General features: G+C 39.6%; 2 protein-coding genes and 1 long non-coding RNA gene across 3 annotated transcripts; all 3 read left to right on the top strand.

Moving 5' to 3' along the window:
- The first annotated feature begins 19,889 nt into the window (after positions 1-19,889).
- Positions 19,890-34,461, top strand: LOC118800134 (mucin-22-like). The gene is made up of 4 exons (XM_036560292.1): positions 19,890-20,015; positions 29,590-29,862; positions 31,068-31,346; positions 34,187-34,461. Exons 1-4 carry the CDS (start codon positions 19,955-19,957, stop codon positions 34,459-34,461), a joined length of 888 nt encoding a protein of 295 aa, XP_036416185.1. The 5' UTR covers positions 19,890-19,954.
- A 2,156-nt stretch (positions 34,462-36,617) lies between these two features.
- LOC118800132 lies at positions 36,618-41,202 on the top strand. Its single transcript, XR_005006181.1, has 3 exons — positions 36,618-36,695; positions 36,976-37,044; positions 41,159-41,202. It is a non-coding gene; the product is annotated as an uncharacterized LOC118800132 (long non-coding RNA).
- A 5,672-nt stretch (positions 41,203-46,874) lies between these two features.
- Positions 46,875-62,833, top strand: LOC118800138 (cell wall protein DAN4-like). The gene is made up of 10 exons (XM_036560296.1): positions 46,875-47,032; positions 51,834-51,905; positions 54,931-54,957; positions 56,822-56,848; positions 57,127-57,153; positions 58,369-58,470; positions 58,587-58,655; positions 60,375-60,443; positions 61,564-61,628; positions 61,873-62,833. The coding sequence occupies exons 1-10, from the start codon at positions 46,972-46,974 to the stop codon at positions 61,912-61,914; spliced, it is 561 nt and encodes a 186-aa protein (XP_036416189.1). The 5' UTR covers positions 46,875-46,971; the 3' UTR covers positions 61,915-62,833.
- Positions 62,834-72,089: the final 9,256 nt, after the last annotated feature.

Below are 72,089 nucleotides of genomic sequence, written 5' to 3'. Positions count from 1 at the left end.
ATATATATATATATATATATATATATATATATATATAAAAGCCACAATACAGGGCAGCCAATCGGAACAGAGCTCATTTACATATATCACTCTTAAAGGTACAGTAACCTGTTTAATTCTAAGGAATAAAGAGAGGCTGTTAAACAGTCATGACTGATGTTTTCAGTATATTAAACCACAGAAACGTCATTATTGGACCTTCAGCTGATCAAATAACACATTTCTGTGCTGACATGCGTGGAACTGTGAAAGAGGAAACTGTTCGAGGCGGAAGGAACAGGGTATGTATTCTTCTGTGGCAGAGTAACAGAGTGCAGAGGGCAGTTAAACCTACAGCCGGACAGAACTCTCACTGCACAGAGACCCGCAGACCATGAAGCTTCTCCTATTAGTGTGTCTCCTGATCTACAGCTCCATACATACAGCTCAGACCGGTGAGTAGACCACCTTACACTGTGGACATCAGGCCAGACTCCAGATTCACTTTATCATTCTTAAAAACAGTTAGACCTTCACATGATGCTTTAAACAAATATAAGCAGAAGCCAGATAAACATACTTATATTAATTATATAATTACAGACCACAGACAATTCAAATAGTGCCAAAACTTTGAGAAAGATATTTAAGGAGTGCTCCAGCATTTTTAGACCTGGTCTCTACTGGCTGCATCTGTACTGTTTCACCTGTTACCACAGATGGTCGGTATGAATCATTTCCCCATTGCTAAAACATCAAAATGTACAATATACGTCATTTTAAAACCCAATAAAATAACTCTTAATTAATCTGTGTTTCTCACAGATAGGAAATAAACGTCCATGTTGAGTCAGGCTCTGTTGGGTGGGGGAGGGGCGTATGGCTGTCATTACATCTAAAGCATAAATACATAACACAATTCATATCAATGACATCTTTACACTAATTGTGCTCAGCTATTACAAATGCATAGTTTTACATTTACAAGACTCTGTAGGCCTGACAGTCACAGACCAACATCAATAACACTAAGATTTTTAAATGACATGTTTTATTTATGTCTTTAGAGCATCCCTGCTGCAGTGATGTGATAATCTATGAACAGCAGTCTCCACACAAAGAGGTCAGAATCAAGTGCAGGTTTACTGAACGGCTGATCAGAGTAGAGTCGTGGCTGGGCCAGTTCAAAACCCACCCATTTTCAGAACTGATCAGGCAAACAGTCCAAAAACACAAACCAAGAGACACAAACCAGGTCAGAGACTCTGGGGTCATAACCAAAACAACACCAGACACAAGATATAAGGACGGTCAGAACTGCAGGGAGAATGACCAAACATGACCCATCATGTTCATCTGTGTCCAACATAGCAGATCAGAATCCCAGAAAGGCTGAAAGCCTGAAAGGCAGAGGTCATTACTGTTTAAGGAAGTCTGTATTTAGGTTTTGAACTGATTACTTGATTAAGAGTCAAGATAACTGGTAGATTCAGAATTAGTGACAGTCCTGCTGCTCGTCAGCCCCTTGAACGATATCTAATATTAATAGGTGTCGACCTCTACAGACAGTGAACACATTCACAGCCTTCAGACTGTATAAACTCTCTGTTAAAAAGAATAAATAGAACATTTTTACAGTCAGTTAAAATCAGCAGCTACAACAGCAATTCATCCAGCGTTCACTTCCTTTACTGTGATATATTTCACTGGTAGTCATAATAACTACTTCATGCACAATCAGGCATTTATGTTCATCTAGTTTGACAGTTAAACAGCTAAACAGCCCCTCACACAGTTAAAGACACAGACAGAGGCAGAGAGAGACGCTCACAGACAGAGAGAGTCAGGCTGCGTTCTGTGATGAACTGACTGAATAAAATCTCTGATCTAGTTTATCTTTAAGGTGAGACTGAGGAGGTAACTTTAGTTTGTCTGTAATCAGACTGAACAATGATCTGAATATTACACTACAGCACTGTTTAAACTCTGAGTGATGCTCTGATGTCTCTGATGGCTCGTTATTGATGTGAGGTGAGCTCTGTTTAGTAGGTGTACAGTGTGTGCTTGTCAAACGCACCTCATTCTCCACCGCAGTCTGATCAGGTTACTGTTACAAACTAGGGATGTAAAGTGGTTCCATTAAAAATGGACTCAATTTAATGTACGACTTAATCCTAATCCAAAAAGTACTGTAGCGTATGGGGTTCTCAGAAGAAACCTGGAGACATGAAGGTTCTGGTCCTTAACTCAGCTTTATTGAGAACATGCACAGCAGCTTGAGACCAGCAGGGGGAAACACACACAGTCCTCTCTGTTAGCTCACTCGCCTAACAACACGGCTCTCACGGTAAAGCTCTCCACCACCAAAACACACACCACTTCAAAATTTAAGTCCCTAGCACAAGTTTGGGAACGTAGTCCAGCACTTTTTTTTGGTAAGACACCACTCTGCCCCCTCTGTTCACGAGTACTGACCCCACAGCTTACTATTCCCAGTCCCACTAGAGCCAGTCTTTCCCCTGGGTTCGGCCTCTGGGCTGTCCGCTGTGGCCAGTGGGGTGATACAGTCCACCGGGGTCACTGAGAGACGTTCTAGAGCTGCTAAGGGTCTTCATCGGGGAGCATGGCGGGGTTTCTCTGAAGAGCTTGGACAAGTTGAAAGTGTCCAGGCCATCCACTGCAGCGTCAGGGTGCTTGGCGGGGTTCTCTGTGCAGCTGAGGAGTTTTGACCACAAGGTTGCCGCTGGGGAGCTGGGCGGGGCTCTCTGTGTGGCTTTGGGGCTGTTCCATCAGTGTGGAGTAAACATCCTGACTCTCTCACTGGCCCAGTGGAGGCAGGGAAACCGACAAGCCCGTGTCGATGAGCGCGGTATTTGCCATTTCTGCTGTACTTGATATGAAGTCCACGGCAGGAGCTGATTGTTCCAGCTGGCCTCCATTTCCCCCAGCCTGTGTTTGTGGCACTGTCTGATGCAGTGTCCCCTCTTGCTTCCACTTGAATTGGAGCCGTGTGGCACATCATCTGTTAGTCACGCTCGCCATCACTGTGGTCCCCCCCTCTGCAATGACAAACCTGACTGTGGTCTAAACATTCCCCGAAAATTGAACTGCTGCAGGTAAGCTGATCAATGCCATCGTAACGCCGTACCTTAAGCAGAAGTGGCTTTGACTGTTGAGTCAGCCACGTCAAGTCGCCACTGCTGGCGTTCCAGTGGAGCCTCGTGCCACGGCTCAGACCAACCCTCTGTCTTCAGTTCCTGTGCCTATTCTGACACCATTGTTGCAAGGGCGTTCTCAAAACAAACGTGGAGACGTTACGATTCTGGTCCATAACTCAGCTTTATTAAGAAACACACAGCAGCTCGGGACCAGCAGGGGAAAACAAGCACTCTGGCTCTCTGTTAGCTTGTTTGCCTAACAACACAGCTCTCACCAAAGCACATACCCTTCAAAATACAAAATACAAGTCCTTAGCAGGAGCTATGAAATGTAGTTTAATGCTATTATTTATTCGTTTAACTAAACAGAACACGGTGAGTTCAGACACCACAGTACTATTACAGAAAAAAATTACTCAAATTCAGTGACGAGAGTGAATATAATTTGTTGTTTTATACCTCTGCAGGGCGTCTCGTACCTGAGCTACCAAAATAGTTTGTCTGTTCTTACATATTATTAATTTCAGGTGTTCGAGCCACACCCACTGCTAACAGGTTGATAGCCTTGCAGTCTAGATAGACAAACACTGGCAGTAGAGGGTCGTACTGATGAGCTCAGTGACTTTAACCATGGCTCTGTCATAGATGCCACATCTGCCACAAGTCAGTTTGTGAAATTCCTGCCCCTGTCAAGAGCAGCGGTGTAAAGCACACTGTCACTGGACTCACACTTCTCTATCTGTCAGTCTGATGGACGAGTCTGGGTTTGGTGAATGCCAGGAGAACGTCACCTGCCTGACTGCACTGTGCCAGCTGTACAGTTTGGTGGAGGAGGGATGATGATATGGGGCTGTTTTTCAGGGGTTGGTCTAGAACCCTTAGTTCCAGTGAAGGGGGTCTTAATGCTTCAGCACCAAGACATTCTGGACAATTGTACACTTCCAACTTTGTGGAACAGTTTGGGGAAGAACCTTTCCTGTTCCAGCATGACTGAGACCCAGTGCACAAAGCAGCTCCATAAAGGCCTGGCTGGGTGAGTTTGGTGTGGAAGAACTTGACTGACCCTCACAGAGTCCTGACCGCAGCCCCACTGAACACCTTTGAGATGAACTAGAACAGAGATTGTGAGCCAGACCCTCTCGTCCAACATCAGTGTCTGACCTCTTGTAGAAGCTTCCCAGAAGAGTGGAAGCTGTTAGAGCTGCAAAGGGGGACCAACTCCATATTAATGCCTATGGATTTAGAATGGGATTCATAAAAGCTCCTGTAGGTGTCTGAATACTTTTATCCATATAGTGTGTGTCTGTGTGTGTGTGTGTGTGTGTGTGTGTGTGTGTACTTTTAAATGCTTGGTATGTTTAAATGTTGGTACTTTTTCCATTTCAGCACATCCGTCCATATCATTATAGAATATATATATCATAATCATGAAAATGACCTTTTCCAGGTAATGTGCAGGTTGAACAAATTATTGTCAAATATGTAAATTATGATATTTTCTTTAAATATACAGCTATAGGTATTATCATAAATCAGAGAATCTGATTAAGTGATTATTAATGATATTCAACAAATAAACATAACGCTAGTTTAAATCTGATATCAGTAATGAGGTTATATTAATGTATAATATTAGGAGCAAAACTATAGTTCAAATCTGTTACAGGGGAGTTCCAGATGTTCATAATCTCTATATAACTCTATATGATTCAGAGTGGGTTTCATTTAAAAGATGAACAACATATCATCACTACATCCCCACAAAAACTGTCTGCTTATATGTTATTTTTGTTTTTCTACATCACTTAAACACATTTTTTTCCCCAATATGTGAAATTGTCATGGGCTGGAGTTTAGGGAACCGGCCTTGTGACCGGAAGGTTGCTGGTTTTGATCCCCTGAGCCGACAGTATATGACTGAGGTGCCCTTAATCAAGGCACCTAACCCCCAACTGCTCCCCGGGCGCTGCGGATACGGCTGCCCACCGCCGGTTAAATGCGGAGGTCTAATTCCTCTGTGTGCAAACACAGTAGGCTAACGGTTCTGAATTCTAAAATTCTAAATTCAGTCAATAAACATTGTGAGGATCTCTGAACGGATCAGAGTCTCGCAGATTAAAATCCAAGACAGAGCTTTACTTGGGGTAAGATAAGGGATTCACACAGCATTCGTGATCAAAACAATCCAAGGTCAAAACCAGAAAACAGGATAATCATTAGAAGATGTCCAGGAACACAGTCCAGGGTCAAACATGGAAATGCAAAAATGAGAATAACAGAGCAAAAAGGGCAAAGGCAGGAAAACAGGTAGGGAAAAGGCAAGAAAGGTCATACATGGGTCATCAAGACAAAGAACGCTTGTTGTGCAACTGGAGATGTTGGTAATACTGCACAACTGACTGAACTAAAGCTCAGGCTTATAAACTAACTGATTACAGGTCATGACAAACAGGTGAGGCATCAGGAAGGAGAATCCATTGGCTGTTGAGATGAGGGCAGAGACATAGATTCCCCCAGAGACTCATGGGAGTTGTAGTGCTCTTCACAGTCTATAGATACTACAGAATCAGCTGGTTGTAAGGAACAGACAGACGGAGCGTCCTCAGCAGTCGGTGTGACACACAGTGACTGTGGATTAAAATGTGCAGAAGTGTCTGTAGAGGATGTTATCTTAACTCTGTATCTGCTCCACTGTGTTCTTCCTAACAGAGACTCTACATGAGAGTCAGACAGAGGGAAACATCGCCATCCTTTACTGTGGAAAACTAACTAACGGTAAAGTGACCTGGAGCAGAGACACCAACGGACAGAGAGTGGACATTCTGACCACTCATAATGGAGAGACGACCAAACACATCGCTGATCCAGACAGACGGTACAACTCACAAGCAAATCTAGCCCTGACTATATTCAGAGTCTCTCAGTCAGACGCTGGTAGATACTACTGCAGTGGAGCTACAGTGGAGCTCACTGTGAGAGCCAGTAAGTGTGAAACTCTCTACACTCTACAGAATATCATTAATACTTGAGTACTCGTTCATTACATCAGTTTACATTTCTCTATTTAGCATTTTAAATCTGTGTCTGTTTTTTAGCCACACAAACTACAGCCTAACATAAGCTTCATCAGCAAAGGCCAGAGCAGTTACTAAATGGAAAACGTTAAAAATAATAATAAAAAAATCTGGTTTAGTTGAATGTATAATAAATTTGTGCCAGGCATTCACGACACCTCATTTCAGAGCACAACAACCTGCAGCGCTTCCACACAGAGACATAAAATACAGAAAGAAAATCACGTGTGGGAGATTTTGAAATGATCACACAATGAGAAAAACACTGCAAATGTTGTGATAAGAGGTCTGTATAGATATGGAGGCAGTTTAATCATTTAAAATATATAAGATAAGTGATCATTATAAAAGTATGACCACGTATACAAACCACACTGCCTCTGACTCGGCTCTGTCCCCTATTAGCTCTTCATATGAGCTCATCTTCACTCTTTCTAATTAAACAGGTTTACAGCAGGTTTAAAACTCTAGTCTTTACTGCTGGATCAGAGAAGAGTCTCCTCTACACGGTTAATACAGCACAGGAGCTGCTCTGCACCTACCACACCTACAAGATCAGCACGTTTTAGTGAACTATTATATTAAATATGGTGTAGAACATTATAGAAAGTGGGACTGAGTGACCAGATATTTATGGAGCTTCACTCGTGCGCCAGTGGGAAAAAATAAGCTGGTGTTTTGTTGGAGGTAGATGTGAGTCTAGTGCAGCTGGTGTGGACGATTAAAAATGTTTAAAATATTATTGTTTATAATTAGTAGACTAGTATTCTGCCCACATTACCCACTCTGTCCATTTGAGTGTGTAGAAATGTCCAGCACTAGTGACCACATCTGTATCAGTGTGTGTGAAAGATAAAACAGGGTACTAAATTACCTTCAGCTATGATTGACTGTGCCTTCCGCCCAATGACAGCTGGGATAGGCTCCAGCACCCCAACGCGACCCAGAAGGATAAGCGGTTTAGATGATGTATGTATGTATGTATGTATGATTGACTGTGATTTAACTGTAAAACAGATCATAATTACATTTTTCATTCCAAACTTTTACTATAGATTTACAAAGATGCTGAAGGCACAGATACTGAGAGGATAAGTGGGGATCACACTGAGTTTTTCTGAAGAAAATCTGAGGTTTATTGGAATTTTCTTGGAAATCACACATGCAGAAGTGATGAATTCGGTGCAGTCAATCATTTTTCAGATTTTTGGTTAATTCCATCTATAATAATTCTCTTTTTAAACTGTAATCTCAAAAGTATAAAAAACTTAATAGAAATATGTTTATTTTTGTGTGTTCCACTCGTGTCCCACTGTATTTTCCAAAGTGTAACTGCAATGAAGGCTTAGCTCCGCCCACATTTGGGACAATTACATCATACATCACTAAAAAGCTTGTTTTCTGTAGAATCTAGTACACATGCCATCATAGCACACACGCCATACGTATCTATTTCCTTTGCACTAATGATGACGTTCTAGTGGTGAGCAATTTGATGAAATTTTATCGTTATTGTAATCATTTTTGTGATCATGATACACAATATGCATCAATATCCATGTACTGGATATCATCAGTACTTAAAGAACACTGATCAACTTCATGTTTTATTATAAAGGGAGCTTAATTAGTCTTGTTAATTGGATTTAGTGCAGCACAGTGAGTTTAAGGCTGAATAAAAACACTACATTGCTCATGGCTGGATTTTTTGACAGCTGTTTTTAAATATGGCACTCCGAGGGCATTGTGTCTGTGTTTCATCATGTATTATGAACATTTCTTTAAGTATTGTGATACACTCACTACATTGTTTTTCTCTAAATCAGTGTTTCTCTGCATTCAGAAGCAAAAAAAGGTACATGTTTCTTCCTAAACATACTCTGAATGCTGTTACAGGAGGTTTTAAATACATACTCATACACGCTTACAGCTGGATTTATGCTCCATTCTGTACTACAAAGTGACATTTTATTATAACAATGCAGGGTTTTCATAATAAAACAATAAAACTGTGAGATTTCAAAGATCTGTGCTGTAAAATCCTTAGTCTGGAGTGTCTTCACTATGAAATATACATTAGAATTTTAACATCATCCAAGGTTAAATATATCTATATCTGTCAATGCATGCATATTTCATTAGATCATGTATTTGCTCATCATTGTTAAACATTATGTTTTTGAAAACTTCCAATACAAAAACACGTCTAAGAATATTATTAACCAACAGGTAATAATTCACTGTGATATTTATTATTTTAAAAGATTACTCCATTCAGCTGCAGCGTCTCACCTGAAATATGGCAAAATTGACATTTTTCAAATTACATACATCATACAGTGATGAAGTGATGAATGAAGAACTGTAATAAGGTGTAATAAACAAATTACAGCAACACTGCAGACTTAACTCTGTATCTGCTCCACTGTGTTCTTCATAACAGACATTCTACATGTGAGTGAGAGAGAGGGAAACACTGTCGCCCTCAAATGTGGAAGACTAACTAACGGTAAAGTGACCTGGAGCAGAGACATCAACGGACAGAGAGTGGACATTCTGACCACTCATAATGGAGAGACGACCAAACACATCGCTGATCCAGACAGACGCTACAGATCAAGAGAAGATCTAGTGCTGATTATATCCAGAGTCTCTCAGTCAGACGCTGGTAGATACTACTGCAGTGGAGCTACAGTGGAGCTCAGTGTGACATCAGGAACCAGTAAGTGATGAAAAATGTTTCTTTTCTATCTACCCAAACCTACAGTGGCCTCCAGAATTGTTGGCACCCTTTTTAAAGATAAGCTTAGAACATCTATAAAATGTGTTTGTTAATCTTTTGATCCAACATAGAAAATATAAGCAGGGCAGAGGAGGTCAGGACAGTTCGTAAAGCCCTGAACAGTGAGGGTGACGTTATCCACTCTATTCATTCATGGATAAGGAACTCTCAGTTCATTGTTCTTAAATTCTGTCAATTTGAGTGGTGGAAATTGGTGGTAATGTCCAGCAGTATGGATTAACAGGATTGTGTAAGCTGAAAACAGGATGCTGATCTGTCAGCTGTAATTATCAGCTTTAATTCCAACATCATGATAATATTCATTGAAGTAATGCACCTTTATTTTATAAAAGTCAAAAACATTGACACTTTACTGTATGGACATATTCATAAGACCTACATAAACTTTTTTTAAAGATTTATTTCAACAGGCATCATCTATCATCATCTACCATAAAGGCTGCTTTTGTCAACTTTGATGTCAAGTTGACACAACACTTATGTCATGTGGCACAGATTTTTTTAGGAGAAATAACAGCAAATAACTGTAATTTAGTGTATATTACAGTGATGCAGTGCTGATATGATTAATCCTCTAAATGGTAAAATGAAACTCTCTTTATTAAGAGGCCACAGAAAATGTTTTTCAACCAGTCTGACTTGGAAGCTACGCCATGTTATCAGCGTTATATCACTGTGACACACACTGAGCTACAAAGTCATTTCACCCCAGAAAGTGTCACAACAGCCTAACGTCAGAAAAAAGATCAGTGTCACCTGAAATAGATGTTCTATCAACATTACAATAAAAAAAACAAAAAAAAACAAGACAAATGATGCCCAGTGGAATAAATATTTATGGTCTCTGTGGCACAAAATTCTTTTTTCTCCATTTTTAACATTCTTCTTTTTTATTAACATATTTAAGAATCTTTTATGCATTAATGACAACATATAAAAGCATATAATAATAATAATAATAATAATAATAATAATAATAATAACAGGCTGGCTTGTTTAAAGTACCTCAAAATTCATAATATAAACCATAAAAAAGTATACTGATTATTAAATTGCTGGATATTTTATTACTAATTTTTACTGTTATATATACCCAGAAAACTACTCACACTAACACTGGATCATCCTTAAACCTTAACACTCATTAAGGATGCAAAGAGTTGAATGTGCTCCCTGGCCGGGTGACCAGAGTCCTCTCTGTGTGGAATCTATGTTCTCCCTGTGTCTGTGTGGGTTTCCTCCCACAGTCCAAAGACATGCAGTCAGGCCTATTGGAGATACTAAAATGACCCAGGAGGATAAGCGGTATAGATGATGAGTGAGTGAGGATAAGCACAGTTATGTAAATCGGCCCTTGGTTTCTGCCCCAATCTTGGGGTCTTGTCCTGTTACAATTGGGACACATTTTAGAGAAAAGTGTAAATGAAATCAGGGCAAAGTTTAGGACAAAGATCTGGACATGAAACATATTTTAATGCAAGGGGTAACAACCTCAATGATACAGATACTGAATTAATCAAATTCTACAAGCCATGAAGTGAAACACACTGTATTTCCAAAAGTATTCAGTATTCACTCACCCATCCAGATCATTGAATTCAGGTGTTCCAATCACTTCCATGGCCACAGGTGTATAAAGCCAAGCACCTAGGATGCTGAGGCACATAGTGCGCAGAGGTCGCCAACTTTCTGCAGAGTCAATCGCTACAGACCTCCAAACATCATGTGGCCTTCAGATCAGCTCAAGATCAGCGTAGAGAGCTTCATGGAATGGGTTTCCATGGCTGAGCAGCTGCATCCAAGCCTTACATCACCAAGCGCAATGCAAAGCGTCGAATGCAGTGGTGTAAAGCGCCACTGGACTCTAGAGCAGTGGAGACGTGTTCTCTGGAGTGACCAATCACGCTTCTCCGTCTGGCAATCCGATGGACGAGTCTGGGTTTGGCGGTTGCCAGGAGACGGTACTTGTCTGACTGCATTGTGCCAAGTGTAAAGTTTGGTGGAGGGGGATTATGGTGTGGGTTGTTTTTCAGGAGTTGGGCTCGGCCCCTTAGTTCCAGTGAAAGGAACTCTTAATGCTTCAGCACCAAGAGATTTTGGACAATTTCATGCTCCCAACTTTGGGGGAACAGTTTGGGGACGGCCCCTTCCTGTTCCAACATGACTGCGCACCAGTGCACAAAGCAAGGTCCATAAAGACATGGATGAGCCAGTTTGGTGTGGAAGAACTTGACCGGCCTGCACAGAGTCCTGACCTCAACCCGATAGAACACCTTTGGGATGAATTAGAGCGGAGACTGCGCGCCAGGCCTTCTCGTCCAACATCAGTGTCTGACCTTATAAATGCGCTTCTGGAAGAAGGTTAAAAATTCCCATAAACACTCCTAAACCTTGTGGAAAGCCTTCCCAGAAGAGGTGAAGCTGTTATAGCTGCAAAGGGTGGGCCGACATCATATTAAACCCTATGGATTAAGAATGGGATCTCACTCAAGTTCATATGTGTGTGAAGGCAGACGAGCGGATACTTTTGGCAATATAGTGTAGGTTAAACAGACTGAACCAAGCAAACAAAACCAACAAACCTTATTCTCTATGTTCTAGGAACAAACAGCAGAACCACATCCAGAACTGCTACAGGAGCTGCAACAACTACAACCACATCCAGAACTCAAAGAAGAACTACAAAGGCTGCAAAACCTGAAACAACTACTGAAGCTTCATCTGGAGGAACAACTCCAGGTTCGTATGAGCTACTCAGGTCAGATGATCTAGCACTGGATACTGTGATCAGATTTTAATACAGGACGCTGTGTGTATTTTATGTATGATGTTATATTGATGCATTTTACATAAAATCAACACAACATTCACTGCAGGAGTTTTTTTTTCAGTGGGTAACTTTTACACATTCACATGGTGTGAAAAGAAAATCAGTGTTTACATGTACATCACACAGTGCCAGCTCTGATTAATCAGATAATGTGTATTTTATGTGTTTACATCTGTCCATCAGCTGTCTGTCCAGGACACAGTGGACTGAGATTAGATATTTCAGTGGGTTCTAAACTCCAGTCCTGGGAAGAAACTGGTGAAGAGCTGAATGTGCAGAGGGTCTTAGTGAGAAACTGAGACCTCATTCATTACTGTTATGTTTTCAGGAGCTTTTGAACCGACCAGGGATGGACAAAGTCTGAAAAATGGCAGTCATGGTTTGATTTTAACAGTATTTTCATACAGAAGTCATTTTAGGAGGCCACTTATTCCAAACATCCTCAGTATGAAGATGTGAACGAATCCTGTTACGTATTTTGTGTTTTTTTTTTCAGTTCTATGGAGTTTCCTGATCATAGCAGGTTCCTGTCTGGTTGGTGTGGCGCTGGTTCTGTTTCCATGGAGATGTTTCTACAAAAGGAAAGGTGATTATGGTTTATGGTCTGTAAATTATGGATTATTGTATTATTTAAAATGGGTTTCCCACAGGGGGATTAAAGGACCACAGCTGGGTGACACTGAAGTACATTAAAAAAGTGCACTTGTTTCATATGTTTATATCGGGTCCACATGAATTAAATATAGTGCATCAACTCAGTTCTTGCCAGAAGTGAGAAAACTGCAAATAATAATAATAAAAATGATGTTGATGTTACAAATTCTAACAATATGGAAATAAATCCACATGTTATGTAATGTGTTTCCACAAGCGTTCTTTAGAGGAACCTCACAGAGGAACTACTTCCCTTAAGAACCTTTCAGTGAATGGTCAATGTAAGGGTTTTATACAGTGGTGGGTGTTGTGGCCAGAAATGTGTATCATGCTTTAGTTAACAGTTCAGATGTTTTTGTGAAATATTATGGTGTTAAACGAACATCTGGTCCTTTCACCCTGTTCTTCAATGGTCAGGACCCCCACAGACCATTTGGGTGGATCACTGGGTGATGATGGGTGGTGGGTCATTCTCAGCACTGCAGTAACACTGATGTGGTGGTGGTGTGTTAGTGTGTGTTGCGCTAGTACGAGTGGATCAGACACAGCAGTGCTGCTGGAGTTTTTAAACACTGTGTCCACTCTCTGTCCACTCTATTAGACACTCCTACCTTGTCAGTCCACCTTGTAGATGTAAAGTCAGAGACGATAGCTCATCTGCTGCTGCACAGTTTGTGTTGGTCATCCTCTAGTGCTTCATCAGTGATCACAGGACGCTGCCCACAGCACGCTGTTGTCTGGATATTTTGGGTTGGTGGACTATTCTCAGTCCAGCAGTGACACTGAGGTGTTTAAAAACTCCAGCAGCACTGCTGTGTCTGATCCACTCAGACCAGCGCAACACACCCCAGCTTGATTTGGGCCACACTGAACACAAACTCTGCCTCTTCCCATGTTTTACCAGAGGACTGTGAGACGCTGTATGACGACGTCTACACTTCCATTGAATATGTCACCTTTAATAAAGAACAAACAGGTAAATATATGTAGATTCTCAGAACACAAAGTTCATAGGCCACTGATGAGTGTGAGGAAGTGACCGCTGACTGTTTTCTGCATCATGTAATCCCAACATAATCTGAAATTGCCTGTTGGTCTTTACATTGTGTGTAAATTTCATGATGAATGGACCAAAAGAAACGGCCCAAAATGACTAGGAAAAAATGTCTGGTTCTACTGACTTACATTAAAAGTAAAGTATGTTTTTCCTTCTCCTGTAAAGTTACAAGGTTTTCTTCCGACAGCAGCGACACGTAATGACCTCTGTTCTGACTGGCTGTCCTGCAATGTGCCTCAGTTAAAGAGTCGCCTGAGCTGAAACACACTTTATAACTTCAACAGTGAACTAGTGGGACTAACTAAACTTCAGCTCAAGTAGAAGTAAAAGTAAACTGAGTAGAAAAAATGATCAGAAACTGTTTATGTACTGAGTAACTTACAGAGCAGCACTGGAACCTCTTAGTCTTAGTCTGTCAGAATAGGAACTGAAGTCTATGAGACTCTGTTCTCCTCTGTTTGGATCATTTTGGCCTAAAATAACATTTTGTTTTGTACTTTTCTGCTGTAAGTTTCCTTTTACTCATCACTGCTCAGTTTACGGTATCAGAATTCAAATTTCACCATTTTCAGCACCTTTTATTCAGAATGTGAACTTCTACTGTTTTAATTTACTGTTATTTCACATTATGTCATTCTGTATAGGAGCTGTTTGAGTGCAGATTCCACAACTGACTCGTCTCATCATCAGCCAATCAGGAGGAAACATCTATGTCCTACCTTTTAATCCATTAGCTTTAAGAAAGGTCAGAGTGGAAGGAAAAGGAAAGGAATACGAGAACCCACAGAATCCCAAACACATTCGTTTAATACTGTTTTTAATAGGCTTTATTCTGTTAAACCTCACTGTTCATTCTTTTCCTTACCAAATTAGTTAGTTTTCTCTTTGTATTTTATGATTTTAGATGTTTTAGTTTCCCACATTTACATGATTTAATTTTGTAACAGACTACAAATCAGATATATGATATTTTTGTCCATATTTTTGCAGTTCACCCAAAGTCATACGCCCCTCAACTGTAACATTCGCAGGTTTCAAGGTCAGACCTTCATCCTGATAAACTTTACTGATATTTCTTTTTCTTTATTACGTTGTAATATAATTATTGTTTTCCACAAAGCACTTTGTAAACTTCTTAAACCAACCTAAATAAAACTTAATGATATTATTTCAGATGTTTCCTGTGTATCATGAAGTGATATGAACCTGTATCTGTACAGAAAGGCTGTAAGGTTCTAGTATATTACAGCCACAGCTCAGACTGTGTGGTTCTTGTCTGAATGCTTACAAAGGAACCTTTAACACAGCAAATGACCTGAATAAAGGGCTCCATCTATGAGTAACACTCTGAAACAAAGCTTAGGGCAAACATTTTCTATATTTAACTCTAAAATATCACCTGCAGATTAAGTGAATTGATGTTATAAAACAGATTTAATTCTGGAATATATCAGACACCAAAATCAGTCTTGCTGTAAGAGTCTTCTCTGCTCTAAAAGACTCTACAGTAGGATTTGACTTGTTACAGTGGTGGAAACACAGAATAGCACAGAGCTAATAGGTGTTCAGATGATGCCTTTTTAAACATGATGACCGTGTCTAGTTCTTAAAAAGAAGCAGGCTGGGCCTCTTTAGGGGGTTAGAACATCTGCCTGACCGGTCAGTAAATATCACACTGTGATCTGAACATGAAAGACTGAACGATAAACATTTCTAAACTGCTCTGGGGTCTGAAAACAGTCCAAACTAGCAGGTTTTCTGTACTCTGAATGGTGGAAAAGATGCTTTTTCATCTTAAATGTACAGCATCAAACTGAAGCACACTGCTCAGGCTAGAGGAGTCAATCACGCTGCCTGTTGATCCACAGACATCAATATGCTTTGGAGAGTGTCTGAAAAGATGGTCTGAATGGCCCCTAAAGAGGCCAAGACCACTGAAAATAAAGCCTATTTATGCAGCTACGTCTTGAAATGAACTGAACGTCTGAGCTGATCACACATTATGATCAGATCATTTGGCTCACCTTTCCATCATTCTAATCCTGCAGCTCGGTTTGGCTTCTCCAGACCCGTTTTCCATGCTTTAGTTCACTTAAAGTCACTTGTCCTTGTGAAATACTGCAGTAGAGCTGTAGAAAAGGGGGCAGTGATTAAAAGAAACATTGTATTACTGTATTTTGTTGCACAGTGTAAAGGAATTGCTGTGTAGAATAAATATTTTCTATCAGGGACTTCCTGGCTTTTGGTGGTGTTGAAATGTAGCTGCTAATTCTAATACATTTTTACTGTGTTGCTGCTCTTTATCTAAACTGAACGTCTTAAAATTCTCTAAAACAGGCCCTCCTGTTGAAGAGGCAGATGAATCGGAGTGTAGCCTGAAAGATTACTTTTATAAAATAGTGTGTGTAGATAGAAAAATATACAGGAGAAGAAGTCACTTTTAATAAATGTAAGTAAAAAAAAAACACCAAATAAGTTAAACAGCTTGTATTGGATGAAAGTTAGTGCAATTCAGCTTTTAATGCTTGGCACAGCTGATATAAATGAACAAATAAACATGAATTAAATTAAATGAAATAATTAGATAATGATCTTCATCTGATGGTTAATCAGTTGAGAAAGTGTGGATGATGTGTTAGCTTTAGCTCAGCATTAGGTCACAGCACTGAGAAACTTCAACAACTCCGAAAACAAGATCTAACATCTCATTCAGCTGAACTAGAGTAGAACATGAAGTGAAATATTTATATGTTTAAATTGAACATTATGGTGTTTCTGTGTCTGAATGTTGAGGAAATAAGCCGCACTGATCTGTTTAATCAGGAGAGAATTATAGTCAGGAGACGTAGCTAAGCTTCCTCCAGCTCTGCTCTGCTCTGGCAGTGAAGCGCCCTCTAGTGGAGAACAGGACCTGTTTAGAAAGACTGTCAACATAAAACCAGGATCTCCTCACAGATACAGAGCGAACGTCACCGACGGTGATATTAGTTTAATTAGAATATAGAAATAAAACCAGGATCTCCTCGCAGATACAGAGCGAACGTCACCGACGGTGATATTAGTTTAATTAGAATATAGAAATAAAACCAGGATCTCCTCGCAGATACAGAGCGAACGTCACTGAGTGATATAGTTTAATTAGAATATAGAAATAAAACCAGGATCTCCTCGCAGATACAGAGCGAACGTCACTGAGTGATATTAGTTTAATTAGAGTATAGAAATAAAACCAGGATCTCCTCGCAGATACAGAGCGAACGTCACTGAGTGATATTAGTTTAATTAGAGTATAGAAATAAAACCAGGATCTCCTCGCAGATACAGAGCGAACGTCACTGAGTGATATTAGTTTAATTAGAGTATAGAAATAAAACCAGGATCTCCTCGCAGATACAGAGCGAACGTCACTGAGTGATATTAGTTTAATTAGAGTATAGAAATAAAACCAGGATCTCCTCGCAGATACAGAGCGAACGTCACTGAGTGATATTAGTTTAATTAGAATATAGTAATAAAACCAGGATCTCCTCACAGAGACAGAGCGAACGTCACTGAGTGATATTAGTTTAATTAGAATATAGTAATAAAACCAGGATCTCCTCACAGATACAGAGCGAACGTCACCGACGGTGATATTAGTTTAATTAGAATATAGAAATAAAACCAGGATCTCCTCGCAGATACAGAGCGAACGTCACCGACGGTGATATTAGTTTAATTAGAATATAGAAATAAAACCAGGATCTCCTCACAGATACAGAGCGAACGTCACCGACGGCGATATTAGTTTAATTAGAGTATAATAATAAAACCAGGATCTCCTCACAAAGTGAACATGATTGCAGTTCTTATCAGATCATGTCTAATATGATTCTCTTCAGACCCTCCTTATTTTAACTCTTCCTTAGGGACTGAATTTCGGAGATTATCATCATGAACTCCAGATAAGAAAACAGCATCACACAAACATCCTAACTTGACTAAACATGCTGGAAGAGGAAAAGTTTTTCACCAAACTGTTCCCACAAAGTTGAAAGTGTACAATTGTCCAAAATGTCTTGGTGCTGAAGCATTAAGATTTCCCTTCACTGGAACTAAGGGTTCTAGACCAACCCCTGAAAACAACCCCATATCATCATCATCCCTCCTCCACCAAACTCTACAGCTGGCACAGTGCAGTCAGGCAGGTAACGTTCTCCTGGCATTCACCAAACCCAGACTCGTCCATCAGACTGACAGGTAGAGAAGCTGATTCATCACTCCACAGAATACGTTTCCACTGCTCCAGAGTCCAGTGGCGGCGCTTTACTCCACTCCATCCAACGCTTGGCATTGTGCTTGGTGTTGTAAGGCCTGCATGCAGCTGCTCAGCCATGGAAACTCAAACCATGAAGCTTCCACTAATGTGTGTAAAGGCAGGCTGCATGGCTGGTGTTTGATTTTGCTGTGGCACTGGGTCTAAATAAAACACCTGAATTCAGTGACTAAGAGGTGTGTCCCAATACTTTTGTCCATATAGTGTACACTTGGCCACCCAGTATATCTGCTGCTACTGTTTTGGAGTGATGTGACATATGTTTACCCAAATTAGTAGATAATGTCAAACCACAAACGCAATGTAGTTTCAGAAACGTGCTTGTTCTCAAAACGATGTCTCAAAATAAATTTCAGATCACATTTCAAACCACAGAAGAGCCACACCTGATACTCTCACCACAGACACGCTTCTCATCACACAGCTGACTGATGTGAAAGTGCCTGTGCAAATGAGAAGGCCTGGGTTAGATGTGCGCTACCAGCAAGTGTTACATATACAGTGCTGTGAAAAAGTATCTGAACCCTCTTTAGCAATCATTTCATTTAATGGAAAAAAGTTCCAACACCAACTGGCCCTGCGTAAAAAAGTAACTACAAAAGTAATTTAAAAAGTAAAACTCCATCACTTTCCTCTGCTAGCTGGATAGTTAGCATGATAAAGGCTGCATGTCTAATAACAACCAAACGAAATCAATAAAATTTTGTAGAATTTTTATGTAAAGCTGCTTTATGACAACACCGGTTGTAAAAAGCGCTAATAAACTTTGACTTGACGATACATCATGGGTTTAAAATTCTCACTGCCAAACAAAGCAACTACTCAAAAATTATGTTTCGTTTGTTCAAATTCTCAAAAAATGTTTTGCATTGCAAATTTTGCATGGCTGTCCATTTAGCTCAATGACACTTCTGAAAAAACAACCCAGACTACAGATGCACATGCCGTTTTTTGCTGATAACCAGCCGTGCTGGTCTGTGCTGGTCTTTCTAGCAGGGGAGGCAAACCTAGCCGAAGGTGAGGGCGACTCCACCCCATCTGCCATGATTGGATGCTTGTGTAACAAGGGTGTGACGCACAACCCAAGGAGATGTGAAGCAGGCAAGGACATGTTTAAAGAAGTGGGGAAAGAGAAAGAAATCTCAGAGACAGCATGGAGGTGACAGAATGTACCGTGTGAAAGTATGAAATGTTCGTCATTTCAGTACCTTTCAATTTTAGTTTAAACCAGGCACAGTTATAAAATCAAGAAGATCTGCTGAGTGAATGTCATTACATAGCAATGTTGAATGCAGACATATGAAGGACTTAATGCATTATTACACCTAATAGATGAGATTTGACAATGCAGTTCAACTTTAACACTGGCTGATTTATGTAAATACAATAGACTAAACTACAATACAATGAATACACAGTGCAACACGACAGCGCAGAAAAATAGGTTTAGTTGTACACATCTGTGCAGTATAACACATTAATTAACGTAAGCGCACATCAGTGCAAAACTAGGCTCAAAGCCCAGTAATATATGCAGTACAAAAAAATGGCAGGACAAGACATTAAAAAACAGGTGAAATGTAGTGTGTGAATATGAGGAGTGCTAAAACATACAAACCTGAATAAAAATACTTATTGTACTAATTATACATATTATTTTGATATGTATGTATATTATATTAGGCATTCTTCTACAGCCATTGGCCATTTCTTGGGCCAAAATACAGGGCAGCCAATCAAAACCGAGCTCATTTACATATATCAGTCTTAAAGGCACAGTAAAAAGCAGCCTGTTTAGTTCTAAGAAGAATAAAGAATAAAAATCAGCTGTTAAACTGTCATCACTGATGTTTTCGGAATATTAAACCACAGAAAACGTAATTAGTGGATCTTCAGCTGATTCCAAATAATACGCCTTTGCTGACATGCGTGTGAACTGTGAAAGAGGAAACTGTTCAAGGCGGAAGGAACAGGGTATGTATTCTTCTGCAAAAGTGTGAAAGAGTGCAGACGGCAGTTCCTTTAGTTAGCTCGCACATCAAACCAACAGCCAGACAGAACTCTCACTGCACAGACAGAGGACCATGAAGCTTCTTCTTTTAATGTGTCTCCTGCTCTACGGCATCATACAAACAGCTCAAAGCGGTGAGTAGACCACCTTACACTGCGGACGCATTCAATATAGACACATTAGACCAGCCTGCAGATTCACTTTATCATTCTTAAAAATGGCAAGACATGATGCTTAAAACAAATACAAGCTAAACCAAGATGTAGATACCTATAATAATTATAATGCTAATAGTTAGAAAGCACAGAAAATTTAAATGTGGCAAAACCTTGTAAAATATATATTAAAGGAATACTTTAGAGGTTTTAAACCTAATCTCTATTGCCTGAATCTGTATTGTTTCATCTGCTACCACAGAGAGTTGTTCTGAGGCGTTATCTTTCAACGGTCCAATTACTTTTGAGCCTGTGAAAATGGAGGAACTATGTAAAAAATGGCAGTAATTCCTAAATAGTTAATGCAATATTTTTGTTAAACCCCTTCAATTAAAACTGAACGTCTGTACTTCAGTCAGATCTCGGCTGCTACATTCAAGTCCACTGTGGTGGTGCACAGAGGCAAAATTACAAAGACTGGGTCACTGTCCAAATACTTATGGACCTGACCATATAACTGTCCTTATTAACAAAGAAGTTTAAAGAGAACAGGATTAATAACATTTGATTTATATATGGTCACAAATTCATTTGAATTAAACAAATAAAGTAATAAATAATACATTTTCATGGAAATCTACAGCAGCATGTAAAAGTTTGGGCATCCGTGGTCAAATTTTCTGTTACTGTGAATAGTTACGAGAGTAGAAGATGAACTGATCTCCAAAAGACATAAAGACGAAACACTCCTTTCAACATTTTAAGCAAAAATAGTGTATTATTTCTCTTTTGTACCATTTCAGAGTGAAAAAAGGAAAGAGCACTATACAAAAGAGACTTGAGCTTTCATAACTTTTCCCCGACCTAAACATCATCAAAACTCTGTGGATGGACAGGCAGTGCATACATGATGGCCCAAGAATCTCACAGAACTCCTGCAAAGATGAAATGGTTGAAAATCCCTCAAACAATAACTTAAAGACTTTTAGTTGGCTACAAAAAGCGTTTACAAGCTGTGATACTTGCCAAAACGGTGTTACTAAGTACTGACCATGCAGGGTGCCCAAACTTTTGCTTCAGGCTCTTTTCCTTTTCTGTTATTTTGAAACTTTAAAAGATGGAAATAAAAAGTAATCTTGCTTAAAATATTAAAGATTTTTTTAATCTCTGCCTTTTGGAAATCAGGTCATCTTTTAGTCGCTTAGCTATTCACAGTAACAGAAATTTTGACCGGGGTGCCCAAACTTTTGCATGCCATTGTATGTCATTAGCCACAAGGCCCTCAGTAGTTTGGCATGGCTTACCTCATAGGCTATATTTAATATTTCCATTTCTAGTGCATGGCAGGCACGACTAAAACAATAAGAACAGTCCATATATGCCCATGTCACATTACAACAACTTGAGCTTACAGATTCATCAAAAATGTACTGCAGATTTATTTGTGGCTCTATTTTGTTTTCAAGTTGCTGGTGTCTGACAGTGTCTAATGTCAGTAGTGGTATTTATTTTCATGAATATATTTTTATATATTTTATTACATTTTCAGCTGAATTGTTCAGAAAAGGTGGTGCTGGAAACAGTTTCATTTTCGTTTTGTAACAGATCTGTAGTTTGCTTGTATAAACATTACAAATCTTGCTGATGTGGTTGTGCCCAGTGCTTGGAGAGTCACGAGCTGCTTCCTCCTTCTGTTCTCAATCAACACGAATGTTATCATTTTCAACCTGTGAGGCAAAATCTTAACATGACTTGTCCACTCGAATGTTCGTCTCACTGCATCTTTTTGGAGAGCTCTGCTACATTGTGCAGCGCCTGATGGTTTGTGGTGTGGTGAAATCTGCCTCACCACACAGCAAAACAGTTCACCAGATTTCAACTTTATGCCAAAGAAGGCAGCCACCACATGCTGTTTAGCCAATCAGGCAACGCTAGACTGGTTTTCATCACTTCAAAAGCAAACATGACGTTCTCTGAGAAAACCTCCAGTTTTACACAGAACTGTTAACAGTGAGGATTTGGAGGGAAGAAGCTTGACTGGATCAAGTTTATATGGTTTGAGCAGACATTTAAAATCATATGGAATACCTGTAGGTTACTAGCTAAGGTAATGGTTTTCAATGCACACGGCCAGAAACTGCCCGTTTAGGCTTGTGCACAGAACAAATAGACATAATGGATCTGAATTGCATCTGAAACTGGCACGAAATGCTCAACACATCAGGCCCAGAAACTTTTTATAGTTCATAGTGAGTCACACTGGGTTCTAAACCACATCAACTTGTTTATGCAACCTATATTAAGACCTGGATGTAGATTGTGGGCGTTGACAGAGGTACTGGGTGTATATTTAGAACAGGTTTGTGTGTTATGTTATTACTTCTACTTTTGAATATTTGTCACACTTGATTGTTCCAAATAAATCTTTTTACTTTGTCAAATTATCTCATCGCTCGCAATGCTAATTTCAATTAGTGCTTCTAAGCGATTTCCAGGCTTTTTTTAGCTCCAAGCTAAGTGTTGTACACTCATTTTCCCACAAACAGTGCATAAAATATCTATCAAGTGGTCATTTGGGATTAAGCCAACAGGTGTCTAATTTCACACTGGATCCACCAGAAATTCATGATTTACATAGCACACTATATAAGAAGAAGGGGCTGTCTGAGATTCATGATCCTCATATGTTTCATGTTAAAATGCTCCGTTATCTTCATCACTACTTTCCAAAACCGCTGCTGCAGCTTCAGCAGCTGTAAACTCTCTGCACGCCATTTCACATGAGTCTCCGATGTGGACCGAGTGAAGAATGAAAGGTTTCCGGCGTGATGGTCAGTCCTTAGTGATTTCCTGAGTGTCCATCAGTCAGTTTCACACAGAATGTAGACGGACACACGAATCCACCAGCTCCACACGGTGAGAGGCAGATGACGTGTATCTCAGCCCCTCTTCATAGGCTCATAACTCCGGAGGTGAGTCTCGTATGATCTCGTGATAAGATGGAATGGAACGGGCGGCAGATTCAGGAACTGTTTGAACTGGATTTCTGTGCTGGATCATCACAAAGATAAAGACACTTATACACTTATAGAACCACTGAATTTGATACATGGGATTGTGGACCCCAGAGGGTTGAACCAAATTAGTTTCCTACTTCAGTACATTCAGTGGTCAGTGCCAGCAGCATTACAGTCAAAGATTATTACATTACAGTACAAGGGTTTCCCATGACTTGGTCCATGTGAGGCAGTGATAGGATTGTGCATATTGTGCATATTGACCACAATGGTTTCAGAAGCAGCTCAGCTGATCAGATTTTAGGATCAGAACTTTCAGTTTAATAATACTTAATTATTATTTTGGAAGATTTCTACTTTATCAAATTATTATTGCAACAGAACACCCCCTTTACCAATCAGTCCAATTCCTAAACATTTTATTTTATTTAAAAAAAAATGAATTAAATTGATATCAATGTAAAATAAAACTGTCCAAATTCCTTTCACAAAAGAGAGGAATGGTAGGACATAAATATATTATAAAATACAACCCCATTTCCAAAAAAGTTGGGATGCTGTGCAGAATGTAAATAAAAATAGAATGCAATGATATGCAAATCATGTAAACCATATTTATAAAGGAAAATAGTACATAAATCAAGACAACAAATCAAATGTTCAAGCAGAGATTTTTATTTTTTTAATAAATGCCTATTTTGAATTTGATGCCAACAACACGTTCCAAAAAAGTTGGGACGGGGGCCTGTTTACCACTGTGTTTCATCACCTCTTCTTTTAACAACACTCTGTAAGTGTTTGGGAACTGAGGAGACACTGCTGTAGTTTTGATATAGTGAAATATTTTCTTGTTCTTGTTTGATACAGGATTTCAGCTGATCATCAGTTCAGGGTCTCCTTTGTTGTATTTTTCATTTCATAATGTGACAAATGTTCGCAGTGGTGACAGGTCTGGACTGCAGGCAGGTCAGTTAAATTCAGAGAATTTAATACAGAGCAATGCTGCTGTAATACATGCAGAATTTGGTTTGACATTGTCTTGCTGAAATAATCAAGGCCTTCCCTGAAAAAGACGTCGTCTGGATGGCAGCATATGTTGCCAAAACATGTATATATCATTCAGCATTAATGGTGCCTTCACAGATGTGCACGTCACCCCTGCTATGTGCACTAATGCCCCCCTACACCATCATGAATACTGGCTTTTGAACTGTACACTGATAATAAGCTGAGTTTAGCCTGGAGGACACAGTGTCCATGATTTTCAAAAAGAATCTCAAATGTTGGTATCAACACAACTATAGACATTTTATTTACTATCCAAAACCACCAGTGAACCTACACGTGTCTTCTGAGTTTATATGGAATATTTAAAATTAGTTTTTACTATTTTGCTTTACAACACCCTGCATGTGTCTTTTTTGAATTTGAATTTATTTCACACTCATTTTGCAGTTTTACAGAAAGCAAAACTGAATTACATGAGTATTTACAATGCTCACTTACACATTTATAAAATAAATAAATAAATAAATAAGACAATGTATGCCTCATAAAGATGCAAACCATTCTATAAATTTTCATGGTAACACTTTCTATGAATGTCACGTTTGTAAGCATCTATAAACACATTTATAACATGTTATAATGCATTTACATGGCATTATAAACATGAATATAAACATTTATAAAACTGAATTACACTTTATAGCCATGTTTATTATGCATTATGAATTGTTTATATAATGCATTATAAATAGTGTTAATAACACGTTATAATTTCAGTACCAAAGAAGTCTTGAAGAGCTTGGAGAGCGTAAAGTAAAGACAAATACCAAGCTAACGGTGGTGTACATTACCTTTCCCACATTGGGTAAAACACTGATGGCAGCTCTAGTTTAAACTCTGACATTTGAAGCCTGTAATGAGCTTTACTGTGAATGTTTTAGTGTTTCAGTAAATCCTTCAGTAAATACTTCAACTTGAAGCCTCACTCTTAACACTGGAGGAGGCTTTAGTACAGTACGCTTCACTTTACTTAGAGCGGACAAATACGACTTATGAGCTCTTATAATTTGTTATGATCAGTACTTATAATGTATTATATTAACAATTCATAATGCATAATAAACATGGCTATAACGTATAATGCATTTTTATAAATATTTATAGCCATGTTTCTAATGCCTTATGAATGCATTATAACATGCTATGAATGTGTTTATAGATGCTTACAAAGGTGACATTCATAGAAAGTGTTACCATTTTCATTTAATATTCTTGTAAAAAAAAGGAATGGGTGACTTTCAGAATCTGTCAGTTCTCGTTTTTAGAATCTGTGGTTTGTCACTGTCTCTGGTTTTCCAGCCTGATATCTGGGCCCTTGAAGGTGGTAGCCACTCTGTAAAAGAGGAGATTAGGAGACTAAAGGCAAACCGTCTACACAGTATGTCTCTTCTCTCTTTAAGGGTTGGTAATGCGAGAGCTTGAAGGGCTTCTTGATACGTAGAATAAGTCCTGCCGATGATGATTTGGCATGAACGTTTCTGGACAGTCTCAATCTGGTTCGACAGATACTGTGTCAGGTTTCCATGCCATGCTGGGCAGGCGTACTCTAAAATGGGGTGAATATAACCTGTGTATATCAAAGTTAGGTCAGAGATTGCCACTCCGGTTCTTCTTAGTCTTCTCAAGAAATGAAGTCTGGTATTTGCTTTCTTTACATGAGCATGTGTGATGGTCCCATTGTAAATCTGACTCAATCAATGACTGACCTTGATCATTTTGCAAGATGGTAGCTGTTGTCTGGACAGGTAAAGGGGTATAGAGGGAGGTGGGTTCTTCTAAAAAGTCACTGTCATGATGTTGCATTTGGTTGGATTCAACATCATTTGACTACTATGAACCCACCTGTTTAGATTATCCAGGACCATCTGAGGAGAGGTTACATTGGGACCTCTACACACCTGGGTAAGGTTTAAATCATCCACATACTTCCAGCGATTTTCAAAATCTATGGCAGGCCCCAGTAATGTACCTTGTGCCACTCCCCCAGTAAGTTCTTGCCAATCAGAGTAGCAACTTTGATACCGAACTCTTTGCCGACGACCTGAGACAAAGCTACAGAGCCAAGGCATTAAAGCAGACTCCTAACTGTATCAGTCGTTTCATAGCAACAGTCAAATCCACTTTATCAAAAGCTTTTGCAAAGTCATTAGTAATAAAAGTACTAGTAGTCAATGGAATATCAGAGGCTTTATATAAGGTGTGAAGGATACTGACTAAGGCATGAGTAGCTGATCTTCCTGGTCTGCTACCAAAATGTGCAGGGTCAAGATTTGGGGTTATATCTCTTTTTACCCAGCTTGCAACAAACTCTTCAGCTATTTTACTGAGCTGAGGAGTTAGTGATATTGGTCACGGTTGATTTTACTGTTGGGGGTTGGGATTTAGGAATCGGAATAACATTTGCTTCTTTCCACTGTGAAGGCACAATCCCTTCTCTGAAAAATGTATTAAGAATATCACATAAGGGGTCGCTAGGTTCACAAGCAAAGTCTCTTAACACCCTCTGAGGTATTCCATCAGGGCCAGGAGCTTTCTTAGTTTTAACCACTTTCAATTTATCATACACATACCATGGATAGACCAGGGGAAGAGTTTTTGGAGATGGTAGAAAGGCAAGTAAAGCTGAGACTTCTAATGGGGACTGTGACTGCCTGATATGAGAAAAAGATTTATTAATAAAGTCAGCAATGGCTTTATTGTTGTCTGATTTACATGCTGGGATGTCAATTTTTAAGGTTGTTCTCTTCATCCCTGCCATAGACCGAATCTCATTATACCAATGTCTTGGGTTTTCATTCTTAAGATAGGAGATCTGTGTGGAGTAAAACCCCTTTTTTGCATTACTGATGGCTCTCTGCACTTTATTTCAATAGAACTTAGCCAGGGGATTGTTCCTGTTGTGTTTACATGACTTCTGATGCTGATATATCAAGTGCTTAATAGTGTGATTCATCCAAGGTTTATCAGTTGTTTTTTTTTATAGTTACCAGAGGAAGGAATCTGTCACAGGCAGTGCTAAGTGTCTAGTAGAAGGCATTAGTTTTGGACACTGTGTCATGGGCCTCATAAACCTCTTTCCATGTGTGGTCACATGACCACCTTCCAAATTGAGCCATGTTTGCAGGTCTCATCTGCCATTTTTTGATCTTGATGCGTTTATCCATCTTATCAATTTTTTTAGGTGTCCACAGTACTGACTTGTGGTCACTCAACCCCACTGGTGGTAGGACCTGGGGTGGGTTGTAATATGAGGCCAAATCTGTAATTATGAGATCTAGTCTGGCATCTCCCCTTGTGCTGTACTTGACCACTTGGGTTAAATCATTTCCTTTACACAGTGAATTGATATCCAGTCTATTAAAGTCCCCTTATAGAACAATACCAATATTTGGATACTCAGATCTAATGAGATCAGTTGTTGTTAAGATATGCGCAATCAGAGAGGCTTGGCTTGGTGATTGGGATGGCAGATATATAGCACACACAGCCAAAGCTGACAAAGACCTCTGTAAAAACTGGGGTCATACTCTTACCCACACACACTCCAAATCCTCTGGAACTTGACAAGAAGGTAAACTGGCAAGAAGGTATGCTCTCCTTGATATAAACAGAGACTCCCCCACCCCGTCTATCAGTGCAGACTCTTGAGTATTGCATATATCCACCAATTTGGTGAAGGCTTTCGGATGTTCTTTAGTAAACCAGGTTTCTGAAACTGCAGCAATATCCACATTGTTTATTTGTAATATTAATTGTAGTTCATCCAGTTTATTTACCAGAGATCTGGGATTGGTAAGAAAGAAAGTTGGCATTGTTCACAGAGATTTTGTTTCCAAAAGGATTTCAGAACATGGAACAGTCACCGAAGAAGATTTACTCACCACTCTTAAAGAACGTGGTTGTGGTTTAATGTAGCTCTGTAACTGCAGATTGTTTGTATTTTCCTTTGTCTATTGGCACCTTTTTTTCTCTTGGCCGAGTCCGATATCGTAATAGTCCAACAAAAGATTTTTTTTGTTCTGGGTTTAAGCAAACTCCACTTGACTGCAAACTCCACAGGAAATCCACTGAATATCTGCAAACATTTGCCAAGCTAAATCCTTGGTGGAAATGCAGATTATAGCAGCCTTTGGCTTAAATCCAACTTCTTAAGGACAAGGCTGTGTTCATTACACCTTACAAACACTGGCTGAGTTCTAAACTATCCACAAAAATCTTGTGAGGAAAAAACTCATCCACCATTTACAAAAGCACCAAGTGTTAAAGATTCAAAAATGGTTTAAAACAAATAATTATTTCTCAAAACATCTAATTATTTTTCAAAACATATTGTTAAAAACACCAAAATATAGCTAAAAACTAAAATAAAACTGGGAGACAAGGTTTCATGCGGCTGCCCTTAGAAGCGCCACCTACAGGCCTTCCCACCATCAGCTCTGTATGTTTTACACCAAACCGCACTGAATGACTTTTACTTATACAGACATTTTAAAAAATGTATCACAAACTGAGATATAATTAAATATTGATATATACTTACATATTACCATCCATGAGTTGATAATCAACAACTTTTCTGGTTGTAGTATCAGATGAAACCTTGCACAGTTGTACAAACATTGCACAGGCATGTAGGAGCCCAAAAGGAGTCTGTTAGCTGCTATTCAGGCCAAAGTGGTTTGAACACAAAGCACCATCATGATTAAAATAACAAAAAGATGTAAACTTTATCCAGACATCACCTTTAGCCTCTAAGAAGTCAACTATAAAAAAAAAAATCAAGAGTTTAATCAACAGAAACAGGAAGCGCCGCACTGAGCATTATTTAATATTGTTTATTTGAATTTTAAAATGTGACTGCTGAGAACTGATAAATCATATGAGTCTGTAAAGCACTGTTTAACTAAATCTACTGGAATATAACAAAATCTTAAATATAAATCCACATATGTATCACCTGTTATCAGTGTAGAGAATTTGAAAGGCTTGGGGGAAAAACACTATTTACAGATTTAAGATCTTTAAATGATATTGTTTTTGCAGTCATGAGAAAAAAACATCCAGGCTTACCTTTAATTATTCAAAAAACAAAAAAAGTTTATTTATTTATTTATTTTTTTTTAAGTTGGGTCCTATTGTTTGTCAGTTTTGTGAGAACAACCCTTTTGGAGATGTGTCACCCCTGTTTTCAAATAGCAGTCAAATAAAAATACTAATATTTTGACACTTTTCCCACTACAGCCTGGAGCACTGCATCCTAACAACTGCAGTGTACAGTTAGGGAGGAAATATGAATGCTTTAGTAACAGATACAGGAAGGTATGAAGTGATGAGAGGAAAAATGCAGAGACGTGGTGAGAAGAAACAAAATGATGAAATGATGAATGAAGAGCTGTAATGAGGCAAAATAAACAAAGCAACACTGCAGACTTAACTCTGTATCTGCTCCACTGTGTTCTTCATAACAGAGACTCTACATGTGAGTCAGACAGAGGGCTCCCGCGCCACCCTTTACTGTGGAAACCTAACTAACGGTAAAGTGACCTGGAGCAGAGACACCAACGGACAGAGAGTGGACATTCTGACCACTCATAATGGAGAGACGACCAAACACATCGCTGATCCAGACAGACGGTACAGCTCAGGGGCAAATCTAGTCCTGACTATATTCAGAGTCTCTCAGTCAGACGCTGGTAGATACTACTGCAGTGGAGCTACAGTGGAGCTCACTGTGACTGAAGGTAAGTGTGAAACACTCTAAGAAAGAAAGTGTGAAATACTCTACTCCTCTACTCATCACATCGCTTTATGTTTCTCTATTTAGTATGTATATATATATATATATATATATATATATATATATATATATATATATATATCTCACACAATTTGTAGCCTAAAAGAAATTTTGTCAACAAAGATCTTTTTCTTTGGCACTTACTGGTGGCAGGTCACATTATCCACTCTATCTATTTGAATGTTTGGCAATGAAATGTCCAGCACCAGTGTCCACACTACATGCATCACTGTGTTAAGCTAAAACAGACTGCTAAATTATCAGCTGCTATTATTGGCTGTGATTCTAATATTGGACTAATAATAGTGCTATTTTTTATTAATCAAACAGTAATATATCAACAGTGAATGTATCATGTACCCTCATTCTATATGTTGATTAATGTGTCGTGTATTGTGAATATTTCAATAAGTACTGTGATATGCCATTTTTTCCATGTCGCCCACCCTATGACATTCCCACTAATGGTGCATGTTTTCCTGTTTAACCTCTGAGGCCCATTCTCAACACTGTTTCTCCAACTCCACATTCAGACCCAAAGCCCAGTTTCCAGAATACCTGCACCCACTGAATTGTGCATGTTTGTTCTTAAACATAATCTTAAGGATAACACAATGATCTAAAAATGGTCTGAAAACATTTCATAATAACAGTGCAGAGTTTTCTTAATTAAACCATAAAATTTCAAAGATCTGCGCTCTGAAATTCTCTCTCTGCAGTGTGTCGTCACCATAAGACAAACACTTGAATTCTAACATTATCTTTGAGCTGTATTTTTTAAATATAAAAATCTATACCTGTTTATTTAGATAGAGTTCATCTAATGTAAAGAACACCAGTATTCAACTGGCAGTGATTCACTGTGAAATCAGTTACCCCATTCACCTGTAGTGTCTCACCTTAGGTAATGTAAAACTGCAGTGCATTCTAAAGACTGTAGAGTACAGTGAGGGAGGAGATATGAGTGTTTTAGTAACAGATACAGGCAGGAATGAAATGATGAGAGGAGAAGGCTGAGACCTGATGGAGTGAGAGAAAACATACAGTGATGAAATGATGAATGAAGAGCTGTAATAAGATAAAATAAACAAATTAAAGCAACACTGCAGACTTAACTCTGTATCTGCTCCACTGTGTTCTTCATAACAGACATTCTAAATGTGAATCAGAAAGAGGGAAACATCACCACCCTTTACTGTGGAAAACTAACTAAAGCCCCAGTGACCTGGAGCAGAGACATCAACGGACAGAGAGTGGACATTCTGACTATTCATATTGGAGAGACGACCAAACACATCGCTGATCCAGACAGACGTTACAGCTCAGGAGCAAATCTACAACTGATTATATACAGAGTCTCTCAGTCAGACGCTGGTAGATACTACTGCAACACAACTACAGTGGAGCTCACTGTGACATCAGGAACCAGTAAGTGTTGAAATGTGTTTCATTTCTATCTACCTAAAAGCTGCAGTGGCCTCCAGAATTACTGGCACCCTTTGTAAAGATGAGCTTAAAAGGCCTAAAAATTTATTTGTTAATCTTTTAATTCAACATAGAAAATATAAGCAGGGCAGGGGAGGTCAGGACAGTTCCTAGAGCCCTGAACAGTGAGGGTGACGTTATCCACTCTATTCATTCATGGATAAAGAACACTGTTCATCCATTTGAGTGTGTGGGAATGAACAGAAATGTGCAGCATTACATTATTGATCTATAACAGTCATAAACAGTAACACTTCACAAGCTTCAACACCTTTATAAACCTACATGAACATTTATAAAGACTTAACTCAATAGGCATCATCTACTGTAAAGGCTGCTTTTGTCAACTCTGTCAAGTTGATACAACACCTGTGTCAGGTAACATCTGACTTTTTAAGGTAAAATGTTATAGCACGTTATAACAAGTGACTTTGTAGTGTAGTGACATAATGGTGATGTGACAAATTGTATAAATGGTAAAATTAGACTCCTTTTATTAAGGGGCCACAGAAAACTCACTTCTGTTCAAACTGGCATGTTTTTCTTCGATGCCATTTTATCAGTATTATGTGTCACACTGATCTACAAAAGTCTGTCATTTCACCCCAGAAAGTGTCATAAAAACCTAATGTCAGAAAAAAGCTCGCAACTGCAACCTTTGACAATTTATGCCTGTTGAAATAAGTGTTGATGGTTACTGTCGCACAAAAACCTTGTGTTTCCATTTTTAACATTTTTCTCTTTTTTACATAACTTGAAAATCTGCATTGAGTTAGAATTTCATGATGATGAGAACAGAAATGGTCCAAAGTGACTTGGAATGAAATTTTGTTCAATTAACTTCCATTAACACTTCAGGATGTTTTTCCTTCTCCTCTTAAGTTCCTTTTTGGAGATACGAGGTTTTGTTTCAACAGCAATGCTGTAAATGTTTATGAAGGTTTGTGTCAGATGTCATAAAGAGCTTATGTAGGTGTCATGTAGTCTTATATACAATGACCTACAGTAAAGTGTTACTTAATAAATAGTGATTATGGTGTTGATTTGACAGCCAAGAAGCAGCAACACTGAGAGGCAAACATTACAATTATGGCCAACTGCACTTCCTCAGATTGTCATTATGTGTTATGTGTCATCAATGTATAAATAACTTATATATATGTTAGTAATTAATAATGCTTTCTTGAAGTTGCTGATGACAAAGAAAAATCTTTTCTTGGTCATCAGCAACTTCAACCCTTCAACCCACATCTACTGCATCAGTAACCATCACAACTGAGGTCAAAAAGTGAACTCAGAGGAATTCACTGAAGTTTAAGTAGAAATCATGTTGTAAAAAAATCACATCACTGTACTGAATATGGCATTTGTTCTTCACAATTCTGAAATCATATATCATTAAAATAAGATTATTATTTGTGTTCAGTTTTCTCAGAATAACAAAAACCATATTTATATATCTCTGGACATCAGAAGAAAAAAGCAATGAAACAGTAATTATAAGAATTTACAAACATTTGAACAGGAAAAATCATGATTACACTGCCATTGTCTCTGAAACATAATGAGTCTGGGGTCAAATGTCTGGGTGATGCGTTAAATCACCAGCCAGTTACTGTGTATCACAGGTTCTGGACTGTATTCAGACTCTAAAACTGAGAAAAAACTACTAAATGTCTGTTACGAGCTTGAATTGTAACTACAGTTTAAGCTGAAGAACTATAAAGCTATAAGAGCTATAAAGTTTGGAAATATACTCCATCAGCAGATTGGGAATCTAAGGTAAGGTTAAGGTAGATAAAAAAAAAAGCTGAGCTAAAAAAAAAAGTGATTTTTAGAGGAGTGCTGGTCTGCTCTCATTGTGTGCTTGCTTGTTTAAAATACCCTAAAAGTCATCATTTATACCATAACAAATGGATACTGAATATTACATTGTCAGATATTTTATTGTTATATTACTGTTATTCCCAATAAACTACAAAAAAATGATATTGGAGCATTAGACCTTACCACTTACTAAGAATGCTAAGAGTTATGAATATGCACAGTTATGTGAATTGGCTTTTGGTTTCTATAATGTTAATGTTAAAATAAATCTCAGAATGCCACTCCTTCAGTCACTACTTAATGACTGGAGCTTTGAGCAGGAGAACATTTCATTAGACTGTGTCTGACATTCCTGACTGGTATCTAACTTCATGAGGCTGTTTACACCCTACATGCAACATTTTCAGTGATCAGACCATGTTTAGATTTCACTTCATGGCATGAACAACTAAAAAAAAAACCACTAACAGATCTTGACCACAACAAACACAAGTGTAAGTGTGGAATGTGTTTTTTACATCCCTATACAATCAAGTAAGCAGGTGAGAGAATAAACAAGGACACTGGAGTTCTCCCCAAACTGAGCACCTTCCTGCTCTCTGGGCCAGTGAAAGCCTCTATGCCAAGCTTGTCCATTAATAGTGTAACAAAGGAGTAAAGTAAACAGATATGAAATGGAAACGACTTGTGTTGATGGGTCGTTTATGCAGGAAAGTAAAATCTGATCTTATCTGGTCACACTGAGGACGTGTTTGAGAGAAAACTGCAAATGGAATCAGGCCAAAGTTTATCCTAATATGATCTGAACATGAAACACATTTTAATGCAAGCTGTAAACAGCCTGAATGATACAGATTACTGAATTAGTCACATTTTATAAGTGATATGATGAGACATACAATAAACAGACTGAACCAAGCAAACAAAAACAACAAACTTTATTCTCTATGTTCTAGGAACAAACAGCATAACCACATCCACAACTGCTGCAGGAGCTGCAACAACTACAACCACATCCACAACTGCTACAGGAGCTGAAACGACTACAACCACAACCACAACTGCTGCAGGAGCTGCAACCACTACAACCACAACCACAACTGCTACAGGAGCTGCAACGACTACAACCACAACCACAACTGCTGCAGGAGCTGCAACGACTACAACCACAACTGCTGCAGAAGCTGCAACAACTACTAAAGGTCCATCTGGAGGAACAACTCAAGGTTAATATGAGCCACTACCGTGGTGCTATCAGATGATCTAGCACTAGATAGGATGACCAGATTTTTAATACAGGATGCAATTTGTATTTTATGTATGACATTGTGTAGCACGTTATAACAACTGACTTTGTAGTGTAGTGACATAATGCCGATGTGACAAATTTTATGAATGGTAAAATGAAACTCCTTTTATTAAGGTGCCACAGAAAACTCACTTCTGTTCAACTGGCATGTCTTGCTTCTGTGCCACTTTCATCTGACAGTGGGCACTAACAGTGCTCTAACCCACAGCCCAGCACAGAATAGCACAAACAACACATCTTAGACTGAACAAACAACTTATTTACATTACAAGTCTATCCGAACACGTGTAGCCAGTAGCGGGACACTACATAGCCACCCCTTCGAGGTGCAGAGCAGGACGATTTCAGGACCACAACTGGGTGACCCTGAAGTACAATGGAAAAAAAAAGAAAAGTGGAAAAAAAAATTATTTATGAAACTGGTCACATTTGAAGCTGTACACTTATTTTTCAGCCTTTGTTTTTGTTTGTTTTAAAATACATTAATATTGTTACAACCTATGTGACAAATTAATAACTTAGCTCCACATGTCTGTGAAACCACCCTCAGAAATTTAGGTCTGTATTCTTTTTAAGCTGGAAAATGACTCTGGCAGCCATGGTTTGATTTTAATAGTATTTTTCATACAGAAGTCATTTAAAAAGGGAACTTATACTAAACATCCTCAGTGTGAAGATGTGAATGGATCCTGAGAGGTGATCTTGTGTTTTTATTTTCAGTTCTGTGGAAAGTTTTGATCACAGCAGTGAGCTGTCTGGTTGCTGTGGCGCTGGTTCTGTTCTCATGGAGACGTTTCTACAAAAGGAAAGGTGATGTTTTTTATTGCACTATTTATTTATTACTACTTTTGCACTATATTTTATTGTGCTATTTCAAATGGGGTTTCTTGCATATATATTCTTGCATACTTCAATGTGCGCAGCAGGGGGACTCCTGGGGTCATATTACAGAAACGTCTTAAGTCTGAAATCTTATCTGCTTAGTCACCATGACAACTTCAGTACGGACTGAATTTAGGACTGTAGCTATTACAGGACATCAGTTCTTAACTTCATAATCTCATCATGAACTCCAGATAAGAAAACAGCATCACACAAACATCATAACTAGACTAAACCTCCTAAATACTGTCCTAACTTTAGGATAAACTTCAGAGCTGCCTTAACTTCTGTTTAACCATCTGTTTCTATTGTTTTATGCAGTGAGAGGCAGCACAGTCCACTATAACCAGCATAATGACGTTACATTTATCTACACTGAAAATGGTGCTTTGACTTTTTTTCTACCAGCGTTTTAAACCCCCAGACACTTCAGACACAATCTCCACAAATATTACAGTGATGGTGGTGAATAATGAGGAGACGGAGCTGAACGTGGGTCTGTTTATTAGGAGGAGTAACGTTAGCGCGCTCGGCTAAAGCGTTTGGGAAATGGAGACTGAAACTGGGGAGCGGCGACTCTGATAAACAGCAGGGGGCGCTCTCACAGTATTCACTACTTACAGTTTATCACACTTTAGTTTTGTTTGACCTTTTTGTACATCAGTAACAGTAGCTAACATTAGTTAAGATTTCCTAACTGGAGATAAGATGCTGCAAGATAAGATTCTTAAATTAAGATCAGATTTGCTTCTGTAATACGAATGAGAAAAATCTTATCTTGACCTGTCAGATTCTGTAATACAGCCCCAGGAGCACAAGTGGATGACACTGCAGTGCACAAGTATGAAATATATTGATCAATATATTGAAATCAACTGAAAATATTTAAACTCTTACACTGAAAGAAAAAAAAAAAATCTGTTTATTCGCATGGAAATGGGTGCACAATTGTATTGATTAAAATCAGTCCACTTTCTTTTAGTGGAGAACACCCTATCACACTCCTTCACAGTGGTTCTTTAGTGAATGCCACAATGGAACTACTTCCCTTAAGAACCTGCCAGTGGTTCGTGGTCATTTGTAAACCTTAGTTGTGAGGTTATCTGTAATTCCATGGTTTTGCTGTAAATAACCATTTTGGTGTCTTTGACTTTTTCAAAGAGTGATATTTACAGTGTAACTTCTGCTCTGTGTCTCTGCAGCGTACCCTGTTACACAAGATCAGGAGCACGTCTATTATACCATTAATGACAACACACCAACCTCACAACCTGGTGAGTAATAGTTATTTATTTATTTATTTATCAAATGATTTTTATAATTAGATGAGTTTATTTTATTTGTGCTGATACTGTTGATGTTGATCAGTGTGAGTGACCACAGTATTTAAACTAGCCTGCCCCTTGCAGTGAGTCTTCAGTGGGGCTTTTTGTTGCTGCTGACAGTAAATTATGAAAAGTGGAAATAATTAATATAAAATTATTTATATGTTGTGTATCTCACTGATAATATTCAACAAATGATTCAGTCAATCATGCTGTATTTCTCTATTAGCAGGTGACCAACAAAGGACAAAGGAACCCATCTACTACCTGGCAACTCATCCAGGAGTCCAGATCACAGGTAAACCCACTGCAGTACTTTCTAGGAGTCCATCTAGTGGTTTATGCTCAGATTTGCATTCAGTATTTACATTTATTATTATACAACCAACTATGCAATTAGAGTTGATGTCAGAACTTTGGAATGTTTTTCAGCATTTTGACTTTTTTTTTATTTGAGATCTGCAGCTTAGTATACAAACGTCAACAGGTCAATTTGGACAAAACTTGAAAGGTGCCTGACCAATAATCATGACATATGAAGGACTTCTGATAAACTCAGTGCGTTTACATGCAATCAATGATTATCATAATCAGATTTCTGCAGTTGTACAATTATTCAAATGATCATGTAAACAGCACAATGATCTAGAAATCTGATAGAGAGCTGGATTTTAGCTCAGTAATCAGATTTCTCAGTGCCGTAAACTCTTACTCAGATTTCTTTCGGATTTCTCAGTCTGCGCATGTGTGAAAACAGACTGCTGTACCCGGAAATAAGCAAAACAGTGTTGCCACTTTTAGAGCGACACCGAAACTGACTACATGCTTGACAAAACGAAGAATTGAAATATTTTTCATTTTGTAGATGTATGTTCAAATTTTTAGGCGGTGCGATGTTAAAAGCCGCAGCATTAAGTTTGAGTTTTACATTACGTTTACATCACGTCTGTGAGTTTATTGGCTGGTTGTAAAGCAGAAATCTCATTACTGTCTGACTCATGTAGACCTGGAGTTTCCCCACTATCTGATTAAGTGCATATAAATGTGTTGATCAGATTACTGACAAAATAAGATTTTCTGCAGTTATCAGATTATTAAGTGCATGTCAGCACAGTCTCTGTCTCCCTATTATGTTTCATCTGTCTGAGGAAAAAGACTGGTGCATTAGACCTCATTAAACTAAGTCATGCTCGCCTCCTGGCTATACTGTTTTTACACTTTTCTGCTCCTTTTTTTATGGTGTTTGGTGAAAATAAGCATGCTTTTCTCACACAATCTAAATGACCAGCAGCCCAGTTTAGAAAAGCAGTTCTGAAATTTGTTTATTTATTATTATTATCATTATTTTTATTATTATTAGTAGTAGTATATTTTGCCAGGCAGACAGTTTCTGGTTGTCTAAATGGATATAAAGTGCAGGAAAGAGCCAGTAAAATGAAGTGAAAGTACCAAGTACATCCTAATCTCATGAAAACAGTTAAGGCAACACTATGTAGGATTTGGGGATTTGGAGACCTCTCTGGTGGAAATATGTAATTGCATGCAATGTGTAGAACAACATTTTGTAATGTCGGTTGCACTTTGGACCCCCACAAGTGAATGGATCTGACTTTGAGAGTGCACTGAAAGAATATTTGAAGACAACTCCGTCTAAACTTGGTGAAAGACATGTCTTCTGAGGATGAGAGTGAATTATCTACTAATGTCACATTATATTTTCAGCAGCATAATGTTGATTTTGAGATTACTTCAAACATAAACATCAAGTCGAACCTTCTTTTAATACAAGAAGATGTACAACGTGGTCTGAAAATCTTCTGCCAAATCCGTCCCGGTAACTCTGACTTTTCAGGCTTTACAGGGCGACTCGCAGCAGCGCAAACTCACCATATTTCAGTGTGTTCTTCATTCTCTATACTCAGTAAAGCTACTTCTATTAGTTTTAATAAAAATATTACATACTGCTGCTTTAAGCACATTAATATTAGTGTTTCCCCTAAAGCTCTGTTCAGACACGCATCCCTACCTGTGACTTTGATGGTAGTTAAATAAGGTGTTCAGTGTGAACACAAGACAAAGTCGGATTACCACAGTAATGATCACCTGCACAAAACCTAGTACAATTTCCAGGAAATTACCAGGAGAGTTCATGTGAACAGAACCTCATATGTTAATGTGACATACAGTAGCGTGTAGAGTTTAGCTGCCAAAGTGAAACATTTCTGAAATGCTGCTTTCTGGTTTAGTTGATCTACCCTGCGTGTGACTGGCCTCTACTGCACAAACGCTACGCTGCATGGCCTGCAATGCACAACCTGTGTGGGAAACATTTGATTTTATAGTTGTTTTTTCAGTTCAAATTCAAGTAATACAATTTAGTGAGCAACAAGTTTGCAATTAACTTTTAAACTGTCTTTACAAAATGTATTGTATTCTATCTGTCGTCAGGTGTTAGAAAAAAAGTTTTTGAGCTAGTCTTTTGATTTTGATCCAGTTAATTCAAAATGGAAGTTAATAATTATGAAAAAAAAAACTTGTTGACTTTTTTGCCCACCATAGTGAGAGAAAAAAGTTGGGTGTGTATGTTTCTGTACATGATTCAGAAATTAAGAAATGGTTGCCCAATAACTCTGTGAGTTTCACATCCCATTAACCAGGAACACACGCATCCCAGTTAAAAGCGTTACAGGTTAAAAATATCCCTTGAGTGTGAAGAGGGCTTAAACAACTCTGCTCCTAGCTTTGATTATTCATTTTTGCTATATTTTTGTAGCTGTCACACAGGCTGGACAGTAAATGACAGGTTGTCCCTGAACAGCTCAGAGAGACTGTTAAACAATAAGCACACTTTCTCCGACTTCGCTGAAAAGGTGATAAACGACACGTCCGTTCCTCACCCGAATATTTCAGCCATAACACAGTGATCGATATCATCATCCACCCAGTAGACATCGTCAAGTGCCGCTTGGGTAGACATCGCCCAACTCTACTACCGTTTCTCTTTGTCCATAAACTGCTAAAGCATTGCTCTTTGACAGTCATGCATCCAGAGTTACAAGAAGATTAAACAGCAGAAATAGACACATTCCCACATCATCCTTAAGAGGATTGAAAAGTAAGGCACTTGTGTTTTAAAGTAGATTTAAAGCATTTCCCCAAATACAAGCAAGCTTGTCACACTGTGCTGTACTTTTAAATCATAAAATTGATGTTACACTAAACTGTTGGCTGTTATATTATCTTTGTCCTTCTGTGACTGAACATAATAAATAGCCAAATAATTTTTCAATATTCGAATACTGGCTCCTCAAACGGTTATATGAATTCTCAAGTATGCGTTCACATCCTTAAAAGACATTTCTGTCCTCAGTGTCACCTTGACTAAGTAATATGTTGACACATTATTTATTGAAAAGAAAAAAAAACTGCTGCACCAGTTAGTAGAGGTCTGCACTACCGCGGATTCCTGCGGGACCCGGCACAGTATCTTGTGGCGCAGGACTAATTTTCAGGGTTGCTTGCGGGAGCAGAGAAGTAGAACGATCACTAAATCATATATGTAAACAATATAAAATGACAACAGTAAAATATTTAAAATGGATGAATAATGCCGAACAGAAGTTAAAGCCTGTAAACGGTGGAAAAGCAGCTCATCTCACCTTTTTCTCCTTCGTTTCACTCTAGTAATGAAGCTGAGAGCTGATCAGAGTTAATTATCTTCACAGCGAAGCTTGTTCTGCTCGTTAGTTAGAGAGACGGTGGAGCTATATCTGCCGAGCCCAGTAAAGCACCAAAAATAACTGCTCCTGCTGGGAATAAATGGTGTTTGGTGAAGTGGTGAAGTTACTCACAGTGAGCCTGATGGCCACGACTGATGTGTTATTTCAGCAGAGAATGTGTTTGTGCACAGACTGTGTCAGATATTTGGATGTCAGTTCGCTTTGACGGACCTGTGCAGGACAAAGGATGCCGATTTTCTAAGGGAATCTTGCGGGAGTGGGACTAAAAAAAAAATAAATAAAAAGGGCAGGCCTCTACCAGTTAGTTCTAGTGTTAGCTCATTTGAAGTACCAGCCTACGTTACTCAAATATGAAAGCCTTCTGGTTTAACTCAGTGACAAAGATCCGCAGCTATTTTTATTAATACAACATTGTCAAAAATACATCTGATTGTTCCTGTTTTGTCATTTCGACTTGTTATGAAACTTACCAATGTGGCAGTTCACCATCTGTGTAATATGAGTAAGAACTATGACAGCAGTTCTCAGCCAAAGCCCTTTTTTCCATTCCTCCCAGAGTTCATGAACTCTTATGGATCCTCAAATATTTCTGTATTAACTTTTGTTTGAAAGCTGCTGAATCTCTGCAGGAAAATCAGTCAAAATTCCTTCCTTTTCCCCTGCTTTAAACAGATACCCAGCAGAGCGTGTATGAGGCCATATAACAACCCCATAACACCCAACACCAAAAGGTAAATCACACAAAACTCACTGCAGTGTTTTCTGATTGTTTGATTATATATTAGTTCATCTTAATTTACTCAACTAATTAAATACTGTCTGATTTTTTAAAAGTATTAAACAGTTTAATTAAGTATTGTTTTTTTTTTTTTCATTTCTAAATCAGGAACGAGTTGAACAGCTATATTCACAAACCAAGAAGCCAACAGAATAAACTCTGGATTTTGCACTTACTTTGTTACTGCTTTATAATAACCTCCTGTTGTATTATATTGTTCGGTTGTGTATCTGGTTGTTTTTCAGAGTTCTTACAGAGACTACAGAGCTGTGTAAAATGATATACAATGCTCAAAGTATATTTTATATCAGGATTTTTCATTAGATGTTGTTTGTGTGTATAAACACCAAACCTGACTCACCTCATCAGCTAACTATAAGTAGAATCAATTGGAAACCTTAGTCATACAAGGAAACTGTAGAATCTCTACAACTTTGTGTTACTTGTATTTTATTTAGATACCCATGTTACCCATCTAAATAAATGTACATCTTCATTTCAAATCAACAGTTTTTCCCATTAATTCTTTATTATTTATCTTTACCATTTTGTGTCTACATTCACAATATTCACTATTTCATTGCCTGCAGTTTCGCTATGATAGCAGAGCATGAACTGGGGGAGGCGCTGCTGCTCTAACCCAGCACTACCTCCACTGAGCTACCAGAGATTTGCTTGCATAACAGAAGAGAAGCAGGGAATCTTCTGCTGTTGTGGAAAAGTGTAACCCCTGGCTCAGCCATTCATATCAGAGCTTATATCTAAGCCAGTTATATCAGAGCTGGGGCAGTCGCTCTGGTGGATCTTTCTCTAAACACTAAAGATGGTTGGCAACCTCTGAAGATGTAACAGAATTTTGTCTAAAAGTTCAAACATTAGGCTTTTTTTTTAAATAAACCATGTACAGAGTGAAACAGTAAATAGTTACAGAGAGAAATACCTACACAGTACAGATCATTTCATCATTACTCTCCTCAGCTGTCTCACAACAATTTGATTATAAATGGGTTTATTTGATTTTATTTATTCTGGGGTGCTGTGTGGAATGTTGATGATAAAATAGTAGAAAATCTGAAAAAATAAAACTTTTCCTTGGGGACTACTTTGCCTCACAACACCCTGCATGTATGCCTCCACCATGAATGAACTAAAAAATAAAACCCAAATCTTCTCAAAACTATCATAAAACAGTGTCTCAGACATATTTATAACGGAGCTTTTATAGGTGGACGTCTGGTTCCTATCACCACCACTGTGAACAATTCTGACTCTAGAACAGAGAATATCACACCAAACCACTCTGAATGAACTTTATATCGAAACCTTTTAATCATGCAGACATTTGGAAAAATCAGTGGAATTCCCTTTGAAGTGAAAAAAAATTGTTTATACATTATAATAATATTATCATAATATAATGGTTAGTATTTGTCAATCATTGATAGTTAGGGTTAGGATTACATCGCCCTATTACCCAGGCCTGGTGTAGATACCACACCAGACTCATCTCATCAGCTAATTAGTGGAATTGAGTGAAAATATTTTGGCTTCGCTTTTTTATATTCTTTGCATTTTCTTTTTGTTTTAAGTGATGTTTTCTATATTTACTTATTTTAATTTTTAAATGATCTAAACAGGTACAAAGTTTTTGTCCATGTTTTCAATCATTCCTTCAATATAAACTAGAAAAAAGAGGGATTCTTATGAGATCACGTCTAATGTGAGATCCTCTGAGCCATGTGACTTTAAAAATCAGCCAGTTTTTTTTAATCTACACATGCGAGTCAGTCGTGTCAACTGGGGATGTGGGTTATACAGCGTCAGAGACCACAAAATCAAGGCTATTAAAGATTAACAACTTCACAGTTTGATGCAAGTGTGATTATTTAAGCAGGCAGTTAGCACCATGCTAATTTGAGGCCATACACTTCCTTTACTTGTTAGCTACATTAGCCTTGTGGCCTTTACTTTCAGCCCTGCCCAATGATACAATTAAAGAAGAAAGCTTTAGGCAGTAAATATATCTAGCTGATCAATGAATTTGAGGTGGGGTGCTGGGGTTAGGGGTGCACTATTGCTTAAAGCAGGGGTGTCCCATCTTATCCACAAAGGGCTGCAGGTTTTCACTCCAAACAAGCTGGAGCTCAACTGATTCTACTTGATTAATCAGTCAGTCTTGGTCTTTAAACATTTGATCAGCTGACCTCCTGCTTTGTTGGAGTGAAAACCTGCAGTCGCCCCACCGGCCCTTTGTGGATAAGACTGGACACCCCTGACTTAAAGGATTGAAGTTATTCTGAGTTCATGACTGATAATGTGTGCATTAACTGTTTGAGCTTTGTGCTCACTTGCTCTGTTTTGGTTACCTGTTCAATTGTTCATCAGATAAGTGAGCTCATGCTGCTTTTTGTGTTCTTCTGTTCTGTAGTCAGTAATACTGACAGAGCAAAAGGTCAAATCTTAGTCGTTTCTGTTTAGCGTGAGAGGGTTAAGCTGTGACACACAGGTTTCTATTTGTGGTTAACACCTTCTTTAGTAGTTAACATAGTCCGGGGAACTCCACCCTCTGCATGTTCCCCAGCTCTAACCCACCAGAGTCAGCTCATCACGTCAAGTCAAGAAGACCTTTGTCAGCCCATGTGAAGCATGCAGTGCAATGAAACTGTTCTTCCAGAGCCTTTGTGCAGCATTCAGGATGGGCTCTGCACAAGTGTTTACAGGACCAAACAGTACAAGACCAAGAAATACAGTTGCATGCAAAAGTTGGGCAACCCTGGCCAAATAACATTGAGGCAAAAAGAATTAAACAAAACATCTTCAGAAATGATGCGATTTATTATTTCAAACATTTTTTTTCTGCAAATGTAATGCAAAGTTATTTTATATCTGATTGCATTAAAAAGTAGAAATAAATAAAACAGTAATTGTGCAAATGTTTGGTTGATCTACTAAGTCAGGCCTAGTAACACCTCTCCTGTAGCAGACGTCACAGCTTGCAAATGTTTTTTTGTGGCTTTTAATTCAACTTTTGTTTTTTGAAGAAGTTAAAGGTGTGGAATTCATTCTTCTGTCTACCTGTGCAGTGTTTCCTGGGTCACTGACTGCCATGCAACCCCAAAGCATAATAGATCCACCCCGGGTTTAACAGTTGTCAAGGTGTTCTCTTCATCAAATACTGCTCCTTTTTTGTCTCCAAACATGCCTGTAGTGATTGCGGCCAAAGAGTTTAATTTTTACTTCACCAGTCAACAGAACTTAGAACTCCAAGATGCCAAGAACAGAACTCCAAGATGCCTCTGGCTGATCTAGTTGTTGTTTTTTTTCATGACTGTTCCATGCAGACCATTTTTGTTCAATAACACTGCATGGCAGAACGCTGCATTGCCACTCTTTTATCAACAAATCCTTCCTAAAGGTCCTTTGCTGTCATGTGGGGGTTTTGCTTTGCCTTTCTGGTCAGCATACAAGCAGTTCTGTCTGATAGTTTACTTAGCCTTTCAGATAATGCCTTGACCTTCATAGTTCCCTTTAACTGCCACTTTTTAATGACATTTCAGAGAATGGAAACTGTGGAGAGAGAATTGAGTCCTGTGTGAGGGGCACAGATTCAGATTTGTGGTCTCAGACCAGTCAGAGTTTAAAACATGTTTGATTTTTTTTTGTCATGACTAAGCGAAATCTAGTGTTAACTTTTCAATAACTCAATCTGAACAGATTCCTCCAACAACCAATGACAACAGAGTGCAAAAGAAGAAAATACAGCAAATAAACAAAGAAAAATGGTGAAAATTCACTCACGTGTGGAGTTCAAGGCATGAGCACAATCAAGTTTTATGTACGTTTAAAACTCATCACATTTTAAAATCCATGATCCTCATATAAACATGTCTACCTGCTGTTTCTTCACTGCGGCAGAGAAACCAGCAGCAGCAGCACTACTTTACGTTTTAAAAAATCCACAAAATACATAATTAGGCACTTACCTATACTCATTGGCAATTTTATCCAAAAAAAAACACTCAGTCTCTCAAGTCAATCTCTCATGTAGCATTCACTTAAATATAATTTGAATTTTAAGATCCAGTTATGGCCAAAACTTCTATGAGTATGGGGTGCTGGGGCTACTACTCCGAGCCATTCAATCTCTGTACTCCCGGAGTGAGAGCTGTGTTCGTATACTCGGCATTAAGTCAGGCTCTTTCAGTGTTAGTGCTGGACTCTGCCAGGGTTGTGCCCTGTCTCCACACCTGTTCATGATATTGGACAGGGTGTTAGGGCGTAGCCGGGGTCAGGAGGGCATTATGTGTGGAGGCCGGAGGGTGGCGTCTCTGCTATTTGCAGACAATGTTGTTCCTTTGGCTGAATTGCATAGATGCCTCAAGCGCTCACCATGGTCCTAGCCCAGAAAAGGATGGCATGCCCACTCCAGGTAAGGGGAAAGGACTTGCCCTAGGTGAAGGAATTTAACTATCTTGGGGTCTTGTTCACGAGTGATGGGAAGAGGGATTGTGTGTTCGGTCGCAGGCTGGGACAGGCAGCAGCAGTAATGCAGTCACTGTACTGGATTGTAGTGGTGAAGAGGGAGCTGAGCCATAAGGCAAAGCTCTCTGTTTTTACCGATCGGTCTACATCCCGACCCTCACCTGCGGTCATGAGCTGTGGGTAATGACCGAAAGAATGAGATCACAAATACAAGCAGCGGAAATGAGCTTTCTTCGCAGGGTGGTGGGCTACACTGTACTTGGTAGGGTGAGGAGCTCGGTCATCCGGGAGGAGCTTGAAGTAGAGCCACTACTCCTCCACATTGAGAGGAGCCAGTTCAGGTAGTTCGGGCATCTGATCCGGATGCCCCCTGGACACCTCCCGGTGGGGGTGTACCAGGCACGGCCGACCGGGACAAGACCCCGGGGTCGTCCTAGGACCTGCTGGAGGGATTATATCTCCAAGATGGCCTGGGAGAGGCTTGGGGTCCCCAGGAATGAGCTGGAGGAAGTTGTGGGGGAGTGTGTCGTCCCTTGAAGCCTGCAGCCTTAGAACTAATTAGAGGATCTGCTATTTTCACTAAACTAGACCTCCAGTATGCATATAATCTCATTAGAGTCAGAAAAGGGGATAAGTGGAAGATTAATGAAGTGCTCAGGGATATGACAAGTGGGAATTGAAAGCCCAGTTTACCTCACTCTGTTTGTGGGTGGGGTGGATGCCTTGGAGTCTGGCATAGGAGCTATACTGTCCCAGGGTGTGGGCAATCCACCCAGGTTGCACCCTTGTGGCCTTTATACAAGGAAACAAACTGATACTGAGCATGATTATGACATAAGAAATAAGGAACTGTTCGTCATGAAAGCAGCATTTGAAGTGGAGACACTGGTAAAGGGGGGCCCAGCACTGATTTCTGGTTCTAACAGAAATCCACATGAACCTAGAATATATCATAAGGCCAAACAGATGAACCATCTACCATCTACACAGACAGTAAAAAAGTAAAAAGTTCATTTCAGACTGGCGCTTCTGCTGATTTCAAGCTTGCACTTCTGTACTGACGTGCATGTGAATTGTGAAAGAAGGAAATTGTTTGAGGCGGAAGGAACAGGGTTTTTAATCTTCTGTGAAAGTGCGACAGCAGACAGACGGCAGTTCCTTTTGTTGGCTCATCAAAACCAAACAGAGACTTAGCTTTCACTGAACTCTGTGCAGACAGAAGACCATGAAGCTTCTCTTTTTAATGTGTCTGCTGCTCTACAACTCCATACATACAGCTCAGACAAGTAAGTAGACCACCTCACACTGTGGACACTTTTATTATGGTCAGACCAGGCTGGCCTGCAGATTTACGGAGACGTTTACACAGTGCCTGAACAAAATCAAGGCATATCTGAGACCCTCAGGCAGCTTGTTCCAGCTTTGGGCAACATAAGAGCTAAATGCTGCCTCACCATGCTCTGCTTTCCAAGCTTTGCTAGCTGACCAGTCTTGATCTGACAGGCCTGTTAGATTTGTATTCTTCCAGTAGATCAGAGAGTCTGGTGTTCGGAGAAGGAGCAGCTCTTTAAGATCTTCTAGTTCTATAACTAACTGGGAGCCAATGTGAGCCTCTTAATACTGGAGTAATACGCTCAGCTCTCTTTGCCCTGCTAAGCAGTGCATTTTGAATATGTTGTTTTTTTGGGTGGGGTCCACTGAGCAGCCCTCTACAGTAGTCCAGTCTGCTGGAGAAAAGGCATAAACTTCTCTAAATCCTGTTTACAAAGTGAGTTTTTAATCTAGATATACTTTCGAGAAGAAGTAATAATTAGAGGTCATAGGAAACACAAACAGTGCCAAAACCCTGTTAAATTGTTCTTCAGCTGTCAATAGATGGAGGCACTGAAAATGTATATTTTTTTTCAGAAATTCAAGGAACAGTCTGGCATTTTCAACCTCATCTCCATCTGCTGCATCTGCCTGTCTATCTGCAGAGATAATAGAGAGAGAGGGAAAGAGAAAGAGAAGGAGAACAGATAGCGAGAGTAAAACAGAGAGATAGAGAGAGAGGGAAAACAGAGAGAGGTGTCTGGCACTGGGTGATGGGGGGAGAAAAGGGGGCCATCCTACCCACCCAGAGAGAGCGAGGCCAATTGTGTTCTCTTGGACTCCCGGCTACGGACGGCTGTAGCATCACCACGGAGCGAACTCCTGATCTCTTGATGACAGGGCCAACACTTAAGTGGTTGCCCCACTCGGGAGGCCCTGTATTGAGTTTTTATCCAAAAAATAAACTCATGATAAAGTATTATTTTGAGAAGTGTAAATTTAGAGGTTAGGGTTTAGGACAGACACCTCCCAATAGAAAGTACCTTAAAAATAATGATTTTGTATATATTTAGCTTATTGCTATCGCTATTAATGCCTTAGAATTAAGTAGTTTATAATTTTTGTAAATATCTCACTCTCTCGCCACCTCAGTGTGAACTAATTCAGTAGGTTATCTACCCCCAACTCTACTGAACCTTTAACAAAGGTGTAAGAGCCAGAGGTGTTGGGTGGTAGACAACCCTCAGGTACAGCAGTAGGCTCTGGAACACTAGCTAGAAAAAATGAAAACAGACTCAGAGCAGTTTAAACCACCAAGTGACCACAACCAAAGCATCCTGCTGCTCTCAGACAGCAACAAGTTTCTGTTCAGCTCTATGATGGATGACTGACTGATTTAACTGCTATTCTGTCACAGCAGAGAGTTCAGCTCTGTTTACAAATTAGGCTGTTCAGATATTTAACCTGAGAAAATCTGTTTAGCAGATTAGAGCTTTGCCACTGATCCTCCTGATTTCTATGCTGGCAGTAGAATGGCTACTAGGGCTTACACGAAAAGCTGCATAAACATTCTCACATATTGTGCTGTCTGTGAACAGACAGTGTTTAAAACATGCATTCTGCAACAGGAACTTCAGCTGTGGTTTCATTTGTAGAGACAGTAGTGCAGGTGGTCAGCTTTTAAACTGAAAAGTGTTGTTACTTCAATAAGTGTCTACCAGAAGCCAACTCGTGGGGAAACAGTATGAAGTCGAAAAAGTCCCTGTTCTCCTTTAGAACTGCAGTGGAACGTCTTAGTCCATTCAGCATCTATCAGCAAAGGAAATGAATCATGTTATAATCTATTCTTCTCTGTTTAGATCCTTTTTTTGTCTAAAATAAAAGTGTGATCGACAGTAAAGCAGTCCAGGAGCTGAATCAACACCACACAATGCAATTACTCCCAAAAAGAAAAAGATAAATTAAAGCTGTTAATGACTAAAATGGACCTCGGGAAAATAGATGGGTTGTACTGAAGAGCTCAGTGGTCCTCTCAATTTGTGAAATTTTCACTCTACCCTGGTCAACTGTAAGTGCTATTATTGTGAAATGAAAGTGTCTCAGAGCAACAGCAGCTCAGCTATGTAGCGACAGACCACACAAACTCACAGAGAGGGGCTGCTGGGTGCTGAATCACCGTTGGGCTTAAAAACTGCCTCTGCTGTGTTGCATGACTCACTAAAGAGTTTCAAAATGTCTCGGTGCAACAACAGCACAAGAATTGTGCATTTAAAGCTTCCTAAAATGGGTTTCCGTGGCTGGGCAGCTGCAAACAAGCCTAAGATCAAAATGCACAATGCCAAGCGTCGGCTGGAGTGGAGTAAGTCACGCCGCCACTGGAGCTGTGGAAACATGTTCTTTGGAGAGATGAATCACACTTCACTATATTGCAGGCTGATGGATGAATTTGGGTTTGGTGGATGTCAGGAGACGCTACCTACCGCAGTGCATACTGCCAACAGTAGAGTTTGGTGGAGGAGGGATGATGGGCTGGGCTGTTTTTCGGGGTTTGGGCCCCTTAGTTCCAGTGAAGGGTGATGTAAATGCAAAATGTGTTGGATTGGTTGGCTAACAACACTCTTGATGATGACTGACAGCTCACTCCACCTATAGAGAGAAAGAGAGAGAGCAAACAAGTGGTGGAGGGAAAAGAGAACACTAGGCAATGAGACATTTTTTACAATTGTATGCTTTCAACTTTGCAGCAGTACTTTGGGGAAGACTCGTCCCTGTTCCAGCACAACCGAGCCCCTGTGCACAAACAGCTCCATAAAGACATGGCTTGACAAGTTTGGTGTGGAGGAACTCCAGTGGGCAGCACAGAGCCTTGACCTCAAACCTACTGAACACCGTTGGGATAAACTAGAACAGAGATTGAGAGTCAGGCCAACATCAGTGTCTGACCTCACAAACGCTCTTCTGACTGAATGATCACAAATTCCCACAGACACTCTCCAAAATTTTGTCGAAAGCTTCCCAGAAAAGTAGAAGTAGCTGTTGTAGGGGCAAATGAGTTCTAGAAGAAACAGGCAGCCAGTGCAGTGAAGCTAAACGGTGTAGTATGTTCTGTCCTTCTTGTACGTGTTGTTACTGTAGCTGCAGCATCCTGAACGAGTTGCAGTTGGTCTACTGTGGTTTTTGGTAAACCACTAAAGACTAAGCCGTGTGTGAGCATGTGTCAGTTTCTCAGTATCATGCAGCGCGAGGAAAGGCCTGACTTGTGCTGTGTTTCTTAAATGAAAAAGACTGTTTTTGTAATTTGCTCAGGATGTGATTTAAATGATAATGTTCAGTTAAATATTACTCCCAAATTGTATCTTTTGTTTGTAAAGCCAGATTTCCCAGGCTAGTGATTCTCTGTGATTCATGTCCAATAATGAGGATTTCTAATGTATCTTGTTTATTGCCTGTTTATTCAGGCAAATAGTATAATTTGGTTCTACAAATTAAAAAAAAAAAATGTGTCATCTGCAAAATCAAGAAAACTGACTCTATATTCTTTAATAATGTGTTCTAGTAGTAACATATATAATGAAAATAAAATGGCCTAGTATGGAGCTCTGTGGTACACCACAAAAAAATATACTCTTCAGAGTGATGTTTTCCTAGACTAACTAAATATTTTCTTCCTTTCAGATATGTTTCAAATCACTTGAGTACATTTCCTGAGAGGAATATTTATTACAGTAATATTTGTTAAAGTTTGTGCTCATGATTACCCGGGGTGCCAATATTTGTGCAGGGCACTGTAAAATACTATTATAGACAAAGTTATTCTAATATTCTGGTATTCTGTACGCAGATCTGATATAATTACACAAGTGTAATGTATGTGAGGGCTGCATGATATTGACGTAAAATGTTTCATAAAGCTGTTGGATATCACTGTGTCGATATGAGAAGTGCCTCTGACTGGATGTGAGGCAAGACCAGACTTTTTTGCATGTGTAAACAGAAATCTAACTGATCTCCCCTTTAAACAAATAGCAAAATAAAAAATAACAAAAACATTATTTACTATTGTGCACAATAAAAAGAAATGAACTACTAACAGCTACTTACATCAGAACTGCAAGCACATTTTTTGTGCACTGAAAGGCTGAGAAACAGTCAGCATTTCCTCCACTGCTTTTTCTATAAAGCTCCTAGATGCTTCCATTTCACAATAATAGCACTTACAGTTGACAGGGGCAGATCTAGCAGGACAGAAATGTCACAGACTGACTTGTGGCAGAGGCGTCATCCTATGTTCACTGACCTCATCAGTACGACCCTCTACTGCCAGTGTTTGTCTATCGAGACTGCAAAGCTATGTGCTTAATTTTATGCACCTGTTAGCAATGAGTTTGGCTGAAACACCTGAACTCAGTAAACAGGAGGAGTGTCCACATACTTTTGACCATATAGTGTATGTTAGAGCTAAACTCTCTAGGGTGGCAGGTCTCCAGGATCAGAACTGCTCACCCCTGTGACAGATCCAAGTGTAGATATATGTGGTAAATTTAATTCTTTTCTAGTTTCTTTTACTGCTGTTCATTGGGGCTGATGTACAGAGTTGGGATGGAAACCTTTCCACACGGCATAAAAAACAAACCTTTTTGCTGCTCTGACTCTTAGTCAATGCACAGACTGGTTAGTTTAAACATTTCATTTGTGTTCTTCTGCGTTGTGCAGTAGAGTTTAGAACTGAAATCAAAGAGATCATCATTACAGCCTTCTGTCTTTTCTGTGTTACAGAGTCAACAACCAAAGGAACTACACCAATATCCACATCTAGCACATCTACATCTACATCTACCCAAAAACCGAGTAAGACTTCACTTTTCCACTAGAGTGCATGTACTGAATGAGCTACAGCTTACCCAGAAACCTCTGAAACATTCTCAGAAATGTCTTAAATATATAGTACAGTCCAATCGGGAGGCAGCTGTCTAAGTAGGCACCATTTTAAGGCAGCATTTCTGCGCTCCTGAGATGAAGGCTGTCCTATTCGGAAGGCAACATAAGTCAGCTGTCCACTAAGGTGCCTTATTTCGACCAGACCAAATCTAAAGGCAGTGTCGCATGTATTGAGAATAAATATTTGAGTACCTGTGCGGAAACGGCAGCAACAATTGTTAAAAGTCTAGGCCATGTGTAGACGCGTTTACATTGCTATCAGCATTGTTTGAGCGGAATATGACATGATAAACCGCTTCATGACTCAGCAAAGTTCATACAGGAATGGCTTTCCATCCTTTTTAAATACACACTGCCCAACCTACTCAAGATAGTAAGAGGCCACTTTACTCTTTAGCTGTAATAGTAATGCAAGTTTTGACAAATGCCGTGTGGTACTGCAGAGAGTACTGTAAAATATATATCTCAAATAGTCCAGCCAGTATCAGCCTGGGCCTTGTTTCAATCAACTAAGAGCTTACGATCAAGTCATAAGGTCTTAAGGAAGGTTCGCACACCGGCGCTGGCATTTACAGTTCACACAGTGACACTTGCTGACTCTGTTCCCTGTCATTACCACATTAAATTAAAGCCATTTCAAGACCACAGAAAGCCACAGTAAACCACATGCAGCTTGAAATTTAGAGTCACAAACACACAGAACTTATTTGCCATTAGGGAAATGGATTGTTAGACATTGTTGGGATAGATGTATATTATAACAGCATTATAAGAGCTTATAAGTTGTATTTGTCAGCTCTGAGTAAAGTGAGGCATGTTTTATACTAAAAGCCCCTCCAGTGTTAAGAGTGAGGCTTTAAGTTGAAGTATTTACTGAAGGATTTACTGAGACACTGCAATATACAAAGTAAAGCACATTATAAGCTTTAAATGTCAGAACTTAAACTAGTGGTGTCACTAGTAGTGTTTACACCTCTATTTGTACACCACTGTTAGCTTAGCGCTAACTTAACACTGCATATCCAGTAGAATGCTAGCACAAATTAGCATTACTGTAGTGATGATAATCAGACAAACAAAGCCTACTTTCTAGTGCCTCATGTTATTATTATTATTATTATTATTGTTGTTGTTGCCTTAGTAAAAGCAAACACCTGTTCTGTAAAGCTAAATGTAAAGGCAGTGTAAATGTCAGTGGTCAACACAGCTCAGAGCTCTGAACACTAATGTGTTAATGAGTCAGTCTGATTCATTCATCTCAGTGACTCTAAAGTTGTTTGGGTCATTTTACACTTACATTTTACACTCTCATAACCTATTAATAACTCAATCAGTTTATACTGTTATTACTTAATTCTTAATAAACCTTAGAATCTGAGCATATTAGGCACCAATAGGTTAAACACTAGCAATTTGCTACACATAAATTAAGTCAACATGGCCAAGTAGAATCACTATGCAGTATTATATAAATAACCTCACCAAGAAATATGAACATATAGAAATATGAACATTTAGAATGTGCATGGAAAATAGTAGTAATGTAATCTGTAGATTTGCTAATTCAACTGTGGATTTATGAGTAGTGTAGAAAGAAGGTGTGATAGTAAAAGTGAGTGGGAACCCCGTGTGGGTGTTTGTAGCATGAAATAATATAAAAATATTAAGTAACTGAAGTTTTGTTTTAATGTAAAATTTGGAGGTTTTGGGGCCAGATGATCTCAGACACAGTAGTTGTTTCTGGAACATGCTTGGGTTTTGATCACTGACTGAAAAAAAAAAAATTACATCATATAAGGTCCTCCACTGTAATAAAATGACTGCTGTAAAACAAACAAAAAAATAATAATACAAAAAATAATAATAATAAAAACACAGGGTATATGAAGCGAAAGCAACTTAAAAATATGACTGCAACAGAATATAATAGAGCTCTGTTCCCTAACTAAAGATCCTGATGATGCACCCTTGAAGGTACTGCCCCAGTGACAGCTTAGTGAGTGCATATATTAAACAACGATAACCAGTGAAATTAATAAAACTGTAAATCGGACTTTATAATCCTCAGGGATTATCTTAATATGTATTAGATAAATGGTAAAGATAGTATGAAAAGGCAGCGCTGTCAGCTGCAGCTCCACAATGAGAACTGCTCATCTAACTTAGTAACATATTACTGTCAGCAGTGCTGATGCTGTAGTGATGAGTGATAACATCATGTCTGGTACTGTAAATGCGGTTGGTAACTGCTGTGGAGATTACTGTTCGAAGAAATAACATTGATTTTAGATCTAACATGTCGAGAGGTTCTCGATCACGGCATAAAACATAAAAAATACGATGCAGGGGGGGCAGGAGAAACCACTGATCTTCCTTCAAGCATATATGTCCCTTGAGGCTCTAATGTTCTTTTGTCTGGATCAGCTGCTCTGATCACTGTCACGATTCCTGATTACGTCAACACTGAAAATGTGTTCTCTATTCTTAGTCATAGTCAGTAAATGGGGGCAGTCATGGGCTGGAGGTTAAGGGAACCAGCCCTGTGACCGGATGGTCGCGGGTTTGATCCACTGAGCCGACAGTACGTGACTGAAGTGCCCTTTGAGCAAGACACCTAACCCCCAACTGCTGCCCGGGTGCTGTGGATAGGGCTGCCCACTGCTCCGGGCAAGTGTGCTCACTGCTCCCTAGTGTGTGTGTTCACTAGTGTGTATGTGGTGTTTCACTGCACGGATGGGTCAAAATGGGGAGGTGAAATTTCTCCCTTGTGGGACTAATAAGGGTCACTTAATAATAATAATAATAATAATAATTAATAACAAATGGATATGAAACTGGAAGCACAAGTAACAATCAATGTTGTGTCTAAACATGAAACACCCAGATGGTTTTTAAAACATATTCTCTAATAAATGATTTTGCTTTTCTCCTTCAGCCAGCGCAGCTTCACTTACGACAACAGGTAACAGTGAAATTACAGAACACGCTCCCCTCAGAGCCGCTGCCGTCACCTGTTTGTGTGCTTAAATAATCAAGTAGTACATTTTCTACAGTTTTACCTGGTTTGCTTTCAGCTTATGTGCAATTCCTGTATCTCTGTTCAGAGTCATTTAAATACATATTTCAGCACTGACTATGGATGATTGATGTATCAGATTCAGGATGTACATTCTGCACAGTTTTACTGATCTTCCATGCTCTCTTTCTCACCGATGATTTTACGTTCTCTTTTTCAACCAAGCTCTTCCACAAACGCTATTTGTTTCTGTTATGTTTGACATCATTTCTGGTCTCTACCTATTTAGTAACACCCAAATCCTAAATCTGTGTTGGATGATGTGAGTTTCTTCTGTAGAGAGAACAAAAGCATTAGTGTCATGAATGTAAGCAGGTATACTGTATATATCTACCTCTGAGTAGACTGATTTACTGAATACACACCTAGACAAATTGGGGCAATTGCTGAGTCATTAGCTTAGCTGTGGTGTAGAGGTTAACCTTAGTTAATTGATGAATTACTGTGTCATTAACTGGAGTCTACCTCACACCTGCCAAAGACACAGTTTCACGGAGGTTTAAGGCAAGATTATTGTAGTTGAAACACATTTTCCTCCCTGATGTTTGAATATCTTATACCTAGACCCATACACCTTCTGTCAAGATGATTTGTGGACGTTTGTGTTTTAATTCAATGCTATGTTGCTTAATTAAACACACCCTGAGGTACCGTACTTAACTAGAGGAAGTGTTGATCATTACAGTCTTGATTAGGCTTTCCAGAATGTATTGTTTAGAGAAGCTAGAGATATTGACTCAAAAGGGGAATCGTACCAGTCGATTGTCAAACTGTGGAGTTCAAGTCAAGTCAAGAGGCTTTTATTGTCATTCCATCTACGTACACAGTGGAGTGAAATTACGTTCCTCCAGGAACAACACGGTGCAACATGGAACAAAAAGTACAAAGTGTGAACGTGCAGACAAAAGTGTGCAAACAAAAATTAATCTAGAAACAATACAATAAATACGATAAATTAAACAACACGAGTGAAGACGATGTTGCTGCCCTCTGTGGGTTGGTCACAGTCCATTGGTGAGGAAAGCAAAGTGGCTCATTAAGAGGCAGAAAGTCAGGTCAGTCCAGCAGTGCATTCGCGGCTTCATGCTGATTCTGAGCTTTGCAGGTGAAGAGGGTCTTTTGGAGAGGCGTCCACAGGTCCCGGGGCAGAAGGGGCCTCTCACTGAGCAGCACTTCACCATAAATCCCTTCCTCAAGTCATTTCATCCACTCATTGTTGTTCAGTTTCATGCCAGTTGATCAATCATTTAAAAAAGACATGGACACTTCTTTGAGTGAGTGGCTACACAGTTTTAGTTGACCTATTTTAAAATACGGGTAGTGTTGAAATGAAAGACACTGCATTGTGTACAGTGAGTGAGAGGCACAGACTGTGTGTGACGTACAATGCTATGTTAGGTTAGGCTTGAAAAGGCTGTTAATGTGAGCTGTAAGTGTAAATGAACTGATGGAAGGTAGTTTTCATGTTTTTATTACTGTATTAAAAATGGGGAGTAGGAGAAACCACTGATCTTCCTTCAAGCATATGTGTTCCCTGAGGCTCTAATGCTCTTTTGTCCAAATCAGCTGTTCTGATCACTGTGACGACTCCTGATTACGTCAGCCCAGAAAATGTGTTCTCTATACTTCCTCAGAGTCAGTTAATGGATATGAAACAGGAAGTATTACTATCTATAGTGTCTAAACATGAAACATTCAGATGGTTTTTAAAACATATTCTCTAATATATGATTTTGCTTTTCTCCTCCAGCCAGCACAACTTCACCTACAACAACAGGTAACAGTGAAATTACAGAACACGCTCCCCTCAGAGCCGCTGCCGTCACCTGTTTGTGTGCTTAAATAACCAAGTAGTACATTTTCTACAGTTTTCTAGTATCAACTGATTTGCTTTTTGCTTATGTGCTATTACTGTACCTCTGATCATAATTTAATTCTGTGCACATGATTGATGGGTGATTGATCAATCAGATTCAGGATGTACATTCTGCAGAGGTTTACTGATCTTTCATGCTCTCTTTCTCACCTACACTTTTATTTCCTCTCTCTCTACAGAGATAAGTCCAAGCTCTTCCTCAAAAGGTATTTGTTTCTGTTCCTGTAACAGCCACTGATCCGTGTGGCATCATTTCTGGTCTCTACCTATTTAGTAACATCCACATCCTAAATCTGTGATGGATGGTGTGAGTCTTCTGCCATACAGAGTAAAAAAGCATTAGTGTCATGCAGATAAGCAGGTATACGGCGTATACCCACCTCTGTACAGCAGACTGATTTACTGTATACACCTAAACATACTGGAGCAGTTGCAATTTAACATGCAGCTGCGTGTTAAACCGGTGAAGTTTAGCCAAACCTGCGTTAAACTAACATTAAACTGCTGCTAAGCTAATGACTGAGCAACAGCCCCATCTCTGCTGACAAACCTTGTATCTTCATTTTGTCATTTTTCATTTGTTCGCTGAGAACAAAACTTCACCTTCGTCTGAACATGAGTTGAATAATCAGCTAGAAGTCAGAACCATTAACCTACTGTGTTTGCACACAGAGGAATTAGACCTCCGCATTTAACCCATCCGTGCAGTGAAACACCCACATACACACTAGTGAACACACACACTAGGGGGCAGTGAGCACACATGCCCGGAGTGGGGGGCAGCCCTATCCACGGCGCCTGGGGAGCAGTTGGGGGTTGGGTGCCTTGCTCAAGGGCACTTCAATCACGTACTGTCAGCTGAGGGGATCGAACCGGCGACCTTCCAGTCACAGGGCTGGGTCCCTAACCTCCAGCCTAGACTGCCCCTAGACTAGAGCTAGAGGCTTTGTTACTGTAAATGTTTACCAGTCATTCAAAAGTGTAGTTGACTGATCTTGGATACACAGTAAAACATTCCTGCACAATGCAGAATTAATTCTTTTCTAAAGGGCAAAAAAAGGTGCAACATGATACAAAACGGGTTTACTAAGTAAACTCATGTTTTTTCCAGGCATGGAAATGTTAAATTTTCATTCAGTATATTCTAATAATAAATTAGTACTGTATCCTACTATTAAAGCCTATAATAATAATATACGACGCCAAATTTTGTTTAAGATTTTAATCATGGAATCATTAAAATGTTGAAACGTTTCTCCAGGTGGTACAAATAATCTAGCAAATCCTAAAATTAGCTATGTAGTTACCCTTTGTAAGCACATCCCTAACACAACAGCACTAGAGCATTAGAGCTCTAGTGGAAAATCCTCCAGTTTGCACAGCACAGAATCTCTTACTCATTTTTAGATCTTATATTCTAGATCCAGAAATTCAGACCACTTCTCTTGTGACTGCTGTGCTGGTCGGGGTGCTGCTGATAGTTTTGGCTCTGTTTCTACTGAGATGCTGTTTCAAAAGGAAAGGTGAGAGACTATCTTTATAAAATGAAAGGCTACTTTCCAACATCTTCAACATACCAGCAATGAATTTCATTTGATACATCATCCTGTACTGAACTGTCTTGTCTTACTGTGCTCAGCTGCCAGAGCCACCAAGACTGATCATGACTACGAGATCGTAAATGACGCGGCAGCAACCACACAGCCTGGTGAGCCTTAACAGAGTTTGACTCATGCAGTGAAACACTTTAGCTGGTGTACATGACCTGTTAAATATCTGAGGATAACTACCTTTTTATAACAGATGAGCTTGTTTTCTTAAAGCCAAAGGAAAAAAAACATTTGTGCCAAAATTACTGACAGTGCTAACTGGGTGATAATGGAAAGGGCCAACCATTTCATCTCCTTGTTGTGATCATCAGCACATAAAAACCGTTTAAATGTTTAAACCATCTTTGGGGGCAAAAATGTATTAATGTCTGCTTTTAATAGGGTTGTAGTCAAAACAATGTCGGGACTAAGTGCGATTCCAGAGCCCCAACATATGGATAAAATTATACTAATCTGTTCTATAACTACGTTTCGGTTCTTTAATAAATCTGATTGCTTGTTCTCGTCATAAACGCAAAATAAAATAAAGTTCAGTCAAAATAAGAAAGTTGAATAAAAGACTTCAGCTGTTGAGTTCTTTTGGAAGGAAGGAAAAGGCCCTCTTCATTTATTGAGCTTCAGGTGGCAATATGGCTCCCAGACAGCCAAATGTTCCCTATCAGCTTACCTCCCCTCTCACAGGCCAGCCTGTCCTTGCAACAAAGTACACTGGCTTCTAGAGACTTCTGAACTTTAAGGACTCTCCATTGCGAAATCCCCTAACCTACACATAGCAAGGCCTATCTTTAGTGAGAGGATTAATACACTTTTGTTAATCAACTTTTTAGTATATGATTATTGATTTCTTATTGATTATAATAGTAATATATTCATTATAACTCGACAACAACCTCCATCTAGTCCAACAAAAGTCCAACCATATGTTTAGTTGAGATCAAATCAATTCAAATTTCATGACAAACACAAGTCTAAGTGCAGATATTATTGCATTCAAGACCAATCCGAGTACAAATTCTATTCAGATCAAGACCAATCCAAGTACAAATACTATTGAGATCAAGACCAATCTGAGTACAAATACTGTTGAGATCAAGACCAATCTGAGTACAAATACTATTGAGATCAAGACCAATCTGAGTACAAATACTGTTGAGATCAAGACCAATCTGAGTACAAATACTATTGAGATCAAGACCAATCTGAGTACAAATACTGTTGAGATCAAGACCAATCTGAGTACAAATACTGTTGAGATCAAGACCAATCCGAGTACAAATTCTGTTGAGATCAAGACCAATCTGAGTACAAATACTGTTGAGATCAAGACCAATCCGAGTACAAATTCTGTTGAGATCAAGACCAATCCAAGTACAAATACTGTTGAGATCAAGACCAATCCAAGTACAAATACTGTTGAGATCAAGACCAATCTGAGTACAAATTCTATTCAGATCAAGACCAATCTGAGTACAAATACTGTTGAGATCAAGACCAATCTGAGTACAAATTCTATTCAGATCAAGACCAATCTGAGTACAAATACTGTTGAGATCAAGACCAATCTGAGTACAAATACTGTTGAGATCAAGACCAATCTGAGTACAAATCTGAGTACAAATACTGTTGAGATCAAGACCAATCTGAGTACAAATGCTGTTGAGATCAAGACCAATCCGAGTACAAATTCTGTTGAGATCAAGACCAATCTAAGTATAAATACTACTCAAAACAAAGCAAGGTGTCTCTAGACCTTTTACAGCCAGTCTATGTACAGACATGGTGTTGATTATAAACTGGAGTTCACTTCTCTTTCACAGCATCTTCTCCTCCAAAGGAACAGGAAGCCATTTATGTGCTGGCAGGTGATCCAGACATCATAAAACTGGGTAAAGACTTCAGACGTTTCTGTTGTTTATCTACATCTACTGTTGGTTATCTGACGCTACAGCGCTGGTTAAAATCAAGTTTAAGTATAAATATTACTGAGTTTCTGTTTATCTACAGCTACTGTTGTTTATCTGACGCTACAGCGCTGATAAAAATCTCCTGCTTCTTTAAAAAAGATAACGCAGCACTCAGCTAAACAGACTTCCTCTACAGGCAGCGTGGGGAACCACATCCTTTTACTGCGTTTATCGTCTCTGACTGATTCCTGACCACACTGTCCAGAGCTGTATTTTAACATCATGTCTGCATGTCTACAGTAACGTGTTAGAACCAATGAGAATGTTAATGGGACTTTTTGGTCACATGAGACGTTGTCTTTTTATACTCTGTCTCTTAAGTGTTAAATAGAAACTACGATTCATCCGAGCACTTTCAGAAAGAACAACAACTGAAGCCATGTATATGTATATGTACATGTATATGTATATATGAAATATAAAGCTTGGACGCAACTGGTCAAGCAGCATGTTTTGTAAACGTAATGTAAAAATCAAACTTCATGCTGCTGCTTTTTAATACATCGCACCACTTTACCTGAAAATATGAACATACATCATCTAGAAGATGAAGAATATTTAAATCCTTTATTTCGTGTTTGGTTTCAGCGTCTCTCCAAAAGTGTTTTGATGCGTCTCACGGCAATGCTGGTGGCACCACCGCCTGTTTTCACACATGTGCAGACTGATAAATCCGAAAGAATAAGAGTTTACAGCACTGAGAAATCTGAGTACTGAGCTAAAATCCAGCCTCTTTATCAGATTTCTTAATCAGATTTCTAGATCAGAGTATGGTGTTTACATGACCATTTGAATAATCGGATAACTGCAGAAATACGATTGATAGAATTATGATCGGATTGGATTATCGAGTGCCTGTAAACACACACACTGAGGGAGAACACTCATTTACAGTGTAGTCAAATAAACACAAACAGGCGTAATAAGACACTAAAGAATCATGCTGAAAGTGAAAGTGAGTGAGTGGAGAGTGTCATAGGTTTTGTAATGTATTTCTTCTCACACTGGTTTATAATGTCATAATCATTTTCTGATTTATCAGGCTTGAAGAACCAAAGTGCAGCTTCCCCTTTAGTACCACAAGCTCAGTCCACTGAGAACAACCCGGTAAATAACCTGTCTCACTTACTTACATCAACATTTCTTATCTACTGTATTAATTACAAATAACAAACTAATGAAACTCTGAATGTGTAAAAGAGTTCTGCTGTTTCAGTTCTCTTTTCTGTCTTCATGATGTCATCAGACCTCTGAAACATCAGTGGACACGTATTTAAAGTCCATTTTACAGTCCAAACTTCAGTGATGTCACAGTAATGTGTTACAGTAGATGTTTGTTTTCATCCCCCAGAGTGATCCGCTCTATTCCACCATCCAAGCGGTCAATACATAGCTGTGTGGAATGAAGACCTCACTGCCTTCAAGATCCATACAGAATAATACAGCATCTCATCTACGTCTGTTTGAACTCCTTCACTTTAACAAATGTTTTAACTTTTAAACTGGATTTACCTATAATTATTTCATCGTTTTGTACATGCCTGAATAACTTATTTTTGTAATAATGAATGTTTTAGTCCCTGATTGTGCTGTAATATTTGTATATTATTATTATTATTATTATTATTATTATTATTATTATAGTCAGTTATGACTATTCTGCAGAGTCAGACCTGTAAAACACAAACAAAAAATTAGTGCTACAAAGAAAAGTTGGGGCCGCACTAAAGATCAAGACTGTACACTGGGAATCTTCAGGAACCGAGATACTGGAACATATTTGTCAAGTATAATTTAGCGACTGGATGCAAATGGCTTAATGACAACAGGCAAAATCCAAGATAGAGAAGTAAAGCCAGCAGGCAGTGCCAGAACAAGGGGCAGACAGGCTAATAAACAAAATAAAACAAAACACAAGAGTGAAATGAGCCACAGGTGTGAAAGGGAGTGAGCCAGAGGATGGGCGGAGTAGGCCTGTAAAGCGGGAAATGCGACAATATATGAGGTCAGAAGGAGCATCTGAAGAGTTACATTCTAAAATTCTGTTTATCCATTTATAATATATATGTTTTTGAAAAAAACAACATAGTATATAGCAGAAAACAGTTTTTCACCAAAGAAGGGGATATTAATCATAATATAGCATTGATATTTCGCTTAATGTGTAAAGACCACTCCCACTAGTGTATTCACTATATACGCTATATGGCCAAAAGTATGTGGACACCTGACCATCACACCTGTATTAGCCTGTTGGGCATCCTTTTCTTTATGGAGTTGCCCCATCTTTGTGGCTGTAACAGCCTCCACTCTTCTGGGAAGCTTTCCACAAGATGTTGGAGAGTGTCTGTTGGACTTTTTGCCCATTCATCAAGAAGAGCATTTGTGAGGTCAGACACTGATGCTGGTCGAGAGGGTCTGGCTCACAATTGACGTTCCAGTTCGTCCCAAAAGTGTTCAGTGGGGTTGAGGTCAGGATTCTGTGAGGGCCAGTCAAGTTCTTCCACACCAAACTCACCCAGGAATGCCTTTATGGAGCTGCTTTGTGCACTGGGGCTCAGTCATACTGGAACAGAAAAGGGTCTTCCCCAAACTGTTGCCTTGCTTGCTGCCTCCCCAAACATTGCTGATCAGCCATGGAAACCCATTTTATGAAGCTCCTGCTGCACAGTTATTGCGCTGTTGTTGCTTCCAGAGGCAGCCTGGAGGCAATGTTTGATGTGCTATGCATGTCAGTACTCAGCAGTTCTAGACACTCCTATTTCACAATAAACTTACAGCTGACTGAAGCGGATCTAGCAGGGCAGAAATTTCACAATGGGATAATGAACACAATAATTAGGAGAGGTGTCTACATACTTTTGACCATATAGTGTATCATGAAAAAGGAACATTCCTAAAAGTGGTCTGTGATGAATTTTGGAATTAAAGCCTTCATCTGGGGGTAGAATTGACAAGACTGAAAGTTAAAATGAAAGATAAATGGATGAACAACTAAGCCTTTACCATATCTTCAAAAAGTAAACAAACGATTCAGTTAAAATAAAACAAAAAATGCCATGAAATAGTTTCTTACTTTAAATTTTTCATAGACTTCCAGTGCATGTGTAACTGTGTGTGTGCATTTGTATGTACATGGTGTGCTTGTGAATTCATGTCCATTGTCTATTTATTCAGTTGTATGTAAATGTTTGACATGTTGAAATTATATTTTTGTAGATTTTCTAAGTGAAAATAAGTTAACACATCTACAGAGAACATATTAATATGGCATTTTAAAGCAAATGTTATTTCTATCTATTTGCTGAGTTTAACACATTTTGTTTTATTTTTTCCAACATGTTAATTTCAAGCAAACAGTAACTGTACATGTGCTGTGGCTGTGGTTCAGGGTCTGTGGTGAGCTTTTCTCTTTCACTGAGAACCTGAGGTAAATCTGAGTGACCCACTGAACAATGTGGAGTATATAATTCATGCTGGTGTTTATAATAAAATGTTCTAGAAGACAAGCTCAGTCATCTTTGTTCATATCATTGTTCTCATGAAAGTCCACAGTGGTTGTAGCCAATCATGTAATGTTTAGTGACCAACCAGAAAATGCTGGCAGAAATGTCTGTCAGAATGTCTTCATTTCTAAAACATTAATGTCCTAGGACTAGTTTCCTGGGTGTGGATTAAACCTAGTCTTATTTAGACTAAATTTACCTAGTTTGCAGTCATGCTGTTGTACCACATACAGAATGTGGCTTGGCGTCATGTTGAAACGGCCATGAGTGTCCCTGAAAAAGACTTACTGTCCATTTCAATACAGATTTTAACACAACCTTGTCCACTTGGCCTTGCTATTTCCCTCTGGTGGAATCCCCAACGCCGTCTTAAGGGCAAGTGAACGTCAAGTGAACTTTATTAGATGAGCTTTGGAGGGTTGAAGGACCAACTGAACGCCAAGTGTCGACTTCAACAGCAGAACTCGCCCAGATGTTATTGCAACCTGACGCATTTCCCTTTTCGAACCTGAAAACAATGTCATACAGAGCTGTTTATGAGCCACAGCAGTAAAATACTTTAAAATGCAGAATATTTCAAAATGGTAACATTTGATTTTCTGGGTTTTAGGTTACAAGCTAGTCCACCCCTTATATATAAATGCTGATACAATTCACTTTACTCTGCTAGCTGGCTAGTTAGGAGGCTAAAGCCTACATAGCTAACAATAAAAATACAAGCAGCACATCATGGCTCTACACCAAAGCTTAGAGACAGACAAAGCACTTTTAAATGTCTGTACGTTATATTTAAACTTCTCAAAATAAATAAAAAAGTATCCAAACATTTTTCACTGTCTGGAAACTCATGTGATGACAGACCCTTGCTTCAATCTGTATGTTGGTAAAAATCCTTTTCTTCTTTGGCACAATGAACATAATGCCTTTTATTTTTATAACAACTTGAAAGGTTGACCCAATAAACTATAATACACGTTTTCACTGTGTATCAGTACTCGCTACACTTATGATACTTCCTATTTTTATGAAATGATGTTAGATTTCCGACCACATTGAAACATATTCATCAACGTGCTTATAGGCATATTTTGTTAATAGAGGTGATTTTGCCAGTGACTCACTGTGACTGCCACAGCTAGGCCATTAGTTTGGGCCACAAAAAAAACTCAGTCAAAAAATGAAAATAGCACCTGAACATAACCTTCATAACCAAGAAAGCCCAGCAGCGTCTCTATTTCCTGAGGAAGTTAAGGAAGGCTCATCTCCCACCCACCATCCTTACCACCTTCTACAGAGGGACTATGGAGAATGTCCTGCGCAGCTGCATTACTGCCTGGTTTGGGACCCTTCAGTGGATAGGGAGGACAGCTAAAAAGATCATCAGGGTCTCTCTTCCCTGCATCACAGACATCTACACCACACGCTGCATCCGTAAAGCCACTAGCATTGTGACTAACCACACACACCCCTCACACCAACTGTTCTCTCTTCTGCCATCTGGAACCCACACTGACCCAAACACACACACACACACACACACACATACATAACACCCACATGGACCCAGGCACACACATATACATAACAATATGAGACTAACTCACTCCCCACTTCCTGCAGTTCTAAATTATACTGTATTTAAATACAGTTACTGCACTTCACTGAAACACTTCGTTTAATATGAAGATCTGACTATTTGCATTTTTGCACATTTTACTTTAACAATGTTAGCTGATAGAATTACTGTATCAACCAAATACTGTATTCCATTGCTGTTCTGGCTGTTACCTCAGTGACTGCTACGCTCATATATGCTAGGCTATCTGCTAATCTGCTAATATGTCATAGTATGTTCCATCCTCCTTTGTACAGCTCCACATACTCTCAGTACCGTGTGCTGCCTGTGTTCTGTTCTTCTGCATTTGTGTTCCTGTGTTGGTTCTGGAGGAATGTTGTTTCACTTCACTGTGTACTTGTGTAGAGCTGAAATGACAATAAAGCCTGACTTGACTTGACTTGACTTGACTTGAAATAATGTTTAATAACAGCCAGCACTTCTACCAGCACCCCTATGAGATTTCTAATAGAAACTAGTACTAAGCTAACACTGGTGCACCTAAGCATTTCTGGCAGTTCTAGATTAAACAATACATTTTAAAGGTTGTAAAGGTGACCTCCTGCTTTGTTAGAGTGAAAACCTGGAACCACACCAGCCCTCTGCGGATAAGATTGGAGACCTCTGCTCTAGAGGATCTCTTTGGACAGGCTCTGAAATTAGACAACCGTTTACAAGAACTCTGCAAGAAATGGGAGTCCGTGTGCCCTTGTTATAAGACTCTGTCTCTGAGTGTTCCTGGGGTCTCTCCTATCTCCCACACCTGCTCGCATGCGAGAGGCCCGGCAATCTCTGCATAGGTTGTCCCAAACTTCAGGGAAAAAGGGCGGGGCCTGTTGCAGAAAGGGGGGATCTGTGATGGACCTAAATGTACCTCTCAGGACATCCAGGTTCTTTCTCACTGCTACTCGCTCATGGAGGCAGGAGTTTGAGAAGAGGCTCCAGGTTTTCGTAGATTCCGGGGCAGCCAGTAATTTTACTGATATCACCCTGGCTAAAACTCTTAATCTGCCCCTAGTGGACCTGGAGAAGCCAACCTTGATTTTTGCTATTGACAGTCGTGGGGTGGGTTACCCAGCGTCTACTTAGATGACATCCTCATCTACAGCTACTCTGTGGATGAGAACATAGCTCATGCTGAGTACTCTAGCTTTTGCTAGAGAACCACCTCTACATAAAGCTGGAGAAATCTTTCATGCACAGTCAGTCAGCTTTCTCGTGTTTGTGATGTCCAGGCTGAGCATGGACCTGGTGAAAATCTAGGCCAACACCAAGTATGTTTTTTCAAAATGAACTCTTCCCTTGAGTCCCTGTTGCTCTGCACTTGAGACTGCCCTCTAGTGTACGCCGGGTGGTTTGTCCTTTAGCGTTCCAGTTTACCATCACAAAGATTGTGAGTTTGATCCTTGCATTTGATGAACCACATGGGTGAAAGCAAGACTATAGTGAAATTTGATTAGAGGTGGATATCTGAGTCTAGTATTATGCACTAGACTATGTAAGCTTTGTTTGAGAATAGCAGTGAAATGTATTTAGAGTTCTGCTACACTAACACAAGTACAGCCAAGCTTCAGATATTCAATTGAATGGACTGGAATCCCGCTGTCGGAACTAGAAGCAAGCTTACAATGCCCCCTCATCACAAAAGTGACTGCCTCTGGGTAGGTAGCGACCCTACAACTCAAAGACGACAGGGGGTTCCGAAAGGGAGTCGACCGCTGGAGTCTCGCAGCCGATCGAGTCCGCAATTCGGAGTGTAGTGGGCGGTAACAGAATCTCGTGCAACCAGACTACACTAAGGCCTTCTTAAGGAGCGTGTAATACGCTAATGCATGCAACAATATTATTTGCATAGAGTACTCTAAACAGATAATAGCGGCACACACTTGAAGCAAACTCTTTGGTTTACTAATAGAACTGGTTCATGAACTAGGACATTTAACATTGAACATTTATATACATATATATAAATTATTTTGCTCACAACTCTTAATCTTGAGATGCTGGACTGAGAGTTGACTGGGCAGTTAGCACACTAGGCTAATTAAAGGCTTAGGCTAGCCTAAGAAAGTCATGTATTTGGACAAGCAGTAGCATAGTTCAGTACAATAGGCTCAAGGGAAATCAGCACCCTAGGCTAATTAAAGTTTCTGCTAAGCTAAGAAGGTAATGTGCCTTGAAAGGCAATGACATGGTTTAGAACAATAGGCTACAAGGAGGTTAGCACTATGCTAATCAGAGCTGATATGCTAAGCTAAAGAAGTGAGGTAGTTAATATGAGATGGTGAAGGTTAGCACAGTTAGCTAGGCTAACCGGAAGTGAATAGGCTAAACAATGGAAGTGATGTAGCTAGCAGGAAGTGACATCCGAGGAAGTGTTATACACTACTGGAGGACTAATGGCTATGTGTTAGCATGCTAAGCTAACCAGCCTGAAACCGTATGGGGGAGACTGGTTCCTAAGTCACGTGTGCAATGTAAAAACCACAATCGATTTCTGATTTCTTACCACGGTCCTCACACGGGGCACTAATAAATATATATGTAGCGGTACAAGGCCTCAAAAGCACCTAATTTCCCACTTACCGTAAGACACGGGTATTTTAATTAAATTCAAGTGAGGGCTTGACCATGGTCCAGGGAACAGAACTGAATTGAAGTTTTTCATATGCAAACCATGACAGAGATGACTGTAATAAAGGGTTATTTATTGATAGAGGTATATAAACACAAAGCACTTGATTACAAAGGTATATAGGCACTAAACATTGGATTACTAGTTATGAAAAGAAACCAGAGATATTGAATATACTGAACAAACGTACTAAGATTAGCTGATTTTCCAAATTATGTGGCTTTTGAGCAGCAAGCAGAACAACCCTGACACTAGTGTAAAGCTGGCCTAAGTGTCAATGAAGAAAAGCAAAATCACAGTGAGACTGAGACCACAAAGGGCAGTGCGAGTGAATCTACGACCTGGATGCCTCAGAGCTGCGGTGATGCGCATGTCACGTTGCGGGGAAGAGAGGCCGCTGCTTGCATGGGCTGGAGCAGGGTCCACAGGTCAAAGGTCAAAGCTGCTGGACGCCTCAGAGCCGTGTTGATGCACGTGCCACGTTGAGGAAGAGAAGTCACTGCTCACACAGGCTAGGAAGGGTCTGCAGGTCAAAGGCAAGGCCGCGAGAGGTGCGAGCCCTTGGTCAACACTTTGGACCGGACCCCAACGGCAAGGCAGGCTTCCGGCGACGCTTGGCAGACTCTCTGGTGAGGAGAGAGTCTGATCTTCTTCTTGGCGATGGAGGCAGGCGGTGGTCGGAGCAGGCTCTTGATGTGGATTTCAGTCAGCACTGTTTTGCTTCTGTTTCTGTTCTAAAACTAGGTTCTGAGCGGCCTATCGTTGGCAAGTAGACTTTCAAAATAGGTTGCTGAAACTTGAAAAACAAACGCAGCCAGATGCAGCTCTTCAATAGTCTAACACTTTAAGATTACTGAGCAAATGAAAGAAAACGGATTTAGACACAAGACAAACAAATAACATTTAAGATCTGCAGAACTTAGCTAAAGTGCAAAACAAGGAGAACAGGCTTCTCTACTTGGAGTTTCATTAAGGTTACATGTTGGCTGTCTCGCTCCCTTCAGGGTCAACTTTCCCTGTCTTTCTGCTTCTTCTTCTCGTTCTCCCAACTGTTTCTCTTTCTTGCTGACTTTAAAGGAAGAACTTTGAGGGCGGAGCTAAGGCAGAGCTAAAGCAGGGAAAAGGTTTTGGTTGGTTTGTTAGGTTACATATAATGAATATGCGATTATTTTTTTAATGCTGCTAAAGTGTCACATAATCCTTTGTGTCACATAAATATTCTGGGTGTGGATACACTTAAGTAAAAGAAACCCAGAAGCACGCAAATTCACATATAAAACATTATTGTTTCCATAGTGACTATTATAAATGACTATGGAGCTTACATGATATGGTTACATACAGTAAGTTGAATCCTTAACCATTCTAGTCATATAAGAAGTAGGAACTACTTAGACAAAAGAATTAAATTAAGATAATTTCGAGGTTATACGTCACATTACTATTTCTAAACAATGCTTACATGAACGGTTACATAATAACTCAGAGTAAAATAAGTGAGTACGTAATCATCAATAATTCTGTAGATATGTCGGCAGAAACTCTCTGATTAAAGTATACATAGTCACACAAGCTACAAACTTTAGAGTCCTACTTCTAAGAACACTACAAGAAGACTTGCAAGAAAAGCAGATATATAAGATTAACGGTGATCACAAAACATATGGGTTGTTTCTCAAACAAAAAAAAAGAAAAAATATATAATGGGTGTAACGCAGGGTTTGTAAACCAGACACACGCGGATAAAAGTTAATCCGGAAGATTTATTCTGACGGGAGTAAACAGGGTTAACACCAGACCAGGCCAATAACCAGAACAAGCAGACGAAATACATGGGCATAGGCGAAAGCGAAGTCGAAAAAACAGGCGAGGGTCGTAACCAGAAATAGCACAAAAACCAAAACAACAAAGCCAAGACAGAGACGAGAATCGAAAACGAAAAAACAAGCGAGGTCAAACACGGAGTAGCAATCAGAAAAACAAACGGCTCGGTATGCACAGACTAGGTAAGGGCAATACTTCGCAAAGATACGTTTCAAACAAACCGGTATAAATACAGAGTGCAACAGGTGATGATGATTAGTATTCCGGTGACTGTGATCTGTTAGGTGGTTGGTGATTGGTTGGCAGAGTCTCGTGACTGACTGAAGGATTCTGGGAAGTGGAGTTCTTGGTGGTCTGGGAGTCCGAATGAGAACCAGGAAGCGTGACAGTACCCCCCCCCCAAGGAGTCCGAGGGGGCCGAGGAACGAGGCCGACCTCGACGACGACCTTCCACGCTCCTGGACGAGTCTCGGACCACACCTCCGGAGCTGGCGCAGCGCTGGGTCGAGGCTCCACTCACGGAACATCCTGTCCGACGGCCTAAGCAGGAACTGACTGGGCAACCTCTGGGGCGACCTCTGGGACGCGGTGCCGGGCGGTCCGGATGGCGCTGGTGAAACTCCTCCACCAACCCCGGGTCCAAGACATCCCTGGCAGGAACCCAGCTCCTCTCCTCAGGTCCGTAGCCCTCCCAGTCGACCAGGTACTGGAGAACACCTCCTCTCCTCCGGGAATCCAGCAGCCTGCGCACAGCATAGACCGGAGAGCCCTCGACCTCGACCGGAGGGGGCGGTCGAACGTCAGGCGAAGCCTCATCCAGCGGACCAGAGATCACGGGTTTCAGAAGGGAAACATGGAATGAATTACATACTTGGTATTGCCGTGGTAACTCAAGCTGATAAGTAACCTCATTGACTTGTTTAATAACTTTGAATGGACCAATGTATTTTGGAAACAGTTTTTTACTTCCCTCTGAGAACCTGAAGTCCCTGGTCGAAAGCCACACTCGATCCCCCGGGGAATATACTGGAGTTTCCCCACGGCGACGATCGGCCTGACGTTTCTGACGGCGCAGTGCCCTCTCGATATGCTGGTGAGTTTGTTCCCAGACTTGTTCACTACGGTGCATCCAATCGTCGACCGCGGGAACATCAGAAGGAAGGGCTGACCAGGGTGACAAGGGAGGCTGATAACCGTAGATACACTGAAAGGGAGTGAGACCTGTAGAAGAACTGATAAGAGAGTTTTGCGCAATCTCTGCCCAAGGTAAGTAACGTGCCCAGTCAGATTGGTTTTCATGACTATACAGTCTCAGAAACTTGTTCAACTCCTGATTAACTCTCTCGCACTGACCATTCGATTGTGGGTGGTAACCTGATGTTAAACTGACAGATACACCCAGTCTTTCAAAAAAAGCTGACCAAACTTGGGAGGTAAACTGAGGACCACGGTCAGACACAATATCCTCAGGGATGCCAAAAAGACGAAACACATATTGAAATAATGCCTCAGCTGTTTGGAAAGCATTAGGAATACCTGGGAATGGAATGAATCTGACTCCTTTAGAAAAACGATCTATGACAGTAAGAATTGTAGTGTATTCCTCTGATTTGGGTAAATCAGTAACAAAATCTATTGCTATATGTGACCAAGGACGTGTAGGAATGGGCAATGGTAGAAGTTTTCCTGCCGGAAGGGACTTAGGGACCTTACACTGTGAACATGTGGAGCATGATGCTATGAACCTATGAATGTCATTTAACATGTTCTCCCACCAATACCGGTTTGATATGAGTTGTTGAGTGCGAGTCTCCCCAGGGTGTCCTGACGAAAGGGATGAATGGGCCCAGGTAATAATGCGATCTCTGAATTGGTCAGGTACATATTTCTTGTTTGGGGGACATTGTTCAGGAACATCAACAATTGCTAAGGCCTGATCTATCTCCTCATCTACCGCCCAACGGATGGGGGCTATGATTATTTCAGGA

Source organism: Colossoma macropomum, unplaced genomic scaffold, assembly GCF_904425465.1.
Source record: "Colossoma macropomum unplaced genomic scaffold, Colossoma_macropomum, whole genome shotgun sequence".
In the NCBI taxonomy this organism is placed as follows: domain Eukaryota; kingdom Metazoa; phylum Chordata; class Actinopteri; order Characiformes; family Serrasalmidae; genus Colossoma; species Colossoma macropomum.
Note: the sequence above shows the minus strand (reverse complement) of the source record. Positions and strands in the feature narration are given on the sequence as shown.

Coding starts and splice junctions, on each gene's coding strand:
- LOC118800134 (XM_036560292.1), top strand. CDS start 19,955: ATGAAGCTTCTTCTTTTAATGTGTCTCCTGCTCTACGGCATCATACAA. Junction 29,863..31,067: donor GGAGCTCACTGTGACTGAAG/GTAAGTGTGAAA, acceptor TCTTCATAACAG/ACATTCTAAATGTGAATCAG. Junction 31,347..34,186: donor CACTGTGACATCAGGAACCA/GTAAGTGTTGAA, acceptor TCTATGTTCTAG/GAACAAACAGCATAACCACA.
- LOC118800138 (XM_036560296.1), top strand. CDS start 46,972: ATGAAGCTTCTCTTTTTAATGTGTCTGCTGCTCTACAACTCCATACAT. Junction 57,154..58,368: donor TCCAAGCTCTTCCTCAAAAG/GTATTTGTTTCT, acceptor CTTATATTCTAG/ATCCAGAAATTCAGACCACT. Junction 61,629..61,872: donor AGTCCACTGAGAACAACCCG/GTAAATAACCTG, acceptor TTCATCCCCCAG/AGTGATCCGCTCTATTCCAC.